Source organism: Martes martes (genome assembly GCF_963455335.1).
Source record: "Martes martes genome assembly, chromosome: 9".
Taxonomy (NCBI): Eukaryota; Metazoa; Chordata; class Mammalia; order Carnivora; family Mustelidae; genus Martes; species Martes martes.
The window spans coordinates 28993565-29061579 of NC_137896.1; the positions used below are offsets into that span (position 1 = coordinate 28993565).

Consider the following 68015-nt stretch of genomic DNA (forward strand, 5'->3'; position numbering starts at 1 on the left):
GGTGATGGAGGGCAAGGTAAATTAGCTGCCTTAGAGGGGCCTAGCTAAGAAGGGTCTCCATCTGGCAAACCCCTGTTTGGAGCCATGTCCTAGCATCTCTCCACCCCCACCCCCCCACCCGCAGCCAGGGCCTGATTAGGACAGGAAGGCTGTGAGCGCTGTAGAGAAAGGGGTTGGGTGCTCTTTGAGGAGGCTGGGTGAGTTCCCAGTGAGCCCCCTGCCAGGAATGGGGCCCCAGCCTTCGAGAACCCTTCCTCAATGCCCCAAGCTTCATCAAGGACAGAGCTAGGCCCCAGCCTGGGGCCCAAGGGGCTGACCTCACCTTCCATTCGGCCTTTTCTGTCTGACCCTTGGAGACCTGGCTAGGGCTGGGGGCGGGGGGAGGGGAGGGGCGGGGAGGAGAGTAGGATGGGCTGGGGACTGAAAGGAGTCTGGGCCTGGGGACGGGAGGGGTCTGGGCCAGGGCCCTCCCTCACCGGCGGCTAGGCTCGGGAGTTGCGAGTTGTGCTGGCCTGAGCTGAGCCCCGAGGTGGGCCCTTTGGGGAGGGGAGGGGGAGCCCTCCGCCGCCTGCCGGCCGCAGGAGGCCGACGAAGGGTCTGGAATTCCTCTTCCCTCCTTCCACCTCCCCTCCTCACCCTTCCCTCCCACCCCCGGGGCTGCGGGCTGGGCGGAGTGGGGAGGCGCAGCGGCGGGGCGCTGGAGGGGCGCAGGGAGGGGCCGGGACGCGGGGCCGGGGTGGGCCCCTCGGAGAGGCCGGCGCAGGCAGGCCCCGCCCCGGCCTCGCACATCTGGGCCGGGAGCGCGCGGCCATCCGGCCTGGGGGAGGGGGCGGCGACCGGGGTGGGCGGCGCGGGGCGAGCCGGAGGCGCGGGCTGGGCGCACGTCGAGGGCAGCGGCCGCGGCGTCGGGGCACAACCACGGGCTGCGGGCCCGGGATCGAGGCGGCTGGACCGAGGTCGAGCTGTCGGGAGGGCGGAGGTGAGTTCTGAGCGGGGGAGGGGGTGCTCCCAGAGGAGAACGGCGGCGAGGTGTGTGCCGTCCTGGGGGTCCCGGGCTGTCGGCTGAGGGTCCCCCCCCCCCGAAAGACTTCCTAACCCTGGGCAGCCGGGCTGGGGACAGATCCTTCAAGCCGTTCTCTCCAGTGGGTCTGCGGGTTCAGAATAGCAGTTGGAGCGGCGACCGTGGGCTCCCACCCGGGCGTCGGGACCCCACACCGGCTCTGCGGAGGTTGGGGGGCTGAGTAGACCCCTGTGGCGCGGCAGGGGTGGGGTTTGGGAGCTGGGAGTTCTGCTCCAGTAAGCCAGTTTGTGGAGGATACAATGCCTACGCCAGACGTGGAGACCTGGGGTTGAGTGGGGGGGTGGGAGTCACCTGGTCGAGGGAGGGGGTTCCTAGGGCCTGTGGTCTGGGAAGCTCAAGAGTGGCACAGTGGCCAGGATGCTGCATTTCCTGACTGTGGGCAGGCCTCCGCACAGGGACCTCTGGTTTCTTTCTGTGAGGCCGGCTGGGGGGCCCAGGTGGCCAGGCGTCTGGGCTCCATGTCTGGGCAGTGGACCCAGTTTGTAAAGCAAGCTCCTGTGGGGCAGAGAGACTGGGAGGGAGTGAGCTCTAAAATATGGTCTCCCTGTAAGACCAAGAGCAGCCCTGGAGCCCCAGAAGCTAAGGGAGGTGAGGGGGTACTGGTGGGCAGAGGATGGGAGGGGCTTCAGTGGGCTCTGCGGGACAGAGGTTGTTTGTGAACTAACTTGTGAACTGACTGCTGCCGTGATGAGGACCCAACGGGGGTGGGGCAGGATGTATGGGGGAAAAAAGCTGAGGACAGGGAGGGGCCATGGGAGGCCATTTATGCCTCCCCCTGCCCCAGCCCAGGAGGCAGCCCCCCTACCCCACAGCCTCCTCATGGTCCCTCTCCTTGAGAGTTCCTTTCCATGGACAGACTGGGGCAGCTTTTTGGGTGCCATTTCTCATTTGTCCTTGGCCCTGGTTGGTCTAGTCTGTGGCTTGGGAGAAATGCCTGTGGCCTCTCTGCCTGCTGACAGGGTCCTGTTCCATTAAAGAGCTGGCAGGATATTGAGCAGAAAACAGTGGATGGGAGAGGCAGGGTCCAGTGAAGGGAAGCGTGCAGGGAAGGGAGGGGTACTGTAAAGATCTGGGTGAGCTCTTTGTCCTCATGGGCAGAGGACAGGTATGTGTGGAGCCCTAAAATCCAGCAACACCACTTACCCTCAGTGCTCTTTGGGAGCATAAGTACCCAGCCTTAATTTCCCCTCTCCAGGAAGAGGTTCTTGGAGAATATTCTCCATCAGGCCCAAAGTCCTTGGCTTTTGTGAGTCTGGGAAGCATTCTGGAATGGGAGTCTCCGCTTCCGAGTTCTTGGAATGAGCCACACCCTGTCCTGGCCCCCGGTGAATGATAGGTCATACCTATTGGGTAGAAGTCAGGGCCAGGGGTCAGTGTGAAGCTGGAGAAGAGAGGGCAATATGAAGCCAAGGGCTAGGGGTCAGTCCATAGGAGGGTGAAGGGGCTGTCTGTGAGCAGGGTAGGGGTCAGGCTAGGGCCAGAGTTTAGCCTGTGCTTGTTGCCAGGAAATGAAGTTACTTTCTGTGTAACTCAAACTGCCCTACCCAGTTATGCTCAAACCCATAAGCATCACCAGTCTGAAATTAGTGGGCCCCTGGGGTGGGGGTCTACTTTGCCCCATCTCCAGCTTTGGCTACTGCCCAGTCCTAGCTTTGGGGAACCAGTGTTGTCCTGATTAGCACTCATGTTTCGAGTGCCTCTCCGAGAGCCACTCAGAGTGCCTCATGATTAGCACTGTCCTTGAATGTTTCTGGGTGTGTGTGCATGGTGGGGAGGTATCCCAAAGACACATAAGGCTGCCGCCCCCTTCTACCTTCACCTCTCAAGGAATCACCAGGATCCTCCTCTAACACAGATGGATTCAAGTCCTCCCTCCCTCGCTAAAGAACTCAGAATGATTAAAATAAGTCTCAATAAGACCAAAATTTCTGGGGCACCTGGGTGGCTTCGTCAGGTAAGTGTAAAGTGTCTGCCTTCGGCTCAGATCATGATTCCCAGGGTGCTGGGATCGAGCCCTATATCAGGTTCCCCGCTCCATGAGCCTGCTAATCCTGTTTCTCCGTCTCCCTGTCACCTGCCCCCATCCCACCATGCTCTCTCATTATCTCTCTCTCAAATAAATAAATAAAATCTTTTTTAAAAAAAAGACCAAAAACTTATAACAAGAGAAAATTCAGAATCCATACTATGAAGGAAAAGAAAAACTGCTCTCATCTGTCCAAGTCCTGCCTTTATCAACCACCTTCCTTACCTGGACTTGTCTTTATTTTTTTTTTTAAGATTTTATTAATTGGTTGAGAGAGAGAGGGCATGCACAAGCAGGGGAGCAGCAGAGGGAGAGAGAAAAGCAGGGTCTCCGCTGAGCAGGGAGCCAGATGCGGGGCTCGATCCCAGGACCCCGGAATCATGACCTGCACTGAAGGCAGACGCTTAACTGATGGAGCTACTCAGGTGCCCCTGAACTTGTCAGTCTTAACAAGCCCTTGTGTGACCCATTTTATAGGATAGACACTGGAACACAGAGAGGTGACATGATGTATTCTGACCAGATGCCGTAATAGGCCCTTGCCTGCCCTGAGACCCCCGAGGAGGGGCACTCTGTGTCCACATACTCAGAGATGGGAGATAATTGGAGCGGGCGGCTTCAGATAGCTAGGAGAATTGTAGTACACGGTTTGGACATGGAATCCAGCTTAGAGTGATGATTCCAGAGTCTTTTTTTCCTGGTGGTTCTAGATTGATTCTCCTCCAAAAACAATAGCGTTGGTCCAGGAAAGCCATTCATTCATTCAACCACTTAGCACAGAGCCTGACACAAAGAAAGAAATGCTCAGTGTTTGCTGAAGAATCGAGACAAGTATACATAGGGCTTCTCCCTTGTGGCCTTGATCCAGCCACGCGTGCACTGGTGAATGTTTTACTGTCAACTCTCTCAGAGGGAGAAAAACCTGATATATAGTGTTTGCCAATTTCGGTGACATAAATGCTTCCATCATGGCTGGTTTCAAGTTGCCCAGGTGCTGTCAATCAGTGCAGAGTTGGGAAGACATGCAGAATCAGCTGCTGGGGAGAACCACCTCCCGCACACCACTGCCTTCCCCTGAGCTGAACCTGTGTCTGGCTCTCAAGGCTCATACCCATGCCTACTATTTGCTCTCCCTTTTCTGAGCACCGTCCTGCTACTCTGAGTGCCCACAAACAGCTCCTATCTTTCCTGTGATTCTCATTCCTGAGCCTCCAACAGTGTGCCCGCACTGGCAGCACGATTGCAGGCGTCTGGAAATTTCTATGGTGCTGGCCATGGGGGAATATTCTGGACATGCCTGAGTGTCTGTCTGCCCTGGGGCTGAGCTGTGTCAACTGTGTGTGAGCAAGGGCATGCACATGCATGTTCGTGCGTGTGCTTACATGTCATGGTGCCCAGATCTGTGTCTGCCTGTGTTCTGTTAGCAAATCTCCTGATTGGGCCACTGACTACAGAGAGGAAGTGGGCTCTGAGCAGCCTCACCCTAATTTGGGGGGTACTGCCAGGCCGACAGGTGAGGATAGTAGCATGGGTGATGACTGGCCCAGGGACACGTCAAGGGGCACCTCTCAAACTTGAATGTGCCCAGAACCACCAAGGATCTTGTTAAAATGCAAGTTCTGACTCGGTAGTTCTTGGGCGGGGCCGGAGGTTCTGCATTTCTGATTGCAATGCAGGGGCTGCAATGCTGCTGCCTCTAGCCCAGCCCCTAGAACTTCACAGACACAAACTCAGGTTCCTCCCATCTTAGAAAGGAAAATGAAAACCCATCCTCTCCTCCTCGAGTTTTCTGTTCCTCTAGCTACTGCCCTCCCACCAGCCCCTGATCTCAGCCAAGCTTCTTGTAAGTGCCCACTGTGTTCTTAACTCTACTCGCTTCTTGCCTAGGTTCCCTTAACTTGTACCCCATTTCCATCGTTCTGCCAAAATGCTGGCCCTGGGCCATTAAAACAGGTGTTTCGAGGCTCATCAAATAACCTCTAAAGGCATCTAATTTCGTGCGCATCTCTTAGATCTGAGATCTTCCTGAAACCATAGCAGGCATCCAGACTCCTCGGGCAGCCCGCCTTCCCCCAGCCAGCCTTCTGTGCTGGTGCTCCCTTCTCTTCCCACACGACTCCCCACCAGGCCTCCCCGGGAACCAAGACTCCCAAAGGCGCCTCTCCATACACCAGCCGGCCCCTTAGGCTATTCTCTCCACGGTTGCAAAACTGCACCCAGAACTCTGCCCCTGGCCCCTGCCAGCCCCATCTTCGCCAGTATTCTCCACCTCACTGTCCACCTCCGAGCTCCAGTTGGACAGCGTCACCCTTGACACCCGCTTCTTCCGAAGCCCCCGTATCCAGTCTGGCCATCTTCTGTCAGCCCTGTTGGGTTTTTTGTTTTTTTAGATTTTTATTTATTTATTTGACACAGAGAGAGAGATCACAAGTAGGCAGAGAGGCAGGCAGAGATAGAGGAGGGGAAGCAGGCTCCCTGCTGAGCAAAGAGCCTGATGCCGACCTCGATCCCAGGACCCTGAGATCACGACCCGAGCAAAGGCAGAGACTTAACCTACTGAGCCACCCAGGTGCCCAGCCCTGTTGGTTTTAACCTCTAACTTTTAACCTCTATCTCCGGAACTCCACTTCTTGGGGTGCCTGGGTGGCTCGGTGGGTTAAAGCCTCTGCCTTCGGCTTGGGTCATGATCCCAGGGTCCTGGGATCGAGCCCCGCATCGGGCTCTCTGCTCAGCAGGGAGCCTGCTTCCTCCTCTCTCTCTGCCTGCCTCTCTGCTTGCCTCTCTGCCTACTTGTGATCTCTGTCTGTCAAATAAATAAATAAAATCTTTAAAAAAAAAAAAAAAAGAACTCCACTTCTGTCTCAAGACACACAGCCACCACCATCCTCTGTTGCCTGGAGCCCTAATGGGGCTTCCGCTTTCCTGCCAGCTGCTGTGATCTGCACCCTCCCTACAGCCTGGGGGGCTTTGTAAAACGCAGGTCACACCCCCATCTCTACTCTGCTACTTCAGACCTTTCCAGGTTTGCTGTTGCCCTTCATATAAAACCAGATCTAAAATAGGGAGCCCAAGAGCTGCCTGGATGGCTCGGTTGTCTGTCTGCCTTTGGCTCAGGTCGTGATCTCAGGGTCCTGGGATGGAGCTCAGCTCCTCCGGCTCCCTGCTCAGCAGGGGCGTCTGCTTCTCCCTCTCCCTCTGCCCTTTCCCCCTGCTCACGCGTGCTTTCTCTCTCTTTTTCTCAAATAAATAAATAAAATCTTCAAAAATAAAAGTAAATAAATAAATGAAATAGGGTCCCCAGAGGCCTGCCTACAGGATCAGCCCAGCCCAGCCCAGCCTCTCTCTCCAGCCTTACCAAGCCTGTCTGCCTGGTTTGTATCCAGCTGTGACCTTGACAGCATTGTTTGTAACCTCAAATGCACTTGGGTGATTCTCTGACCCTAATCAATCTCCCCACCAGGCTGTGGGCCTCTGGGGCAGCAGCAGTGTCTCTCTGGGTCGCAGATGTCCGCCTGGCACAGGGTGGGCACTTGAAAACATGCAGGAACAACCTGATTCCAACAAAGCCGCTGTTGAGATGCTTTTTGAGACAAGTGGGGACTGTGGGACTGAACGTTAGAGGAGCCTGAGAAATTACTGTTCATACTATTAAATGTGAGGTCGGCGTGGTGACCATGTTTTTGAAATCTTTATCTGTTGGAGAAATGTATTAAAGAATTTATAGGTGAAACAACACGATGCCTGGGACTTGCTTCAAAGAACTTCAGCCAAAAGCAAGCAAAGAAAATAAATAAGCATTCAGGGAGGAAACAAGGGAACAAATAAATGCCATTCTGTTTGTCTGTTCCTGCTCACAGTCCCAGGGCCTGCAAAGATGCTGGCGGTCCCAGACATGGGTCTGCAGGGGCTGTACATCGGTAAGTCTCCCTTCCCCCCGGCCCCAACCTTGGCCCTGACCCACCACCCCACTCACCCTGGCACTGAGACCCACCCCCGGTCTGCCCATGGGTGCCTTTCCCAGAAGAGATTGCTGAGCGAGTGTGTCTGTGCAGGGAGGGTTGGTGCACAGAGGGCTGTGTACGTGAGTGTGTGTCTTTGAGTGTGTGTGTGCACGGTGCGGGGGGTGTGCCCAGGACTATATGCGTGTGGGTGTCTTGAGCGGGGTCTGTGTACCCGGGACCTGGTATGAGTGTGTGTGTCTGTGTCTTCCTGTGGGCAGGTCTCTGTGTGCAGGGCCTCATGTGAGAGCATGTGTATTGGCAGGTGGCTTTGCACGCATGGAATTCTGTGTGTATATGCCTGCAGCGGCCTGCGGCCTGGCCTGGGAGCAGGCTCTCCATTCTCTGCAGGGGTGGGAGGCCAGGAGGCAGGAGGGACACTCCTCAGGAAGTCCATTAACAAAGACCTGGCGGGCTGGGCCTTCCTTCCTGCCTCCCTTCCCAGGCTCAAGCCACAGCAGCTCAGCCCCTCAAGCTGGGGCTGGTGGCAGGGCCCAAGGCTGGACCTGCCACCTAGAAAAAAGGAGCCCTGGGAGAGCGACCACCCTACCAGGCCCCTCCGGCACCTCAAGACAGACTCTGGCCCTGGCCAGGCACTTCTTTGAGTCCCCTCATGCCTCACATATGTTCCTGGGGTACCCCAAAGCCAGGAAGAGTGGGGACCTAGTAGGGCACAAGGCAGGACAGCTGCTGAAGGAACACAGGCCCCAGGCTTGGCTCAGCCCGAAGCCCACCAGACCAGTTCAACATGCCCACGGGTCTTCACACCAGACCCCGTCAGCCTCCAGGGCCAGCCTTCCTGTCCCCACACCTGAATCTCAGGGTACCCCAGTACCCCGGGCAGGGACCTTCTCAGGGCCCAGTGTGGTGGTGAGGAGCCACCAGCCCACACCTAGGGGATGACCAGCCAGGCAGGCCCTTAAGCTGCCTGATCCTCCAAGCCAGGCTCTGGGCTGCCTTCTGGAGCTGCTCTGCTCCCTCCCAGCAAAGATCCAGCTCGGTCCTGAGCCTGCGAGAGGGTTTCAGTGGGGCCTCCTGCCCCCAAATGTTGGCTCCAGGTTCCTGTGTGTCATGGGGAAGGGAATCCAACTTCCTAGTGTTGTGGACACCCCCCAGCTCAGGGCTGGGCCACGGGAAGTACTGTTCCCCTTCTTGATCTTCACCAAGCAGCCAGCTGGGCCTATGCTTGGCCCTTAGTGGAGGGAGGAAGGGAGGAAGGGAGGGAGACAGGCTCCCTCGGGTCCTGATTAGAACCATGTGGCCAAACTCTACTGGGGAGGGGAGCAGCCCCACCTCGGCCTCAGTTCCATCTGCAGTTCCCCACCTTTTCTGGTTTCTCTACCCTCCACCCCAGGATCCCACCCACCCCCATCTCTCCTGCCCTTCTGTCTCTGGATTCAGGTCGCCCCCCACCCCAGTCCCCCATAGTGCTTCTCTGTCTCTTCCCTCCCCTGCTGTGTCTGAGGGATGCTGGGGAAGACACCAGGTGAGGTACGGGTTACCCTGCAGGGGGAGGTCACCTCAGATGGATAACAGACCCTTAGTCTGCCCCTGCCTCAGTCTTGTCCTTCCCCCCCTCCCCAACGAGTCCCCCTTCCCCTGCAGGGTGCCCCTTGCCTCGGCCCAGCAAGGACTGATGGAGAACCTCCCAGGGCCTGGCCACCCGCCCCTACCCTGATTGTGCTAGAGTGACTTGCCCTCTCTTTGCAGGCTCTAGCCCCGAGCGGTCCCCCGTGCCTAGCCCACCCGGCTCCCCAAGGACCCAGGAAAGCTGTGGCATTGCCCCACTCACACCCTCGCAGTCTCCAGTAAGCTTGGGAGCAGGGCTCCCAGTGGTGGGTGGCCTGGGAGCTATGGAGATGGGTCATGCTCCAGAGAACAAGGCCTGGTGTTTGGCAGAAGGCTGGCAGGGCCCGGGCTGGGCTGGGGGTGGCACCATGCCTCTCACCCCTGCACACTCCATTCATGTCCCCCCCAGAAGAGTTAGCTTCTGGTGACCTTGGACTGTAGGGGTAACAGTTGTACTCCGGTGAGCCCCACGGAACTACCACCCAAACAGCCCCGCTCCAGGATGCTATCCGTGGACCAGAGCCTGCCTAGGGCCGGGGGACTTCTGAGTCTCTAGTGACTTCAGGTCCTTAGAGCACTTGGCCTCCCAGAGTTGCTCCCCCTCCTGTCGACCACAGCCCTCCCTGAATACAAGTTATATCTGGGAGAGACAAGACACATTGCTAAAAATTAGTTTGGAAACTACTAGCCTGAAGTATCCAGGATGTAACCCTCCCTCGAACTCCCTGGGTCACCCCACCCAGGATGGCCTCCACCTAATGATCCAGCCTGGGGATTCCCTTGTTCTCAGGAGCCTAGGCCTGGCCTGGGAGAGGGAAGGAACTGCAGTGGGCCTGTGCACTGGCCTTTCTCCTCTGCCATAAAACTGACAGAGTCTGGTTGTTTCACTGTGGCCACAGACATCTGGGGGGTCAAATATACACTGGTCCATGTGTTACTGGAGCTGCCCTGAGAAGCTGTGAGCTGGGAGTGGGGTCAGGCCAGCCAGGCAGAGGGCAGGCGGGAACCCAAAGAGGAAAGCAGGAGCTTAAGGCCAGAGCTGCAGAGGGCGACTTAAGAGGCCTTAGGATTCTGAGTAGTTGGCAGCTTCAGGGCTCAGCCTGGGGAGGGGAGGGGAGCCTGGGCAGGTAACTAGAGGCAGGGCTAGTTGGGAACACAGCCAGAGGAGAGGAGGGGCTCGGGCACGCAGCCCTTGGCTGCTGCCTAACTCCGGGTCTTGCCCTCACAGAAGCCCGAGACCCGGGCCCCCCAGCACGCTCCCTTCTCCGTGGTGGTGGCCATCGACTTTGGCACCACCTCCAGTGGCTATGCTTTCAGCTTCGCCAGTGATCCTGAAGCCATCCACATGATGAGGTGAGGGTGGCTGGGCTGGGAGATGGGGTCAGGGGTCCTCAGTCCCAGGGCTGGGCCTGGTCTCAGAAGGACTGTCACTGAGAACACATGGAGTCTCCCCAGAGCTCCTCCATCCTAGTACACACGCATCTATACATATACATGTATTTTTTTAAATAAAAGCGGGAGGGGCACCTGGGTGGCTCAGTGGGTGGGGCCTCTGCCTTCGGCTCAGGTCATGATCTCAGATCCTGGGTTCGAGCCCCACATCGGGCTCTCTGCTCAGTGGAGGGCCTGCTTCCCCCTCTCTCTCAGCCTGCCTCTCTGCCTACTTGTGATCTCTGTCTCTGTGTCTAATAAATAGATAAAATCTTAAATAAATAAATAAAAGTGGTATATCCTACAACTTGCCTTACTTTAAACTTCCAACATTATTTTGTAGATGTTTTGTGTCAACACATAAAGCCACAATTTTATTTCATTTCTTTTCTTTTCTTTTCTTTTTCCTTTCCTTTCCCTTTCTTTCTTTCTTTCTTTCTTTCTTTCTTTCTTTCTTTCTTTCTTTCTTTCTTTCTTTTTCTTTTGCTTTCAAATCCACCTGCATTATTTTTTCATTAAAAAGGAAAAAGAAAAGGCACCAACCAAACAACACAAACAAGGCAGCCACCTTGGGCTCAAGCTCCCTTGGGCTCTGAGCATGCATCTTGGTTGACATGCCTGTTCTCTGTATCCGCTTCTGTTGAAGCCACAATTTCTTTTAATAGTTGCCTAGTATCCCACAGTACGGATGTGTCATGATTCGCCCATCTTTCTGTTGATGGTTTTAAGAGGCTTCTTCCCCCTAATCGTTCACTATTACAAAAAGTGCTGTGATGACTAGCCTTCCTTGAACACCTGTGCTGGGATGTGTGTGCGGGAGACAGGCAGATTGCTAGGGTGAGCCCCTCAGTGGAGGTCAAAGACGTGAAGGCTCAGAGGGGTCACTGAGGTAACAGGTCACACAGTTGTTGGGAAGGAGATGTGCAAAGAAGCCATTCTGATGTAACCAAGCTTTATTTGAGCAATACATTTTTTAAAAGATTTTATTTATTTGAGAGAGAGAGACATAGTTAGAGAGGGAACACAAGCAGGGGGAGTGGGAGAAGGAGAAGCAGGCTTCCCCCCAGCAGGGAGTCCGATGTGGGGCTCTATCCCAGGACCTTGGGATCATGACCTGAGCCAAAAGCAGACACTTAATGACTGAGCCACCCAGGTGCCCCCGAAGGCTCCATTTTTTGACACTCCCCTCCAGGCCTCAAGACCCTGATCCTTTGAATGTGTCTTAGTGTAGCTGCAGCCAATAGGTGGAAGAGCCTTCTAGAAGACCCCAAAGCTCTAACCCAGACTGGGATAGAGGAGCTGAGGGGCTTCCCCTGGACCTGGGAGGGTAAATGGCAGGGTGGATGGAGAGACAAACCTAAGGGTCTCTTCCCCACAGATACAACCGACCTGAGTTGTATGCACAGGAACCATCCTCCCCCTTTCTCCCAGCCATGCTGGATTCCATGCTGGGGCTGAGGACCAAAGAAGGACGCTGTCCCTCTGTCTTGTGGAGGAGACAGTCACAGGAAGTAACTGGAGGACATCTTGGCTTCCTCCCACACCCTCTCCACCCCTACCAGCCACCAAGACCTGTCATCTCTATCTTCCTAATATCTCTGGAACACCCAGCCACTTCTTTCCATGGTCACCACCCCTAAGATCAGCCCCACCCTCTCTCACCTGGATCTAGCAATAAATATCCTCCTCTCCGTTTTTCCTTCTCCATTTTTCCTCCCCTCCAAGCTGTTGCCACCTGGGGACTAGTGACCTTCCTTTCTCTTTCTTCTCTCTCTCTCTCTTTTTGACTGGCTAAGTGGCTTTATTAGCGAAAGCCAGGATTAAGGACTTAAGAGTTGGCACTGGGGCCCTTCCTCTGGCCAAAGGTGGGCACAGCATTAACAAAGCACCAGTTCTGCACCCACTGCTTGGTCTGTCCTGTCTTCTTTTTCTCGTTTGGATACTTTGGGTCTGCCCTCATACTCTCCCAGCACAGCCCAGGGAATCATGGACTTTCCCTCCAAGTATATGGATCGTTACTTCCATCCATCACTTCTACTCCAGAGTGGTCAGAGCCTCCACCCGACACTGGCCTTGGAAGCTTCATCTTCCAGAGTTGTGCCTTCCGGGAACAGGACTTGATCTCCTTGGAGTGATGCTCTCCAACAAGTCTGCATGAGACTTGATCTGGGCTATCATGCCCTGGCCAGTCTCCACAAGGGTGCGTAGGCCCTGGGCATGAACAAAAAGCTGTGTACCAGCAGCTGAACAGTGGTCACCACTGCTGCCACCACAAAGATCAACCAGGGACCTTTCTAATGGCAGATGTGGTTCAGATTCTTCATTCTTCTACTTAAGACCCATCAAGACAGAATTCAGACATGGCATTTGACACTTTTCCTTAGCTGACTTTAACGTTCCTGCATTTTCTTTGGCTGCATAGAACCTATAGCTGGTTCTCCCAGATCAGTCACACCTCTAAACTTTTGCACATACTGTTCCTTCTGCCTGGATTCCCAGTTCCTTCCCCTAAAGCCTGCAGGGATAAGCTTGGCCTAGTGGCGTCAGGGCCTCTGAGAAGGCAGAGGAAGGGGAGAAAGAAGTTGCTAGGCCAATGAACTAGACAGGGAGTTCTGGGTAGAGATCCAGATGGCACCTGCAGATGGGGAGGTTTGGAATCTGTTTCAGGTTTTGGGGTACTGCTGGAGGTACAGTCAGCTGGGGTGTAGCTGCCGAGGTGGGTCAGATAGGAATGATTAATGCCTTGAAGGAGCTTGGCGGTGGAAGACAGCCTGGAGGAAGGCGAATAGTCTGGCTGGGAGAAAGCCTCTGCTAGGGTCCTCTAGGGGTCCATGAGGAGGCCAGACCTAGGCAGGTGGATGATGGCTTGCTTCTGCTTAAGAGTATGGGGAGGCGAAGTCCAATGGTGTACCTCATGGGAGGAAGCAGGAGCTGAGGATGTTGATAGGTGCTCTGGCCCCAGGGATAGGGCGGATCCCATGAACACCATTTATGGAGATTTAACTGGATGCCAAGCACCATCTTCACAAGAACCCTAAGAGGTAGGTACTATTATTATTTCCATATTACGTGTAAGAAGACTGAGGCTCAGGAAGGTTAGGTGGCCTGCCCAAGGTCGCACAGCTTATCCCCAAGCCAGTACCCAACCCCACGAAGGGAGGGTTTCGCTGACCACACTGACAGCCCCGTGCCTCCACAGAAAATGGGAGGGCGGGGACCCAGGAGTGGCCCACCAGAAGACCCCCACCTGCCTGCTTTTGACCCCGGAGGGCGCCTTTCACAGTTTTGGCTACACCGCCCGCGATTACTACCACGATCTGGACCCTGAGGAGGCACGAGACTGGCTCTACTTCGAGAAGTTCAAGATGAAGATCCACAGCGCTACTGTAAGGCACATCCTGGCTCGGGGCCGCCCCAGCCAGGGAGGCGGGGCCAGGTGTGGAAAGGGAGGGGCTCACGGAAGGGGAGCAAAGGTAAAAGGAGAGGCGAGGATGAGGGGGCGGAGCTTGGGAGCCAGTGGGGGCGGGGCTGGGGTGGGGCTAGGATTAGAGGAGAGGCGGGGCTGACGAGAGGGGCTGGGGACAGAACTAATGTGTGATTAGCGGAGACACTCCAGAGGCGAAGCAGCAGGAAATGGGGTGATTTTCAGAAAGAGAGGTCGTCAGGAAGTGGGGGCAGAGCTATGGCCTTCTGCCGAATTGCCTGTGTCCCTGCCAGGATCTCACCCTGAAGACCCAGCTAGAGGCTGTGAATGGAAAGAAAATGCCTGCTCTGGAGGTGTTCGCCCACGCCCTGCGCTTCTTCAAGGAGCATGCCCTTCAGGTGCGCTGCGACCCCATCCCTCCCCACCGGGGCACGGACCCCCAGGTCCGTCGTCTCCTCTCACTATTCAACAGGGGTCAGAAACCATCTTCTCCAGCCCCTGCCTTCCCGTCTGACGGGGACTGCATGGGACGTACAGGTGTTGGGGAGGGGGGCGTTAGGAATTCTTCCAGTCCAGCTGGGAAGTCCTTCCTGAGGCATGATTAGCTCTTCCAGATCCCATACAAAGAAGGCTGAAGACACCCCCCTAACCCAAGCCAGCGGCACCCCTCACTGCCCCCTCCTACTCCAGGAGCTGAGGGAGCAGTGCCCATCGCTGCCAGAGAAGGACACTGTGCGCTGGGTGTTGACGGTGCCCGCCATCTGGAAACAGCCCGCCAAGCAGTTCATGCGTGAGGCTGCCTACCTGGTAAGTATGGGCAGGCAGAGCAGGGGGCAGTCACTCGGGAGGGCTCCAGGGCGGCCCCCAAGACCGTCCTTTACCCACAACCCTGGACCAGTCATTGCATAAAGACCTCTGGCCTTCCCCTGCTGGGCATTTTGGAGGGTTGTTGCTACCAGGAGAGGGTGTGAGCCTGCAGGAACAGAGAGCAGAGGTACGAGAGGCACAGCCCAGGCCAGCTTAACCTGTGTCTTAAGTCAGGTTTCCTAGAAGCAGAGCCCAAGATAGGGATTCTTGTGCATGGGGTGTATTGGAAAAGGGCTCTCAGGAGCAAGAGTGAGGGAAATGGACAGGAGAAAAAGTTGAGCAGGAATGTGGTCTCAACCAGAGTCTAGCCTCAGCCTGATCCCGTGGAGAGCACTGGAGGAAGAACTGTACCCAGCAACTGACCACGGTTAGGCAAGGTGGCTGGCTTTTCATGCATCCCTATCAGCCTGTCATTGGTTCCTTGGGTGTGGGAGAAAGTTCTCCAAGGGACGTGGTTTCTATTCAGCTGAGGGCAGTTCTCCAGAGAAGGGGCAGCTGGGAGCCAGGAGCCGCCAGCTATGGAGGGAGGTGATGTGGACCAATGCTTGCTGGGCTTCCAACATAAGGTGCCCAAAGGTCTGGAGAATGGGAGGTGGTGCACAATTCAAGTCCCCCCATCTCCAGTGAGATGGGGTGGGGAAGAAGGGGAGCACAGCCTCCCAGAGCCAGACTTATTGCTTCGTCCTCCCCCTGGGCCCTCAGGGGACGCCCTAGGACCTCTAAAAGGCCTGCTGGTGCACCCCCTGGAAAATACCAGAACCCTCAACCCCCACACTCCTGTTGGCCAGGCATGCCCAGGCACCAGCTCTGTCACCGGAAAGAGCTAACCCTGAGGTAGTGGGCATCCCCCCTGCAGAGACCAGGATGAAAGCAAGGCTGTGCCCAGCCAGTATAAACACCCCCCACCCTCGTGCCCCCTGCCGGTTTATCCACCCTGCTTCCTCCCACACTGTTCCCTGGCTGCCAGCTCAGGAAGGGCTGACCCTGGGCAGGAAGTCTCCATACCCACCCATCCCCAACCCCCACCTTGTCAGAATCCAGGGAATCCCACAAAACCCTAAAGTACTTCCCATAGGGATCCCCTGTCCTGATACAGGAAATAACAGATCCCAAGTGTTTTTCTCCCCCCAGCTGGCCTGTCCTGGTGCCTGCAGTTTCACTGTTTGATTGTCTCCTGGTGCCTAGATCCGATTCTTGGGGAACAGAGTTCTCCTGGGAGTGGGGTGTCCTGTGGTTACTGTCTGGCACCAGCCTGGTGAAGGAAAATGGTTCAGTGAGCCAAAAGGGAACCACCCCAACCCCCCCCCACACACCATTTGGCCGTTATTCCCCCTTACCCACTGTGCTGGGGTCTGAGCTAACACCCTCAGCCAGTGCTCAGCTGGCTAAGCCTGCACCTGTGAGGGGGACTTTGCTGCAGCCTGGGCCACCTTGGGCAGCTTGGAGAGGCAGATCCCAGGTGCTCTAGGTTTTCACTAAGGTCTCTTCCTGCTGGGCAACACCATGATATTCTTGGCTGTGGCTGTGCCCCTCCCCAGGCTGGTCACAGGGTAGCTGTGAGGCAGCTCCAAGTTTGAGTGGCATGGAGGGGCCTGAGAGGCCTACCATGAGTGGGGTATGATGGGGAGGAACTGGGAGCTCCACAGGCTCTGGCTGCCCTCCCAGAGGTGCCCTCTTAGGTGTAACACCTGGCCCACGGTATTCCCTGGCCCTGACCCCCACCTATCCCCAGGCTGGCCTGGTGTCCAGGGAGGATGCAGAGCAACTACTCATCGCCCTGGAGCCAGAGGCTGCTTCTGTCTACTGCCGCAAGCTGCGTCTACACCAGCTCTTGGACCTAAGCAGCCGGGCTCCGGGCAGTGGACGCCTGGGTGAGCGCCGCTCCATCGATTCCAGCTTCCGGCAGGGTGAGCTGCCCCCAGGGGCACTGACCAGTGGTATGACATTTGCTCTGGGAGGGTCAGAGGGACACTGAGGCCAGAGGCTCAGCCATGTCCGACATGAAGAAGAGACAACCTTTCCCCCCGCCCCACCCCTCTCCAGCCCAGTCTGAGAGGACAGAAACATCTCTGGTGGAATTCAGTCTGAGGGAGGAGGCACAGCCTTGACCTGGGGGAGTCCAATCTGAGGACAGAGATTTCACCTTGCCCTAGGAGATCATTGTCTGAGGAGGGTAGGACTCAGCCCCAGTCCTGAATCTGAAGGTAGGGGAAACCACCTGTCCTAAGGGGAGGTGCTCAGGTACTGACAAAGGAGAAAGCCAGCCCCCACTCTGAGCCAAGGTGGTCTTCAAGAGTTTCAACAGCCCCTGAACCAGTCACCTCTCCCATCCTAGTACATCAGCTGTCATCCCCCTTCCCCCAACAATAGCCCCGAGCTCCTGCTACTAAGCTCAAGCTCCAGTGCCCGCACTGGGCACTGAGATAGCTATGATCAATCTTAGTCACTCTCCCAGATGCCATCTCCCATGACCCCCCTGGACCCCTTAGGACCTCCTCTCCTGGCCACACAAGGTCCTCCAAACCGTCCTAACCCCAATCTTGCACTGCCATGAGCCAGCCTGCATTAAGCAAATGTCCTGCAGCCAGAAATACTTCCCCTCAGCTGTTGGTCACAGCACCTGAGTTTACCCCATAGGGTTTTTCTGGACCCTTCAAGGTCCAGCATTGCCTTCTCCTAGTTAGGAGTAGAGCAAGAGTTTCAGAACTGGCTGGTCCAGATGCTCATGGAGGGTGCTGGTGAGAGGATGGGGGCAAAGCATGGTAGCTGAGGCACCTCCTTCTAACCCCACCGTCCTGCTGTACCTTGACCCCCAGCCCGTGAGCAACTGCGCCGGTCCCGCCACAGCCGCACCTTCCTGGTGGAGTCTGGCGTTGGAGAGCTGTGGGCAGAAATGCAAGCAGGTGGGGAAGGAGGGACGGAGGGACATTTCTTGGTTCCTGCGGGGAACATATACTGATAGGGGGCAAGGGAACATTCGTGAAGTGGGTGTCAGACCCTAAAAACCCCACCCCTCCTCCTCCATCAGCTGCACCTAACCTGACTGTCTCCTCACTGTCACCTGCACCCCCACCCCACTCGGCTGCGCCCCTAACTCCCACTTCTTGGGATTTTCCACGGATGGTTGCAGAGTCCTGGAAACACTTTCCCCCAAAACCTGGCGCCCCTACCTGGTGGCCTAAGGTTCAAGCACCTGAAGCCCCTTACAGCAACCCCCCCCCCCATCCTCCCCACAGGCAAGGCTCCGGGCTGGGGCAGGGCTGGGGGCTGGGTGCTGGGTGAATCTGGAAGGGAGGCAGAGTTGAGGGTGCAAAGCAGGCCGGGAGTGTGCGCTTACGCTCGGCGCCGCAGGAGACCGCTATGTGGTGGCAGACTGTGGAGGAGGCACGGTGGACCTGACCGTGCACCAGCTGGAGCAGCCACATGGCACCCTCAAGGAGCTCTACAAGGCATCTGGTGAGTAGCCAGCCAGCAGCACCCTTCATACCCAGTGTGCCCTGCCCGCCTGCGCCCCCTGGGCAGTGGAGTCTGCGCTGATGCCCCCCCTTTACCCCTGCTGACCCCAGGCGGTCCCTATGGCGCGGTGGGCGTGGATCTGGCCTTTGAGCAGCTGCTGGGCCGCATCTTCGGCGAGGACTTCATCACCACCTTCAAAAGGCAACGGCCAGCAGCCTGGGTGGATCTAACCATCGCCTTCGAGGCCCGCAAACGCACTGCAGGCCCGCACCGCGCAGGGGCGCTCAACATCTCGCTGCCTTTCTCCTTCATCGACTTCTACCGCAAACAGCGAGGCCACAACGTGGAGACAGCCCTGCGCCGGAGCAGGTGGGTCTGGGGACCACAGACTCAAGCAGGGTTTGCCGGTGGGGTAGGCCCCCACAAGGGAGGACGTGGGTCCCAGAGGACAGTGGGAGTCTGCCCCCACTGCCCTGCACGCATTTCTTGCCAGCGGACAGCAGGAGAGGGGCCTGAACATCCCAGCTAGAATCCATGGCGGGAACTGGGACAGGAATCTTGAGCCCCGGCGGAAGGGCTGACATCTTTCTCCTCCTGGCACCACAGCAGACACAGGCGCGTGTGCACACACACACACACACACACACACACACACGGTGCCAGCCAGTGTGCCTTAGTTCTTCTGCCCAGAGACAAAGGGAGGCTCCTCTCCTGGGACTTCATGCCTGGAACTAGACCAGGCAGGCGGCTAAAGCCCCTGGGGGAGTGGGGCTGGGAGGACACACACTATGCAGTCAGCGCCCAGGCACATTGGCCTGGAGCAGGGGGAGAACCCCAGACCCCCACCGATAAGCCTGTGCCCCCTTCACCAACAGCGTGAACTTCGTGAAATGGTCCTCACAGGGGATGCTCAGGATGTCTTGCGAGGCCATGAACGAGCTCTTTCAGCCCACGGTCAGTGGGATCATCCAGCATATAGGTGAGTGCCTGCCTGAGTCCTCCACTAACCCTGACATTCACGCTCAGATGCAGGAATGAATCCACCTCGTGATAATGCCTGGAAGCCTCCACACACCTGTACACTGAAATGAGACCCAGAATCATCTGAAACACCTGGAGGACACAGTGTAGTGGGTATTAAGAACTAGGCGGGATGATGTGTGTAGTCTCTTCTCTGACCGAGGTCAGGTGCCTCGGTTTCCTTGTTTATAAAATGGGGTAATAGTACCGGGTTCCCAAAAGTGTCATCCCAGGGATTTAAATGAGCTCAAGTATCTAGAGACATGTACAGTCGGCAGGAGCACTTAGTACACGCAAATGCACATCCTTGTCGCCCTCCATGTCGTGGTGGGAGAGGAAAGGGGGCAGAGTGCCATGGAAGCAGAGCCCGCGACGACTGCCAGAAGCACTCAGTGAAAACGCTCCGTGTTCCTCAGAACGCGGCTACCGTTTGAGGGTGTAGGAGCTAGTGTCTAGTTGCCAGCCGGTACGGGATGGCGGAGGGGAGGTGCCTCTGGCCGCACAGCGGCGGCCGCAAAGGCTGGGGCTCGCTCTCACCCCGCGTTCCCTCCTCTCTGCATCCCACCCTGTCCCCTCCCGCAGAGGCGCTGCTGGCTCGGCCGGAGGTGCAGGGCGTGAAGCTGCTGTTCCTGGTGGGCGGCTTCGCGGAGTCGGCTGTGCTGCAGCACGCGGTGCAGACGGCGCTGGGCGCCCGCGGGCTGCGCGTGGTGGTCCCGCACGACGTGGGCCTCACCATCCTCAAGGGCGCAGTGCTGTTCGGGCAGGCGCCAGGCGTGGTGCGCGTGCGCCGCTCACCGCTCACCTACGGCGTGGGCGTGCTCAACCGCTTTGTGGCCGGGCGCCACCCGCCCGAGAAACTGCTGGTCCGCGACGGCCGCCGCTGGTGCACCGACGTCTTCGAGCGCTTCGTGGCCGCCGAGCAGTCGGTGGCCCTGGGCGAGGAGGTGCGGCGCAGCTACTGTCCCGCGCGGCCGGGCCAGCGGCGCGTGCTCATCAACCTGTACTGCTGCGCCGCAGAGGACGCGCGCTTCATCACCGACCCGGGCGTGCGCAAGTGCGGCGCGCTCAGCCTTGAGCTGGAGCCCGCCGACGGCGCGTCCCCCGGCCGCCGCGAGATCCGCGCCGCCATGCAGTTTGGCGACACCGAGATCAAGGTCACCGCTGTCGACGTCAGCACTAACCGCTCCGTGCGTGCCGCCATCGACTTTCTTTCCAACTGAGGGCGCGGTGCCAGCCCGACCCTGTGCCAGGCCCTGCCCTCTTGCGATGGCGGGGGGTGGGGGGGGGTCTGGGGCGTCGGCTCGCGGCGGACAGAGCTGCTGGTTCTGAAGTCAGGGCCTCCCCCCCCCCCCCGCCCTCCTGTCCAGGGAGCTGAGGTCGCAGGATGGGTGGGGACAGAGTCTCGCTTTGGATTTGGGCCCGGGGCGGCTGACTGGAAGGCTTTAGAGCCCTGCCAAGCAAGGGCTGAGATCAAGGAGTCAGAAGAGGTTTGTAAGATGGTTCGCCCATAAGGGGTGACCCCGAAGGCAGAATGCACCAGAAGACCAAGCCCTGGCCTGAACTGGGGATGGGGGGGGTGAGGGTAGAGGGGTGGGAGGTGGAGGCAGCTGGGAGAGGCAGACAGGGCTGCTGCGGGAGGGGGAGCAGGAGGACGGAGGATATGCAGAGCTTGGGCCTGAAGGGCCCAGTGCATGGACTGATAGGCTCAGCCAGCACAGGGCGCTGGGCGGAGAACCCCTATGGGGCAGAAAAATGGCTGGAGAGTGGCACAAGTAACACAGGGGTAGAGGACCTTCCTGGGTGTGGTACTGACCATCCAAGTGTGACTGTTAATTTTTAAACTTTCTCAATTAACAGTCTAAAGAGGAGGATGCAGGATGAAGGCACTTATGAGAGGATGTGGGGGATGCTGGCTGGGGGGAACCTTCCTTCAGGACAGATTAATTCATCTAAGAAGACCCCAAGGGCAGCCTATGAATGACCCAGTTGCACCCTGTCCCAGCCATCAAAGGGCAGTAGGGGTTGGGGGGCTGTAGGGAGACAAGGAGAACTAAGGGCTGATCCTGGCTCTGCCATCAACTCAGTGTGCCATTGGGACATTCCCTGCCCACCCATGACATGCATCTGCCCCACCTGCCTCAGAACCCTAAGGTGACAATAAAGCGTTTATGCTTAAGGTGAAGGTATAGCCTGTTGGTACCTCATAAGAGGGGACCTCAATATAGTGGAGGGGGGCTGGGTTAAAAAAAGGGAGAGTGCCTTCTGCTCTGCGCAGCTCTGGGAACTGACCAGAAGGGGGTGCTGTTGTCTCTGTCACAAACATCCCAAACAGAACTCACTCCCTAAGACTTCTGTCTGGTCTAGGGAGAAGGCCCCATCCCTATCTGAAGTCTAGTGAGTTATACCCAGGCTTAAAATACCTAGCTTACATACTTCTTTTGGGGCTAGGTGCTAGAATACCATGCAGTGCCCTCGCCTCCTAAAAGAGTAATACAGCCAAAATTGTTCTTTAGCCCATCTGTGGAGTACTGGGTGTTCTCAGAGCCCTGGAGAACAAACACTGGCGAGCCTCCGGTATCCACTGAAAGTTTTATTTCTTTAGGGTTTTATCCCAATCAGTCCTTTAAAAACCAAGTAACACAGACCTGGGGGTTAGGACATGGGGGCTGTGCCTCCCTCCGACTGAGCTCGGCCAGCAGTAGGAAAGAGGGAGGGGGCACAGGACGGCAAAAGCCAGACAGCAGCAGCAATAACGGGAGTGACGACGACGTCACAGAGCCAGCTCCCTCCTCTCCCAAGCCCTGGCTACAGCCCCTATGGCTTGGGGTGGGGGGAGGGCAGAACCCACCCCAGGCCCCTCCTTCCCCTCCTCAGATAGCCTCCCTGGGGGCTCAACCCAATTCATCCAGCAGGAGACTGAGGCACACGGAGAGGAGGAAGTGGGAGAGGAGGACACAGGAGAGGCAGGGAGGTGGCACAATGAAGGCAGAGGTGAGAGGCCCCTGGACACCCCACCCCCGCCCCCACCCCGGGGAGGGGCCAGGAAGCCACATCATCACACAGCATTCGGGGAGATGAGGTGGGGTTTAAGGCTGTGGGGCCCCAAGGTGCGCAGGGCCGCAGGCCTCAGTCGAAGCCATGCCAGTCGCTGTGCTCGGAGTCGTATTCTAGCTCAGCACCCACGCACTTGACCCCATCAAGCAGCATGGGTGTGCCATGGTGTCGGTCTGCAATGCAGGTGACAGATCAGAATGCCAGCCTGGCCCCTGGCCCCACCCACTCTTAGGAGACCCCCCGCCCCTTCCCTCTGGGCTCTGCCAGGAGAGTCAGGAGAAAGGTACCTGCGAACTCTAGGCCAGGGTAAGGACACCTTTTTCAGACAGGGAGAGTGGAAAGCCCTTGCAGCCAAGCTGGCACCCCCCTCCTGTAGCCAGACCCAAGGCTCACAAGCTCACCCATGACGCGCGCCTGCACTGTCACTCGCACGCAGGTGCCGGTGCCTCCTTCACAGGCTAGCAGCATCTCCTCCTTGAGGACACCCTCCTTGTGTGCCGAGTACTCACACTTGATGCTGTAACCTGCCCAGGTCATCAGCACCTCCATGGTCTCCCCCCTCACCCCACCCCACCCAGCACTCACTGGCCTCAACCTGCCACCAAGACTGGCCACCTCCTCCAAAGGAGCGAAGACAGCCCAGGACCTATCCCCCGCCATCCCCAGGGCTGGGCAAACAGGTCTTGGAAACTTCCCACTCTTCACTGAGCTCTACATGCCTCCAGCCTGTGGACAACCCCATTAGGGCTCCAAGGGTCAAACTCAGGTTTCCAGGAGGAGGGCCCGCTGATTCCCCAAAAAGGCAGACAGGGAGAGGGGGTGATGGGGAAGAGGGACAGGGCAAGCCCTCAGCAGATCAGGTGGCAAGAGGTAAAGGCCTGAGGGAGCTCACCAAATCCCCGCAGGGGCAAGGTCCTGAAGAGAAAGCCGGGGGACGTGAAACTGAAGCTGGGGTGTCAGCATACTATGAAACTGACACCCTAGCCTCTTGGGGGGGGCAGGGGAGGGCCTAAAGCAGGCAGGGGAGGGAGAAGCAGCCCCAAGTCCAAAGCCTGTGACTGGCAGGTGCTAGGACGTAGCTGCCCAGGATTCCTGGGGCTCTGGCAGATTTTTCTTGAGGGGCAGGCAGGAGGGAGAGCTGGAGGCCCAGAGCCAGTCCTTACTGAGGGAACTACCACGTGAGGCACAGGCACAGGCCAATAGTGCAAGCGCACGGACTTCTGTCCAGGAGCAAGGCCTGGGGTATGGGACCTGCCAAAATGCCACACTCCAAGCCTGTAAAGAGGCCTCATGTCCCCCAACTGCTGAATTGCCCATCCACCCTGAAAGGGGGAGAGGAAGCACCCCATGCACTCACCCCCACTCCCACCCAGGCCCTGCTGGAGAAGCGCAGGCCTCCAGTACCCTGAGCAGGGGACACACCTTCTGGGATGGGCAGGACGCTGAGGAGCTTGAGGTGTAGGCTAGGGACTGGAGCTTCTCGGACGTCCTTGCTCAGCCTGAGCACTGGGGGCAGAGTGAAGGTAATCTCATACCTGTGCAGGATCTTCAGGAAGCCAACCTGTAGCAAGAAGACAGGGGGAGAGAGGGAAGCACCTTCACTCTCAGCCTCCCCCAGGGCCTGCCAGCTCCTGCCACCTAGGATCCTGTGGGCCCCTGTACCTACTGCTTTAGGGATCTCAGAGGGGGAACTAACTCCCTCCAGCACTCCAGCTTGGCCACACCCCAAGCCCAGTGGCTCCAAGCCCTTTGCCTGAGGACCTCATCCCTCCAGCTTGCTACTCAACATCTGTTTCATGGGCCCCACAGTATATGGTGGCCCATTTTATAGACGAGGACATGGAAGTCAGACAATGACTGGCGGGGACACCATACAGTGTGGCCTGGGTAAAGCTCTCCCCAGGCCTCTTAGCCACTCCTGCCACCTGTGGCACATAGCAAGTACCTGGCATTGCCCATAAGGGGAAGTTCAAAGTCCCACAAGATGGTCATTCACCTGGCCCCACCCCTGCCAGCACCTGCCAAGAACCAACAGCCTGGGGTCAGGGACACTGGTCCTCTCATCACTCGCATGGAGATAATGGGCAACACAGATTGCACAGGAAGGAGGAGGAGACAGAATTAGAAAAACAGACACAAGACCATCTGTGTCAGTCTCCAGCTGGCCCACCGGCACCTGAACGTGGATGTCTGCCTACCACTCAAAGGCTCAGTGTGCCCAGAGTCCCAACTCCGGGCCCAAGCCATTTCCGTTGTTCATACACAGTGACTGGCAACCAGTGCCCCCTGAAACAGATGCCAACCTTGCTAAGTCCAGACGTGTGCCGGGACACAAGCTGGGGTGGCTGCTGAACAGGCAGGCTAGCCAGAGTGCAGTCTGGGGGGTGCGGAGGTGCGTGTGCTCTACCTACAACTCCCGTGCACACATGCTGGTATGCTCACAGCAGCAAGGGCCGGACAGTCCAGGCCTTGGGGCTTGTTAGGACTCACTGCGGGAAGCACTTAGCTCAGTGGGACAGACGTCACCGCATAATAAAGGTCAGCCCGGGGGCTCCGACACTCTGCAGGTGGAGGACACATTTCTCAAGGGGCCTTTCTGGCTGTCCTGCCAATGGTGACCCTGTGGTCCAGCTGCACCAGAATTTTCCAGAGGAACTCTCAGAGATGTTCAAAAAACACTCATCACTGCCCCATTTAAGTAAAAAATAGAAATGTTCATAATACCAGGAATAGGGAACCAGCTAAATCAATGATGATATATTTAATGGAATTATCAGGCAGTTGGAGAATCTCGTAGAAAATTATTTACTGACCTAGACAGGAGACGATTCACAAGCAAGCAAGAAACAGCATGTCTATTGTGATACCAGATTTTTGTTTTTGGAAATGAAGGAAAAAAAAAAAATCCTGAAATGGCACACATCCAAATATAAACTATTAACTGTGATTGTTGTCTAGATAGTATGATTGTGTGTGCTCTTAAATTTCTTTACAGTTTTCTCTAGCTTCCAAATTTTCCCTAGTGGACGTCAATGGATTTTGCAACGGGGAGGCAGGGGGAGAGGGAGCTATTCTTTCAAGTTTTGGTTCCTTCCGCTAATTCCCTGGAGGAAGTTGCCAGCTGTAGGAAAAGAGTGAGGATTTTACAGTTGGGCAGAAATGATGAATCTGGGCCCCTCCTCAAGGAGGCCCTGATGGACCAGACGCCCTCCCCTTGCTGTGGCATTCCCACTCATCTCCAGAGTTCTAGCTTACTGTCCAACCTAAGGGCCTCATTCCCTGTTTCGCCACCAATCTGTCCCCTCCAGACACTTCCTCCTGCCCCTCCCAAGTGGACGTGGGATCTGCCGGTGCCCCAGCACTCAGAGAAGCCATGATGGAGGGTGTGTGAGGTGGGACTCCCACCAGGAGACACAGGGTGATAAGAAAACACTAAACCGCAGAGAGCCTAAAGCCACCAGAGGTTTGGCAAAGGGGGGTAACGGAAGTCACACCCTGTCATCAGCAAAATTATGTGTCACACCTGTATGACACACACACATTCTTTTACCTCATGCTTGCACCAACTCAATGCGGTGTGAACGGTCTTCATCTCAGAGAAGAGGAAACTGAGGTGACCTGCCCAAGGTCCCAGTGCCAGAACAGCAGGCCTGGACCTGAACCCAGGCCTTGGGCACCTCAAGCTTGAACACCACCTTCCACCGCTGCTCTTGGGGTGACACTGATGACAACAGCTCTGTCCCACTTTGTTGGAGTAACATCCTAAAGGCACTCATTTCATTGCAGTCTTGCCACCTCCCACTTTACAGACAGGGAAACCAAGGCCCAGGGAGGGACCAAGATGTGCCTCAGAAGCCAGCTTAAAGGAAACAAAACAAACAGGCCCAGGAAGCCAGGCAGGGCCAAGTAATGGCCAAGGGAGCAAGGCAGATGGTGGGGGGAGGGCGCATACCTTGACCAGAAAGCTGCTGTCACTCTCCTGGGTGACCATGACCACAGAGTCATGCAGCTTCTCGTCAAAGTGGACATGGCTCTGGGAGCCTTCTGCATCATGGCCTGCTGCAAAGCGGATACTCCGGACTCTGGGCTTGTTGCCTGGGAAGAGAAAGAGGAGAGGGCTCTAGGGGCTGCTGGCTTCCTCTACCCCCCAGGAGACGACTCCCCCATGTCACCCCATGCCCCCCCCACCCCCTACAACTGCCCTTGACATCACTCAGCAGCCACTGGGTGGGCTCCTTTCAGGGCTAAGCCACATCCTAATGGATATTGGAGGTCATGAGGCTTAAGGCCCTCTACCTTCCCAGTCCTCCCACAAAATATAAGCACCCTGAGGATGGGTGTGTCAGGGATTAGCTAGTATGACCCCTTACTTAGAGGAGATGAGGCAGTCCTGCAGACTCTCAGCAAGCCCCAGATAGTGCAGACTCAGCCCCAGGCCTTGGGTTCCAGGTCTATCAGTGCCAAGACCCCTGCCTGCCCCTCCTGATGACCCCAACCTGAGAGAGGAGGGGGGCAGGGACTGGAGCAGGCTCTATGGGACCTTTCTGGAGGTGGAAGAAACAAAGGGGGCCAAAAAACACACTGAGCCCACCTAGAAGAGGCTCTAAACCTCATCCCTCATCACCAGCAAGGAAGACGGAGGTACCCAGGGGAGCCTCTCAGACACCTCCCAGAGACACCCTACCCTCCTCTACTTAACCACCCCCACTCAAACACACACACACAAGGCCATCAGCTGTTCCTAGCTGGGTCCGGTTCTCTGAGGCCTGGAGGCAGGGAGTTGAGACAGGCAGAGCAGCTGGAGCTGGGGCCTGGGCTGGGGGAGGCACATGTTCCCATAAGTAGGACCCCAATCCTCTCTGGCCCACAGCCACAGCCTTTAGGCCTCCCAAGCCCTCTGCCCAGAGTCCTTTTGGTGGGACTGGGCCAGGCCTGGCTGGTCTGGGGAGGCAAGAGGGGGCAGCCTGCCCCCCCCCACATTCCTTGCTGAGCCCCCCCCCCCCGAGCTGACCCTCAAATTTTACCTGGCCTCCCTTGCCTAAAACCCTTGAAGAGCCTTTCTGGACCCTGAATGAAACCCAAATTCCCTTCTGTCGCCTCCTGTGGCCCTACCTACCCCGCTAGCTTCAGGGCTCACCCCAAGGCTCTAATGCCCCCCAGTCCCCACAGTACAACAGGAAAGCTGGAACATGGGGACTAGATGGCAGACACCTCCATAAACCAGCACACCAGGGAGCGAGCTGGAGTCTCTGGTTCCCTGCTAAGGCTTGGGTGAGCGCCGGGACCCAGCACAAACACTGGTATAATTACACTGATGTAATGTAATTCACTCAGACACGCGCACGCGCACACACATACACACAGCCGATGCAGGCCCCACATGCAACAACAGCCCTCCCGCCAGGGCCCACTGGAAGACTGGTGCAAACCCTGCCCAGCCAGGAAGGCACTCACCCTTGTTGGCTGCAGCCATGGATGCCCTCCCTGCCACGGGTTAAGACACGCAGCTCCTGCCAGGCACCGCCACTCAAGCGCAGCAGCCTCCCATGCTCCGGGGACACCAGCAGGAGCCTGAAGGGTGGGGAGTCAGGAGGGCAGGGGTCAAGGCCACCCAAGGGAGACCACCAAAGCAGAGACCTCCCTTCAGGGGAAGACACTAACACCCAACCCCCTGCTGCTTTCAACAGCCAAGGGCTGCCTATACCCTCTCGTGTTGGGGGGCTTCTGCCCCCACTCCCCACATTCCCCAAGAGCCCTCACGCCTGCCTGATACCCTACTGACCCAGAGCCTTGCCAGCATGCGCTGAGCTGCAGCTTCTGGGTGCCAAAGCTCCAGTACAGGACTCTTGGACACAACCCACCCGAAGCTGGCAGGAAGGACAGCCTGGAAAGGAAGGGGACATGACTGGCACTTTTCAGAGGCCACTTCTCATGCTGGTAACCTCAGGGGCTCTCCCTCCTGCAGCCAGATGCCACATTATTCAGGTTACACACCCAGTGCAGCTGGGTCAGGATGCTTGATCCAGAGTAAGAACGGGGGCCCCCATAAGATGGGCCCTTGGAGCTTCCCTCCAGGTTATGGGCTCAGGGCCCTAGAAAGAACATAAGGGGCTGCCCCAGGGCAATGCAACATTTGGCCTCTGGCCTGACTCTCTGGGCTGGCTTAGCTCCCCTAGGGCAGCCACAGGGCAGGGGCAGCAGGAGGCATCTCCAGGAAGCCTGTGTGAGCAGCCTGGCCCTTGATGGTCCATCTAATAAGCATCAAGAATAAGAATGAAAAAAAAAAAAATGAAAAAAAAAAAAAAAAGGGGTGCCTGGGTGGCTCAGTGGGTTAAAGCCTCTGCCTTCGGCTCAGGTCATGATCCCAGGGTCCTGGGATCGAGCCCCGCATCGGGCTCTCTGCTCAGCGGGGAGCCTGCTTCCTCCTCTCTCTCTCTGCCTGCCTCTCTGCCTACTTGTGATCTCTGCCTGTCAAATAAATAAATAAAATCTTTAAAAAAAAAAAAAAAGAATAAGAATGAGTCCAACTGATGGAAACAGATGGAATACATAAAATTGGAACATTTACAGAGATTACAGAAAGAGAAACCAAAATAAACAAACCCAAACCCTCATTTGTCACCACTGACAGTAGCAATACCCTAAGCCTTCACTCTGAAAATTGGCAATAAGGATGGGTGGCTGGGTCACGCAGTCGGGGTAAACACCCAACTCTTGCTTGATTACTGCTCAGGGTGGGATCTCAGGGTCGTGAGATGAGAGTCCTGAGTCAGATTCCGCATTCAGTGCAGAGTCTGCTGGTGTCCCTCTCCCTTTCCCTCTGCCCTCCATGCCCCCACACGCAGGAGCTCTCTCTCTTTCTCTAAAATAAACACATAAATAAAATCTTAAAAAAGAAAGAAAGAAAATTGGCAATAAAGAGAAATCATTCAGCCTGCCTCTTAGCCTTTCAGGTAACTAAATCATCCCGATGGTTAAAGGAAAACCCTTCTTTACAGAAGAATTCTCACTATTCAACAACAAAAGAAAGAACAAATGCTAAACAATTCTGCGACTGCCAAAGAAACAAAAGCTGGAGGCAGGGAGGCAGGGGAATCTGACCCTGAGGGCAAAGGTTGACAGAAGCAGGTGCTCACAGATGCCCAGTGCCGGGAGGACACACCGGGGAACCGAAACAAGTGTGCAACAGAGCGATGTGGTGACACGCACTCGTCAATCTCTTGTCACTCCCAGTGGGAACACCTGACACACAGAGGCTTCCTGAGGGGAGGGGGCATGAAGTCACAGCATCACAGACGAGGGGGTCCTACCTGAAATATCTGACCTGGATCTAAGGAAACCCCTAGCTTCTGGCTTATTGAAAACACTGCGTTGAGTGACATCTCTGAGGAGATGACTCCTGGGGAAAGCAACAAAACAAACCCAGAAGGCCAGAATGTTCTACAGGACAACTGACCCATCATTTTGGTTTTTCCCCCAAACTGCAAGAAAAATAAAGGAGCAGCAGTTGGTCTAGATAGGGGCTGGCGGAGCCGCAGCCTGAGGCGGCCGCCTGTGTCCCATAATATTACTGGAACACAACTGCACTCCTTTGTTTACGTGGTGTCTAAAACTGCTTTTGCACTAAAGCGAAGCTACTTTGAGTAGTTGCAGAGACCACATGGCCTCAAAATCTAAAATATTTACTGTCTGGCCCTTGACAGAAAAAGTTTGCCAACCACTGCTCTAAATTAACACACAAAGAGACCAAGAAGCCAGGGGACTCGATGAGACAGCTGACCTGGTTTTTTCCACCACATCAGCTACAAGAGGAAAAATAAATGGGGTGGGGGGGTTCTTAAAAAAAAAAAAAAGAAAAAGGACGTTTAGGGGATAATTGGGAAATGTGAATGGGACATTCACATGGATCTTAGATGGTGACATTAAGAAATAAAAGCAGGTGCCTGGGTGGCTCAGTTGTTAAGCATCTGCCTTCGGCTCAGGTCATGATCTCAAGGTCCCAGGATCAAGCCCCACATCGGGCTCCCTGCTCAGTGGGAAGACTGCTTCTCCCTCTCCCACTCCTTCTGCTTGTGTTCCCTCTCTTGCTGGGTCTCTCTCTGTCAAATAAATAAATAAAATCTTTTAAAAAAAGAAAGAAAAGCTAATCTTGTTAGGTAAAATAATGGTATTGTATCTTATAGACACATATGTCCTTATTTTTCAGAGATACCCGCTGAAGTATTTAGAGATGAATAACCCATGAATGACTTTGGCTAATTCAGGGAAAGAAGAGAAACCACATGGTGGCCTCACAGTTGGGGGTTGGGCCTGTAGAGGACATGACCTCGAGGTCTCTTAGGTACCAAGCTGCCCTGGGAGCAGGTCTCAACTCCCTTTTCACTTCCCAGTGTGAGAAAAGCCCACTTAGCCCCAGACGCCTCATGGGCAGGGTAAACACCTCAGGTACCAAGAGTCCCCAGGTGGAGGCCTAGGGAGGTACAGGGAAAGGCAAGGTTTGGGTCTCAGGTCCCAGGCCAGCACCCACTCCATCATCCCCCACCCCAACTATTGAAAACTAGCTCCAGGCCAGAGTCCAGGGAAGGGAACTGTGCCCTGACTTATCTCTGGTCAGGGCCAATCTGGGGTCAGTCCCAGAAGGGCACCCCCTTAGCCCTGGAATGCTCAGCTTATCCCCAGAGAGCCTGGCCCTTGAAGAGAAGCCTCCCCCACCCCACCCACTCCGGCCATGCCCTGAAGTGGATTCAGGACATGTGAAAAATGGCCAAACACAAGGAGCAGAGGCTGCTCCGGCCACACGGGAATGACAGACCAATGTCCACAAGGTCCCTGCCACCCCAGCACCCAAGATACTACCTGGAGGCCCAGGTGAAACTCTTAACCTGTGGCTGGTGGGCAAAGGCTCCAGAGCACTCCTTCCCCAAATATTATGACCCAGGACATGCAGGGCCCCCTCCCTGTCTTCACCACCAAGCCACTGCCTATTGGCTGCCTGTGTCATTCAGGCCCTCCCTTTAACCAGGAACAATCCCCATACCTTAGCCTCAGGCCCTCTCCCATCCCAAGACAGACCTGAAAATCTTTAAAAGGATCCCCTTTGCCACGTCTGGGATCACTTCATGTTCCCCACCTTACCAGGGCAGTGACTATGTTTTTGCCAAACTCTGTGCCCCCAGGACCCGGACCAGCACCTGGCAGGGAGCAGCTGTGTCTGGTTTATATTTGTTCAATGAATGAATGACCAAACTAAGGGGAACCCAAGGATGCGCCTTGGCTGGCCCTCTGGGTAGATGTGACATGTCAAAGCCAGTGATTCTACACAGGAAGCTCTCAGAAAGAGGAACTCCCCACCCCACTCTCTTAGCCAACTCTTGCCCCAGAGGGTACTCCCCTCCCCCCATCTCACAGAGTGTGGCCTCCCACTGGGCATTATTCTGGCCTTGCCACAATCTGTTACTCCCCTTGAGATGGAATGCCCGCTGAGGGCAAGACTAGCAGCTCACACACTGCCTCGAGCTCAGTACAGAGCAGGGATGCAGGCACGCAGGCACGCCTGTAACCCTTGGGCAGTGAGAACACAGAGATGGAAGGCAAGTGACTTAAAGGGCCCAGAGGAGGCTGGAAAAAACAAGCTTCCTTTCTCAGCAGAGAGCCCTGTCAGTCGCGTCCCCTGGGAGCCAGACTCTCATCCAAACACAATTCCTCATCAGAGGCAGGAGGAGAGGGTATCCACTTCCCTCTGCTGCAGCTGTGTCCTCAGGAACTCCCCTGGAGACCCCAGGCCTCCTCCCGTGCCAGCCAAGTCCTGAATGCAGCCCAAGCTGCACAGCCCCCCAGAGACAGCAGGGCCATGGTCAGGAGCACGGGCTCCAGAGCCTGGCAGTCTTGGTTTACATTCAGGCAGCATGGGAAGTTACTTCAAATCTCTGTGCCTCAGTTTCCTCCTCTGCGCCACAGGAATAAGCCGTGACCTCTTCCTCTGAGGGTGTGGTGTAGCTGATACCTGAAGCTCTGACACTGCTCTCCACTCCGCCCTCATCTTTGCAAAAGCAAACCCCAAAGGCCCGGTTTCTGAAGCAACAGCAATTTCAGAGCAGCACTGGTAAAGAGGCTCTTCAGGCTAATCCTGGAACAGTCAAGAATGGCCCTCAGGGGGGAGCCTCAGGGACTTCAGGCTTCTCAGAAAACAGCTCAAGGATTCAGGGGCTGCCCTCCCCCTTCCCTTCTCCTGCCTTCCTCCTCCCCCACTCCCAGGCCAGCGGGGTCCCCCAGGGATTGCCAGGGAGCAGACTGCTGAGAGTCTGTCCCCTTCAATCAGAGGAAGATGTAAAAGGAGCATATATTGTGAGAAATGCCCCCACCCCAACAACAAAAACGAAAGGAACCCCCTCCGCAGCTTAGCTGGGCTATCAACAGATCACCTGTGGTACCATGGACAGTCACAGGATGGGGAGGGCTGGAAAGCTGGAACAAGGGCCCTGGGGGCTTCTCTGGCTCTCAGTTACTCTCAGGAAAATTGAAGGAACCTTCTCTCTGGGAGACAGAGAGCTGAGGTCCCTCGAAGCTTTAGAGAGAAAGACCGTTTCAAGGTTACCCTATCCAGGGCAGGGCTCAGCCAGGCCCAGGGAACTTCTGGCATGAGAAGGCCCAAGAACATGGCAAGTGAGCAAACAGATGGACCAATGGAGTTACACAGAAACCCAGGGTTCTCAGCCCTCTAGACTCTGGCCCCAAGCTCCAGACTGGAGGGAGGGCCAAGACTGTCTGTGGCAAAGTGGAGCTCCAGAACATGCCACCTTGGCCCCCCATCCCACAGCTGCACTCCTATACTACCTCCCTGCCGGAAGCAGCCCCCAGATCCCAGGCACCACAGGGCCAGCCCCAGTTCGTCCTCTGCTTTGTGGCTCAGGGCACGGCCCCAAACCCTTGAGGCCTCATTTCTCATTCATTCCTCTAGCTCCATTCTCAACCTGTTCAAGGACTTTCTGAGCCACAAAATTACACAACCTTCCACTTTCCCTGACTCGCTGCCCACCTCACCATAGCCCAGGGCTAAATCCTGGCTTAAGCACTCAGTCCAGCAGCACCGTCCAGTCTCCCATTAGAGCTCAAGCTTGTAGGGGCACCTGGGTGGCTCCATGGGTTAAGTGTCTGCTTTGAGCTCCCGTCATGATCTCAGGGTCCTGGGATCAAGCCCCATATCATGCTCCCTGCTCTGCAGGGAGTGTTTCTCCCTCTCCTTCTGTCTCTCTCTCTCAAAATAAATAAATAAAATCTTTAAAAAAAAAAAAAAAGTTCCAGCTTGTAAACAGAGTTCCCACCGAGACCACACTGACCTGCTGACCCCAGAACCTGACATAGGTCTGGGCACAGAGTGAGGGGATTGCATACATAGAACAAGGCCTGAAAAGGCAAGACTGGATGTCAAGTTTGGTTGTGGCAGTTTTACATCTACTCTCTCTAGATGTGACTCCATTTCCTCCTCCCTCCACCAGGCCAAAAGTGCAAGGATAAGTAAAGTGTTCTTTTTGTCACAAGCAGGAGTCAACTGGGGAAGAGACTCCCACTATCCCACACCCTGGTGTCTCCCCAAAATGTCCATTCCCTCCTCAAAACCTCCCATCCTCCATGCCCCAGCTTGAGGGTCCTTAGACCCCTCCAGCCTCCAGATTGCCTGTCCCACCTCGGTCTTAACCTCAGCCCGTCACCTGAAGGCCCCAAGAAGTAGAGGCCAGGCCAGGTCTAGGGGATGGCACCTGCCCCTGACCTTCTTCAGCTCCCTGGGAAGAGAAATGCCCTACCCCCACTTGCCAGTGCCAAGATTCAAGAGGAAAGGCAACCCAAGGATTCTCTTCTCAGTCCAGCAGGGCTCCAAGTCCAGAATCTAAATAAAACCCCTTCTGCTGTGGTGATGGGGAGGTGCTGGCCAAGTCCCCAAAGGCATCAGGGGCCCAGATTTAGGACGCTGTCCTCTCATGCCTCCATTCCCGTGGGTGTGGTGCCTCATCACCGCCCCTTTCTCATCTTCTAGGGAGACAGATGCAGGTAGACGCTCCCCCTCCATCACACCCCTCCTGGGCTTCTAGGCTGCAGCTCAGTCCCCTAGAGATAATCCTGTGCCCTCCCCACCCTCACCTCTGCTGACGCAGGAGTCTCAGGAGCCCGCACTCCCCGACATCACCGCCCTCCTCCCCGAAGGCGTCCAGGCAGGAGAGGCTCAGAGGCTATTTGTCCAAGGTCACACGTTGAGGCGGTGACAATAGCGGGGGGGGGGAGGGGAATGCTGACGGTGATGACCCCATTACGCCCCCGCCCTAACTGTGTCACACGTGCCCCCGACAGTGCGCCGCGGAAAATATCCTCGCTCCACCACCTAACGGTCAGCCGCGGCTTCCGGGCTGACATTTCCCCAGTTCAGATGCCACGGAGCACTCCCGGGTGCTGCCCCAGTGCGGAGCCGCCGCCCCAGCTCCGTGGGCTCCCAGTTACCGACTGCCTAGGACCGGAGGGGACCTCGGCGAACGGGGCGGAACCGGGAGATGTCTGGAGGAGAAGCAGTCTCACCGTGCAGGGCGCACCCCGGGGCCGCTCGGGCAGGGTCCACCGCGGCGGCAGCCGTGGCGGTCGCGGCGGCTGCGGGGGCTCAACGCGGAGCACGAGGAAAGATCCCCGCGCCGCCACAGCCACCGCCCGCCTCACGGGCACGCCCCCCACCCCCGCCCATTGGCCGGCCGAGGGGGTGGGGCGAGGACGCTTCCGACCAATAAGCGGTCGCCAGAGAACCGCCAACAGGCGTTGCGCCACTGTGTCATGTGCAAGGGGCCCGCGGCTGCGCCAGGCCAGCCCACACCTACCCACGGCTCGGCGAGTTCTCGCGATGAAGGCAGCCCGGCCGCCCGCTGTGGCCCGGGGCCTGCCCAGAAAAGGGAGGGGGAAGGAGGAACGTCTAGAGTAGTCCCCGCCTGCGTTCCAACTTCAGCTGTGGAGTTTGCCCTCCCGCCTGGGCCCCAATTCGTAAGGGGGCTCTCCTGGCTTCTGTTTCCTCGAGCGGCCGTAAGGCCGGACTCAGAGATAGTGGGGCACCTAAAAGTCGCCTTTCTCCCTAGGCTTCCAAACCCGCATCGGCAAGCCCATCGATATGGGCATCGCTAGGTCCTGTTCCGCAGCTGAGGAACCCGCCATCCTTCCCACTCGGCAACCCCCGGGTTTCAGCCTCTTCCCCTTCCACCCATCCCCCCTCCTTGGAGGAAGCGCTCTCGCGCTGACTCGAAACGCGTCCTGGGAGCCCGGCCGGCCCGAATAAGCAGCAGAACAAAGAAGGCAGGCGGGATGAGCCTCGGGGGACCACATCTTCTGCTCCTGGTCTCCATGGAGGCGGTCGCCATGACAGCGGGAGGCGCCCAGCTCAGCGCAGCGGGGTGGTGTGTGGGCACCTGCACAAGCCCGGGAGCGAGAGGCGTGGCCCTAGGGTCTTTAAGAGTTCCAGCCGCTGCTCCGCCAGGCGCCTGGCTGTCCTTGAACAACAGTCCCCCTCCCCCATTTCGCAGGCTGTGACAGGGTCCCTAAACTGCCTGCGGGGAGCTGTCCGTTGCACGAGGTTCCCGTCTCCCAATCAGTGTAACTATGGGAGAGATGGTATGGCAGGGCTGAGGGTCGAGAAGGACCTTCTCCGTCGCTGCCTTTGGGGAACCGCCGAGGCTCCTATCCTCTCCGCTGGATCCCTGTGGTCCCTAACCTATCCCATGGTGTCTGGTCTCCTCACTGTTGGCAAATTAATCTTTCTAAGCTATTGTTTCCATCACACCTTCCTCTGCTCCAAAACCTCCGTGTGCTGGGACTGTCTCCAGCAGAGCTTCACAAACTTTTTAGAAGCATTTTTGGGTGATTCGTGCGCACTCTGGCGTTTGAGATGCTGCCCTCCAGCGTGGACACTGGGAGATTTCCACATTCTGATCTCAGACCATCCACTCCTGTCAGATGCTTTCTAACTACCCAACCCCACAATTCCATATGCCCCACTATCCTCTCCCCACCGGAAAAAAAAAAAAAAAAAGTGCACTCCCAAGTCTATTCTATTCTTCAGCCTCTGAATTTGGCAGACAGTTGGGCCCAAAGCAGACTACAGATCTATCTTGTTTAGCCCACACGGGGCTTTTTTAAAGATTCTAATTCTTCCTCTTCTCCTCTTTTTCTTCCTCCTCTCCCTTTTTCTCCTCTCCTCTTTCTCGTTTTCCTCTTCCTCCTCTTTCCCTTCTTATTCCCTTTTGCAATATCAGAAGCTCTAACTGCGTGGGCTCACATTATAGCCTGGGACCAGAGGCTGGCACATTCACCTTGCTGTTGTGCCCGCCGATCCCTATTTTCTCACATTGATTTTACCTTCTGGGTCTGTGCAGGCATTGATTTCCTGATGCCCTCCTTATGCTACCTTTCTACGTAGAATGCCCTTCCCACTCTCCTCTCATAGACAAAATTCACCCTCCCTTCAAGACCAAGTGAGGGCCCGCCTTTATTATGTCTTTCTAAACAACTCTCCTCAAAATTCACCCCGTGGTGGGCTCTTTAAAACACAGAGACTAGCTGCTAACTGGGCATTGCCTGGGGCCATTTCCTAACGGTCAAACCCCCCCCCTTTTTTATAAGATTTTATTTATTTATTTGACAGAGAGAAAGACTGGGAGAGAGGGAACAGAAGCAGGGGGTGGGGCAAAGGGAGAAGAAGGCTTTCCTCTGATGGGGAGCCGGACGCGGGCTCAATGTGGGGCTCAATGTGGGGCTCAATGTGGGGCCCCATGTGGGGCTCAATGCAGGATTCGATCCCAGGACCCTGGGATCATGACCTGAGCCGAAGGCAGACACTTAACATCTGACCCACCCAGGTGCCCCTGTCAACTCCTTTAAACAAATATTTACTAAGCGTGTATGATGATCAAGTTGCTGTGCTAGGCTCTGGAATCACAGGTACTCGCAGTTCAGGATAGGAAGTACACCACAAAAAAAGAGCTGTGGTTTCTTGTCCCTGCCAAACACTCATACTCCTAGGTGCTGGACAGTCTCACTGACTAGCCAATTGGAAGGACCTGCAATACAGAGCTGTCCATGCCTGGGGAGACTACAGTTTCCCAGGGAAGGCCCCAAGGCCACAGTAATTGCAGATGGTGCTGATAAGCTTCCAAGAGAAAATGTGATTCTTTGTGCCGGGAGGAAGCTAGATTAGATGGTATGTGGCTGCCCCATTGCAGTTCAGTGTGTCTGTGTACCAAGAAAAGATGCTAAACATCAGAGTGTACCAAGAAGAGATGCTAAACATCAGGCCTTTCTGGGCCTTTCTGTGCAGAGGGCCTTAACAGAGCTTTGAGGTAAGCCACAGGCCCCCTGGAGATTGCGGCAGTACGGGAAGGAATTAAGAACAACTCCAGTTTAGGCGAACAGACTGAACACCTGTAAAACATCCATTCCAGCTCCAAACATGTGGTATTATGGACTCTATTCTTTTTAATAAAAATTGAACAACTTGGGGCGCCTGGGTGGTTCAGTGGGTTAAAGCCTCTGCCTTCGGCTCAGGTCATGATCTCCGGGTCCTGGGATCGAGTCCCGCATCGGGCTCTCTGCTCAGCGGGGAGCCTGCTTCCACCTCTCTCTCTGCCTGCCTCTCTGCCTACTTGTGATCTTTGCCTGTCAAATAAATAAATAAAATCTTTAAAAAAAATTGAACAACAGCAACCTTGTTGGAAAACTTAGAGGCAGTATCTAATAAAGCTGAAAATGCCAACGCTTTGACCCAGCAATCCACCAGTTTGGTTACATACCAAAAGATAGGTGTACAAATATTCATGCCGGCACCATCGGTAATAACCCCAAACTGAAGCTGACCCAAGTGTCCATCAACAATAGAATGAATTTTAAAAAATACTGTGGCTTATATATAAGCAATAGGATGGCTTATTATATAGCAACGACGAAGAACAGCCTCTACTGATACATGCAACAACTTGAATGATTCTCACAGACGATATTGAGCAAAAGAAGCCCTGGCCCATAATAGTATAAACTGTATTGTATATTCTAGTACCTGTCTTCATAAGCATCCATATGTATTTCCCCCGAGTATATACTGAGGAATGAAATTGCTGGAACATAGCTGGGGCTATAATGTACAACTTTCTTGATAATGTGTCAACTTAGCTATGGTGAACTACATTTCCCAGAATTCCTTTCCAATCTGGGTGGGCCACAACAGGCATTTTTACAGGAGATTTGGAGGGTGGAAGAAAAAAGCAGCGGCTATACCGGTACACTTGCAAAATCTGGACAGGAGGTTTGCAGCCCATGAACTTTGTTGCTGATGGCTGGCACACGTCGTTGACTTGGGATAACAGGCTGGCACCTACTCCCCCTTTCCCCAGATCCTCCTTCAGCTTCTTTGACTCCTGGGCCAGATAACAGAAGGCACCCTCCTCTACTACAGGACACACACATCATCACGTTTGGAGGTAGTGGGAACCAACACAAGTTCTGGTGTGTCATCAAAGGTTCCAGCTTATGCTCATGGATTCCAGCTTGTCCTTTCTCTCCGCCACTTTATATCCATCTTTCCTTCCCAATGGCCTGACTTGGAGCCTTTTAAGCTCCACCATCATATGTAAAAAAACAGTCTTACAGAGACTGTTTAACAGTTACCCAAAGCCAAATTCCTGCAACAAATGCTTTTTGCTTCTCCAATTAAACCCAAACTAATACAATAGCATAGGCATATGTTTAATTTCATATGAAACTGCCAAACCGTTTCCTGAAACGGTTGTACTTATACTCCATCAGCAGAGTAAAAGAGTTCCAGTTGCCTCACATCCTCATCAATACAAAAATTAGCAGTTAGTTTTGTAAAAACATGACACTGTGAAACCAAAACAGGGCAATGGGCCATCACTTTTCAGCCTCTGCTCTGAACCATGCCCTTGTGAAGAAAATTTTGCAATATCAAGATCACAAATGCACATATTCTTCATCCTAACAAACCCAGTTCTGGCATTGGTCATGCAGATATGCTTGCAAAGAATACTGAACTATGAATGTATGAGGTTTTTCACTTTTACATTATTGTTACTAATAACAGAAGGTTAGAAACAACTTAAATGTCCAAATAGAGGACTGATTAATTACATATTGTACAGACAATAGAATTTTATATGGCTTTAAAAACAGGAAATTTTCAATGTATTGATATAGAAAAATCTTGTATTAGTTGAGATTCTCTGGAGAAACTAAGGGGAGATGATACAGAGACAGATGGTATAGGTGATACAGATAGAGATTTATAAGAAGTAATTAGCTCATGTGATGAGTGAGGCTGCCAAGTTGCAAGATCTACAGAATGAGTCAGCAAACTGGAAACTAGGAGAGTCAAATCCAAAGGCTGGCAGGCTCAGGACACAGGAAGAATTGATATTTCAGTTAGAGTCTAAAGGCAGGGGAAAAAGACAAATCCTAGTTCAAAGGCCATCAAGAAGAAGAAATTTTCTCTTACTCAGGGAAGAGACATCCTTTTTATTATGTTCAGGTCTTCAACTGATTGAATGAGGCCCACCCACACGAAGACGAGCAATCTGCTTTACTCAGTCTACTTTTAAATTTAAACGTCAATCTCATCTGAAAACACCCTCAAAGAATGTTTGACTAAATTATGGGCATCCTGTGGCCCAGTTAAGTTGGCATATAACATTGGCTATCACATATCTATAAGAGATCATATTGAATGGAAATCAAGACACAGAACAGCTTGGGTAGTATGCTTCCCCTTTATGGTAAGAAAAAAAAGGAGGGTGCAGAATAACAATAAATGTGCATATTTGCTTGCATTCACAAAAAGACATTCTGGCAGAATGTACAAAAACTAAAGATAAAAGTTAAGCCTATTGAAGTTGTGTGGGCACGAAGGAGACATTTTACTTTTTATCTGTGTTTTAATTATGTGTATTTTATCTGTTTAAAACATTGAGTAACAAAAAATTTTAAGTACCACTTTGCATGCATTCTCATCTTCTAGGATTGTGAACACTGGGGGATACAAATCATGTTTTATATTCATCTTTGTGTTCCTGGCATTTAGTACATAGTAGGCACTAAATAAACATTAGAGGAATGAATGAATTAATGAATGAGCCAGAAGAAATCAGTTTTCATGTGGGTCAGAAAGTGAAGAGGAGTGTGAGGATCAGAGGGGGAGAAATATGACAATGGCTGTCAGAGGGGAAGTTTGGGGAACAAGAGGGATGTTTCAAGAAGAGTTATAGGATTATAATGTGTGATGTAACCCACTTTCATATTTATTCCCAAGAAACATTCAATAAAATTCTCCATTGTTTTGGGAACTTAATTTGTAGGGTGTCAAATATGATTTTAGATTCAGGTATATCTGGATACTAGGAATGGCTGGGGTCAGGGGAGGAACTCAAGGAGGAGGAACCTCCAGGACTTGGCCCAGCCTCTGCCATGGAGGGAGCTAGCAGACTCTTGAGAGGGTGACCCCTACCACAAAACCTATATTCTGGGCCCACTGTGTCCCTGTCAGGCAGATCATGCCCTACCCCACTTCCTGGTCCCTAAGCCCCTCTACACACCATTCCTACCAGCTCCACACACAGGAGTCTACAGGTGTGCTCCATGACAATGGATTCAGAGAACAAAACTCTGGAGATTCAAGACAAACTATAGCAGAATAATAGTGCTAGAGCTGGGGTCAACATGTGTGAGGGCTGGTGGTTAATTTGGGGAAAGTAGAAGATCAGGCTGAAGACAAGCTAAGACCTAAGACCAAGCTGAGTGCAGGGAAGAGGCTCAGATCAAGGTCAGGAGTAGTTCTCAATTTTTATGTGTATTATTTTAGGAACTCAGGTGAACAGAATTGGACTGCACATACTCCTTAGTTCATGACACTCTCTCCTGCTTGTCTCTAAACAGCCCACTATGAACACCTATAAATCCACCACCTGCCCAAGGACTAAAACATTACAAATAACTCATGTGCATGCTTCTTGCCTCTCTGCCCTCTGCTTCCTCTCAAAGGTAACTGCTGTCCTAGCTGTTATCCTTTTATTCCTTTTTCCTCCTTGTGGTAGACAGCTTCTAAAATGGCTCCCAATTATCCCTGTCTCCTGGGATTCACACCCACGTGTACCTCTCCCCCTGAAGGTGGCCTGGAGCTCATGACTTACTTCTAATAAATAGGATACAACAAGTGTGATGGCTGTCACTTCTGCGATGACATTAGAGAAGACTGTAACTGCCATCTTGCTAGCAGACTCTGTTAACTCTCTCATTTGCTGGCTTTGGTGAAGTAAACTAGCATACTCACTGGACATGACCATAGGGGAAGGAAAGGAGGGCAGCACCACCCAACAACCAGCAAGAAAGTGAAACCTTCAGCCCAACAGCTTACAAGGAACTGAACCCTGTCAACAACCAAGCAAACTTGGAAATGAATCCTTCCCCAGTCAAGACTTCAGATGAAACCACAGCTCTAGCTAACACTTTGATTGCAGTCTTGGGAGAAACTCTGAAGCAGAGAACCTAGCTCGGCCAGACCGAGACTCTTGACCCACAGAAGATATGAGATAGTACATGTGTGCCCTTTCAAGCCACTAAGTTTGTGGTAATTTCTTACATATGATAGACACTCATACAAGCTATTTTCAATTATTTTCTATTACAGAGAATGTCACTATGAACATTGCTGTACTGGTGTCACAGAATACAGAACACAAGACCTTAAGTTTCCCCTAGGTATATGCTGAGTATATGTGTAGGAATAGAATTGTGGGGTCTCAGAATGTTACCAGTAGTTGGTGAATTATTAGAGTTAGGGTCACATCATGGCCAGACCATCTTGGTCAGGTTTGAGAGTCATAGAACCATAGAATCATAGAACAGGGGGTCAGTCTGTGAGAGGGGCTGGGAGTCATACGGAGGATAGATTTGGGGGTCAGTAAATGGGCAGGGTTGGAGGTGAGGGTGTAGTTACATTTGGGGAGAATGTGAAGACTAGGTTTGGATTTGGGTTTGGACAGTGTTGGAAGATACTGTGAGGGTGGGTTTGGCGGTCAGTCTAAGGGCAGAGTTAGAAGTCAGGCTGTTCAAGTGCACAAGATCTGACCCCTGTGCTGTCATCAACCTTCCAGGCAGTGGCCACCCAGAGTCCAGGTGCCGACAAGGTGAGACCCACTTTGGGCTTACAAGGCTCTTTCACTCAAAAGGGTGGTGGTGGTGGTGGAACACAGCATTAAGAGGGGCAAGAAATCTGGGCAGAGAGAGAAGGTGGTCACAGGAAAGATAGTACAACTTCTTTAATGGGGGTAATATGATCCCATAACTTCCAAGCATTCTCAAAGGTCCCCCCACAGGAGGGGAGGGTGACTGGGACAGACACAGCCCATGTCTTCCCCACTCCTGGCTGAACCCACTCCTCACCCCTTCTTCTCCAGCTGCTGTGTTCTCCATCCTCGACTTGGGTCCCAGGTGATCTCCCAGGAGAGGCAAGGATCTCCCTTGGCTGCCTGGGGCAACTTTCTCCCCAGCCCAGAGCACAGACAGCTAGCCTGGATGGAGATGCCGCTGTCTTCAGGGCTGGGCTGGGACCTGTTTCTAAGGGTGTGGACCGAGCCGGGGCACCGCCCCCCAAGGCCCACAGAAGGGAGCACCAAAGCGGAGCCCCTGGTGCTGGGCACTGCTTTGGGGAGCATGCGAGGTCTCTGCACGTGGCTTCTGGGTTCTGGAAAGCGGTCCATTCTCCTGACCCGGGTGGAGTGGAAGGAGGTGGCTCAGTCCAGGGTCTCTGCTCTGAAGGCGCCTGCCTCACTGACCCTCCCTCCCATACTAGCCCCCATCCCAAGGGAGGGGCGCGCCGGCTCCCGAGGAGACTCATTGGAGCTGCTGGCTCCGCCCGCCCATTGGTCAGTCAGTAGGTCGGTGGGTGCGTGGGTGGGTGCGTCGGTTCTCGGCGTCTGGGCTCTGGCAGGTACTGGGGCGACCCAGCGTGGCCCGGGCCACGGCTCACCGCTGCTTACGCTCTGCCAGCTGGAGCCGCCGGGAGAGGTCGTCGATGCGCACGTTCTTGAGCTGAAGCAAGTGCTCCAAACGCCTCACCTTCATCTGCAGGACCTGGGCCACGAGGCACAGAGGTGAAGTCAGCTGCCTGCTGCCCTTTGTCCCCACCACTGCAGTCCCTAAGCACCCATTGCCCCACCACCGCCCATGCCTTCCCAGTCACCCTCACCTGCACGGTCTCCTGCGAGGCCAACAACTCCTGCTCTTTTTCAGCGATCTGGAGGACGAAGCTTGGGTCGCCGCCCTGCACTGCCTGGCCATATCCCGGAGGCCGGGGCGCGGGCAGCCGGCCCCCCCTGGGGTGGGAAGCAGCTTAGCGGGGGCCTGGAACTGGGGCCCCACTCTTACCCTTCTGATGTTCTTCGGCCAGACTCCTTCCCCCATCCCCTCCCCCCAACCCCATTCCTGCTTCCCAGGAACAGTCTGTCCCCACCCTTACCCACCAGCGCTGTGTTGGGGGATTACCAGACCTGGTGAGATAGGAACTCGGCTTCCTTACCTGACCTGGCCCCCTCCCTGGGGGTCTGGGGCACCTTCCCCTCGGGCCTTCTGGGACAAACCTGAGAGGAGGCAAGTGGAGGAGTTAGTCGAGCTGGAGTCCCTTTTTCCTGACTTCTCTCTCCCTCTCCTCCCCCATAGGTAGGACAGAAGGAAAGCTGCTCCTGGGAGGGAAGAAAAGTAAAGACCACTTTACCCACATCCATGTAGCCAGTGCCATCCTGGGGAGCCAGCTCCTGAAATAACACCCCCCACCCCGGGGGTTTACTGTGAGTTCAGGCTCGCTCATCCACAAGGAGCCCAATGTCTCTTCCGTGGTCCCCAAGGCCAGCCTCTGTTTGCCAAACACCCTCTCCCACATCTGTAGGCAAGGCGGGGCTTCGTGCTGCCTGGAAGAGGCTCGGGTGGGGCGGCACCTGTAAGGAGCTCCTGCGCTGCTTCCTGAGCCTCTGCCGCTCCTCCAGGCGCTGCCTCAGCGGAAGGAGCACTAACTCCACCACACCCGGCGCGCATTGCGCGATTTTGCGCATCACATCCTCTGGTACGGAGAAGTTCAGTTTGTTCAGCACCTTCCTGGGAGACAGGCACAGGGATGGTGGACTGGGTCCCCAGGGAATGAACTGAGGGGCGTGGAGTAGGAGGAAGTGTTGCAGCCTTGGGGGAATGAACCCGATTCTTGGTGTCCCCTTTCTTTGTCTCCTCCCCAATAAAGGAGTCCCTTGATTTTGTTACCAGATCCTGACTGTGTTGTCCCTCCCTACTCTGCCACAAACAGAATCCCAGCCTGGGCTTTGGAGACCATGGGAGGTGTGTGTCGGGGGTGGGGTGGGGGGCATGGTAGGGGAGTCCTTCCTGGGATCCCGGGGTCTGGGTAGGGGATGGAGATTCCGGTAGTGCACCAGGCATTCTGCTACCTGTTTAGGTGACCCCAGTTGCTGAGCTTCTGTTGGAGAGAGTTGGCAGGGACATAATTGTGCATCTCCACCATCTTGGGGAAGTAAAACTTGATGACTTCTGCGACCAGGACTGAGGGAATGGGAGCAGGCATGGAAGGGAGTAAGGAGGTAAGGGAAAAGGAGTAGGGAGAAGATGTGGATGGGATGGGAGAATCATGGATTGCAGAGTGGTGGGGCCAAGCAAAGAGGTGACGTGGAAAGGTAAAGGATGATAGGGAGGGAGGGGTGGTGGAAGAGAGGGAAAGGGGTTCAAGAAAGCAAGATCAGAAATCAGTAATCATCCTCCAGCATACCCCAGAGGAGAGGCATCCCATTCCCCTCAGCTCAGGCATATGAAAACTAGGGTCTCTGGTCCTCTAGTAGAGAATGAGTCTCCAAGAGAGCCCATCAGGAGCCTGGGATCCCATCCTAGTCATTTACATTGAAACACACACACACACTCCCAACACCAAAATCCCAGGAAAGAGTCACAGATTCACACAAGCAGACACATGTGGTAAGATCCCCCTACAGATATGCACATAGGACAAAGTGTGTAGACACACAAGACACACACATGCCCATACATACACAGGCCCACATATAGCACACACATATACAACACACAGAGATGCACAAACACATACACAGATACATATTTCCATCATTGAAGTTCCAAGAGAGTCACACACAAGCACAGTAAGTCACATAGGTACCAATGTACTAATGTACCGGAGATGCATACTTCTGTCATTAAAATCTCAAAAGACACCCTTAGACACACAGACACCTAATAATCACAAAGAAACACATATGCACACAAGACCCCCTACCTGCATACAGGACAGAACCCATCAACAAACATATGAACATACACATGCGCAGACTCCCACAAGACAGATAGATGGAATACAGCAAAGAACAAGTACACACACAAAGAAGCACAAAAGCATACACAAATACACGTCTTATTCATTAAGGTGTCAGGAGGGAGTCACAGACTCACACAGTTAGACACACACCATCATCACCGCCACACATGCATAAAGGACAGAACAAGGGGACATACATATGGATACACACATATTCATATTCCCACAGACACACACAGAAACACACACACATATACACAATTAAAGTTCTAAGAGGTAGTCAGACACCCCCCAACACACACATACCCACGCACAGAAGCACAAAGAGACATGCATACAGACCCCTTACACACATACGTGCAGGACAGAACATGTCAACAAACACGGGCACACGGGACATACACACAGGAGCGCACACATACTGAGGTGCACACCTCCGTCACTGAAGTCCCTGGAGAGATTTCGCTTGGGCCGGGACAGAGGGATGTTGTCTACCCACAGGTACAGCTGGTGCAGCGCCTCCTCGTCCACGCTGCCCGCCATTGGCACCCTCGGCAAGGCCAGGCCGTTCCAGCCGTGCAGAGTCCAGCCCCAACTTTACGATCCCTCAGGCGCCTCTTCTCGCGCCACTGACGGCGGCCAGACCTGCCTCTGCCTCTCTAACCCGAAGACTCTTCTCCCAGCTGGGAGCAGCCATATTGTTTTCTGAAACCATAGCAACTATCCCTGACTGGGCGGGGAGCAGGGGATTCTGGGAGTTGTAGTTTTCTCCCTCTACTTACTCTCAGGCCCCAGCTTTGAAAAGGCGATTAAGTGGCCTTGTCTTCCCAGCATCTGCGCCAAGCGCCACCTGATCAGCCAAACTGGCCCACTCTGAAACCTGTCAGTGCCAACCAGGCCCTCAGTATCCCTGCACCAGCCTCCCCAGGGCTGGGATTCCCCTTCCCCATCCTTTAGTGATCAGTCCCAAGTGAAGGCGGCATCCCAATGTTTGTCAGCTTCCTCTGGGCTTCCACTGCTAATCATCTGCCGCTTCCCATCTGGATTGTGTGATAGGCTGTGTGACTGTGTCTCCTGGCTGGGTCCCTCCTCAGAGCTCTCTGTCATCTCTAGTGCCATCATCTCTAGTGCCCTTCCCAGCAGTGTCCTGGTAGGGCATTTAATATGTCCCCCAGATTCCCAGGGAGAATACTAGGGTTCAGGGCCAGTGCCTTGGGCAGGTTATTTACCTCCTTAATCTTATTTCCTTTTGTGAAGTGGGAATGGTTCTCGCCTATTTGTCCCAACAGGGTAATAGGGAGGAAAATGGGAAGGGTATTTATGGAAGATCTGCATTTGTATGGCCAATGGGGATATGGGAGTAACAAGAGCTCCAATAGACACTTCCACCACCCCTCACTTCCTTCCGAGAGCTATTCTTCCGTGGGTTAGAAATGGATTTCAGTAGCCAATTCCATTTCAAAAGAGCACTGTTTGTAGTAGGGTTAGGGATATGGGTCCTTTCTTAGTGAAGGGACACAGAGTAGCAGGAAAAGAGGCACTTCTAGGATCAGCCAGAGAAGAAAGCTTGCTTCCACCAAAGACTAGCAATGTAGCTTTGGGCACATTACTGGACCTTTCTATGCCTGTTTTCACATGGTTTTACCTACCTCATAGGGATTCGTGAGCATTGAAAGTGCTTAGCACAGCACCTGGCACACAGCAAGGGCCCTATTAACATCAGTTGGTGCTACCATTAATGAGATGACCTCAGTTCCAGCAGAAGAGGAGACAAACGGAAATGATTTGCCTTGTTGGTATTTGAGGGAGGGGCCATGTTGAACAGGGAGAAGACTACTGCTCCTGCCCCCTTTACTCTGGAGCAGGTGGGGGTGGGGAGGTGGGGGGGCTGGGCTTCCTTAAGACCTTCTGGTTTCCTCCTCCATAGCTCAGATGGGTGTGGGGGAATGATGGTAAGGGGAATCCCAACTACGTTTTGCAGTCCCTTAGTCCTTTAGTTTCGTTGTCCTCAAGGCCTACAGGGGAAATCTGAGTGCCAGAAGTCTGGAAGGCCAAGTGTGGAATTGTCACTCTACCTTCTTGATTTAAAGTCACACATAGTAGCCTTGCCTTTCTAGAAGAGACCACACCCAGGGCAGGGAAGGGACAAAAGACGACTTAGATATACCCCCCCTTAACATTCCAGGGTGGAGAGAGGAAGAACTGAAAGGAAGTGGTGGGGAGGGAACCACAGCAGCAAGGTGCCAGCCCCAGTGGAGGTGGGAAAACCGGTTTGGGGCCCAGAGCCGAGCGGACTCCTCAGGCCCAAGCCTTCCCCTGGCTGGAACCGGTGGGGCCTGAGGGCCTCAATGAGGGAGGGGCTGGGCCTTGAAAAGGGGTAGGATCAGCAGAGACACCAAGCTTCACCTTTGGACTGGGGTGCCCCCAGCCTCTTGGGGGTGCAGTCTGTCCCAGGAATTTTATCTACCTCCTGCCACTGTCCCCACGACGGCCACCAGGCTTGGAGATGCTAATCACTGAAAGGTCTAAAGGGCTCCCTCTTAAGGCATTAAAGGTAGACAAAGATATGCTCTGTATGTCCCTCCAGACTCTAACCTGGACCACAGAAGTTGCCCCAGCACCCCTTTTGCTCTGTCCTCTGGGCCCACTCCTGCAAGGACCTTCTTTAATGGGCTTAACAGGCCTAGTTTCCAGTTTAACTTGGTCCAACGGGGATGGTTGGCTCCCTCCCTCCTCTCCTAGCCAACTGACCCCAACTTCTTTCTAACCCCAAAGCAGTGCAAGGCCCGGCTTTCCTTAAACCCAAACAGGTACACTGAAGACCCCTTCCTCCCCAAGCCTAGATAACATTTAGATATGGAGGTGGCCCCTCGCCCCAGTCAGGGCTTGAATTGTGGCTACCCTCTCAACACTTGGTTCCATGTCCCACCAGAAAAAGGAGCAAAAGGAACCAAGAAAGGACGTGTTCCCAAGACAGACGCAAGCCCAGACCATGAAGGATGCACCCTTGGCTGTTAAAACGTTCACCCCCACAAAAGGGGAGTGGACGGATTTATTGAATTCAGACTGGGAAAGGAGCAGCTGGATGGCTGGACTATGGGCCCAGCCCCAGGCCCCCTGCCCAGGATAGGGCCCTGCCAGAGACGGAGGAGAGGCATGGGGCCTGCAGCTACCCACAAGGAAGTGCCCACTATCACTCCCCTGAAGGGCCTCTTGGGAATCTCCAATCTGGAAAGAAAACCAAGGGCCAAAGTAACCTGGACTGGGCCAGAGAAAGGGATTGGGAAGATGGGGAAGCAGGCAGAGGCAGGCTCAGGAGCCTGCAGTGAGTTAGACTGTGCTTCTCGAGGCGGCCCAGGGGCAGGGGTAGGGGGCTGCCAGCCTTGTGGGGGCCTAGGCTGGACCTTCCTCTGGAGCCCTTCCCAGAATGGCTTTGGGGTCCCCCCCACCAAAGACCTGGTGTGGACGGCAGAGGGGAGAGGCACTCTCCGGCCGGGAGCTTCCAGGGCCCACCCCTGGCTGCTCCTGGGGCCTAGTCCACGGATGGCATGGTGTGGTAGCACCGGACAGCTCCCCACCTGGTCCCCCAAGCCCGGGGGGCAAATGGGGAGGAAGGAGGACTCTGAGAAAGAGGCAATAAGCAGGCAGTGAGGCTGACCCCAGCCCCGGGCCCTACCGAGGTGGCTGGGCCTGTCACAGGGCCCGAGGAACATCACTAAAGAATCTGGAGCTCCCCACTCTGGCTCCATCCACAGCGGCTGCCCGGAGAGTCCTCTGCCCTGGGCTGGTGCTGCCACATCCGGGTCGGGCACGACTAGGCCCAGTGGCTCAGCTTTGATGTCCAAGACCCCGAACTCCCGCCTGCCTGGCGTGGTTCTTCCTGGTCACATGGACCAGATCGTGTTCCAAGTGAAGGATGTGGCTCTGCACTCGGTCGTCAATGGGGAAGGAAGTCAGGTACCTCTTGACCATAGCGAAGTAGGCCATGGCTTCCCCAAAGCTGGGCACAGGCACCTCATCACCATCCTCCTCATCGTCTTCATCATCTTCATCCTCCTCATCATCCTCATCTTCCTCCTCTTCCTCACTGTCAGACTCAGAGTCCTCTTCACCCTCCAAAAAATGGAGGGTAGGGCACTGGGCCTCCTCTTGGGCACTGTAGCCCCCGAAGCTGCCACCAGCTTCCACTACCCCCTGGGCCCAGTCCTCAGCCTCCAGCTCCTCAGAGGAGCTCTCTTCCTCCTCCTCCTCCTCATCATCATCACTGTCATCCACATCACCCTCCTCTTCCACCTCCTCTTCCTCCCCCAGCTCCTCTCCTTCTCCCCCTTCCTCCTCCTCGCCTTCTTCCTCCTCCTCCTCCTCCTCCCCTTCACCCTCCTCCTCCTCTTCCTCCTCTTCTTCTTCCTCCTCTTCCTCCTCCTCCTCTTCCTCCCCCTCACTCTTGAGGGCAGTGGTGATGGTGGCATTTGGGCCACCCCCGAAGCCAGCCTCCCGGAAGCAGGCAGCTATGTCCGAGGGCTCCACTGCCTGCCAGGCAGCAGCCACAAAGTGCAGGGCCTCCATCAAACCTAGCTGCAGGCCTGAGCGATCCTGGCCCTCCAGCGCGGCCATGGCCTTGAGTAGCATAGCCTGGCGGTAGTGGCCCTTCACCTGTTGGACCACTCCCCGCTCCAGCGGCTGCACCGTGCCCGGAGGGAAAAAGGCCAGCTGTACGTGTCGCAGGCCCGAGGTATCCAGGGACTGGGCAGCCAGGCGGCCGGCCAGCAGCAGGACTCGGCGAGATTCTGCGGCCATGCGAGTGTCCAGGGCCTTCAGGTACTTGGCCAGGGCCTGGGTGGTGACACCACCCTTGGAGTTGGCGGTGTAGTCGCAGGGCAGGCCGGCTTGGCCTGCGCGGGGCTTGGCCGACTTGCCGGCCACGAGTGGGGGCAGCTTCTCGCTGCCGTCTGCGTTGGCGCACAGCAGGACACTGAGGCGCTGGGTGGCCCTGCGTGCCCGTCCATCGCTGCCGCATAGCCCCGCAGCCTGGTCGGGGAGGAAGTCGTACCACAGACTGGTCTCGATGGCGCTGAACACGTCCTGGGAGGCGTAGCCCTCGGCCACCGACGGCGGCTGCTCCTCCCGAGCGCGCCAGCCCGTCGAACCCCCGCCGCTGCCCTCCGAGGGCACCGCAGGCGGGCTGGCGGGAGCCGCTGGGGGCCGGGGGGCGGCACTGCGCGACCGGGCGCGGGCCACACCGCTGCAGGACACCACACCGTGGCGCCGGCGGAAGCGGTCCAGCCAACCGTTGGAGGCGGTGAAGTCGTCCATGCCCAGCTCCTCGGCTATACGCAGCGCCTTCTCCTTGAGGATGATGCCCTTGACGGGTAGGCCAGCGGCGCGGATCTGCTGGAACCAGGCGATGAGCAAGCCCTCGAGCTTGTCGTAGGGGGACAGCTTGTTGGTTTTGCGGCAGGTGGAGGCCACACCGTACTTGCGCTCCGACGCCAGGATGGCGCGCTTGTTCTTCAGGATGGTGCTCAGCGTGGACGGCGGGATGTTGAAGCGCCGCGCGATCTCGCCCTTGCGCAGGTCCGGGTTCTCCTCCACCTCCTGGATGATCCGCGACTTCTCCCGGAACGTCAGCTGCCGCCGCTTGGGGCCCATCCCGGCGCGCCCCCCGCCCCGGGGCCCGGCGCCACCGCCGCCGCCCCGGGGCGGGGGGCCCGGGCCCGCGGCGGGGGGCACCTGGCGGCCTCTCCCGCGCGCCCCGCCCGAGACAAAGCGGCTCGCGGAGCGGCGGGCGGGGCGGCGACCCGGCCGGGCCGGGGGCACCTTCGGGGGCGCCGGCGGGCGCGGCGCCGGGCGGCGGGCGGCAGGCGGCGGGCGCGGGCGAGGGCGGGCGGCGCGGGCGCGGAAGGCAGGAAGTGCCGCGGCGCGGGGAGCAGGGAGCGCGGCGAGCGGGGCGGAGCGGGCGGAGCGGGATCTCGCGGGAAGCGCGGGGACGCCCGGCACCGCCTCCCCGCCCTCCGCGCCCACCCCCTCCCTCCCCGCTGCCCCGGGCCGACCGCGGGGGGGCGCTGCGGCCTGCTGGACCGGCCGGCGCCCGGGCGTCCGGCGACCTGCGGGCAGGGGCGCGGCTCCTGGCCTCTGCGCCCGGTGGGCCGCGATTTGCTGCTTGTAAAGAATAACAGCTATGGTTTGTGGTTTTTGTTTTGTTACAACAAAAATAGCTCACGTTCTTTGATGATACTGAAAAATACAGGAAACTAAAAATCACCTTTCACCCCAGCACCTGGAGAGGTGAGCAGGTAACATTTTGATACGTTTCCTTCCAGTCTTTTCTCTGGGCTCAAGCAGTTTTCTTTTTTAAAAATTGATTGCATAAAATTGGCATCGGATGTATAGACTGTGTATCTGGCATCTTCTGCTGTTTTACCTGGCAAGGAGTGATGAGAATTTTGCCACATCGATAAAATATTGCCAACACGCTTTTTAATGGTTGTATATTGTTCCAATTAGGGATGAATACTAATCTATGTAGCCTGTTGTTACACATTTAGATTACTTTCATAAGCAACATTACGCTTTTAAATCTATTTGATAATAATCCCACAATCCATAGATTAACGCTCACTTTCTGGGCTTTTCCATGCATGCAGGCATAAATGTTTGTGTTTTCACCTACAGAAATAATGTCATGTATATAAATATATAAACATATATACACGTGAATCCCTGAAACCTCTTTCTCCACCGCACACGTAAAAATGACATATTCTTAAAACAATAAATGCATTGCGGTGTTTTGAAAAAATCTCTTGGAGTGTAGTGAGGTGTAGTCAAGAGGAAGGCTGTGACCCTGAGCACTGGGCTCTCCAACGTTAAGGGTTCGAGAAAGGACTGACAAGAAACTCATGAAAAACAGCTAAGAGGTAGGAGGAACACCAGGCCTGCATGGTGTTTCTGGAGGCCAAGGGAAGAAAGTGTAACTCACTGCTGTGTTAGTGTGTATTGTCAATTTGAATCATGTGAATTTTCTAGTCATACTCTTAGCTCATTTTTCTCTTGTATTAGTCTTTTAGTGGACTTACAGGAGCACTTCATAGGCTCTGAACACAAAATCTTTGTTAAATATATTACATATACGTTCTTCCAGCCTGCCAGCTGTCCTTTAATTTAACCTAGGGAATCTTAGATATGAGAAGTTTTGTCTTACTTAGGCCTTTCCCATTCCTGAGACATAAAAAAAATATTTTCCTAATCACAAGGTCTAAGAGAAAATGTGGGGGAATTTCCCTACAGGAGCCAGATCAGTTCTTGGTGCATAATGGGTATATGGTCCCTGTGCAAAAGTGAGTATAGAGCTACCTGTGTGAGACTCCCTACCATACATTTTTAGGAAACCATGTCAACATTTCTGTGATTTCATTCATGTGCATATATGTCCTTCCTGCCTCTTCACCCATCCTGACTTATAATCAATGTGTGTTTGGGTGAATGTCATGTAGGTGGGTTTATTTTTCCTACTTCACTGAATTTTCCAAGTATTTTTCAACAAGCAAGTACAACAGGCCCTTTAAAATGAAAAGGAGAATGGAAAGTTTGCTGAGGGACATGAAAAATAATGATTAGGTAAGAGGGATGGGTATTAGGCCGAGTGGGCAACTTTGGACAGCCGGGGCCAAGAGAAGAGAAAGTGGACTTTGGACTTGCCTAAGGTGGGGAATTGGAAGGATGGGGCTTACAGAGAGAAGTGGGGGGCCCCAAGCCTAGGGTTCCAGATGGATTGGCAAGGGAATTGCTCAGTTTAGAGGTAGTGGAAATGGGACCTATGCCTTGGTACAGGCGGGTAGACCAGATGTCTAGAAATGGCTGCGTCATCAGCATATGTGTATGGCTTCTTTTTTGTCCTGGAAATGGCCATACCGGTATCTTTCATGTGGCACCAAGGATGGACCTGGAAGTAGAAGACAATGTGGGCCTGTTGATGGAGGTGGATATAGTTAGCAGGAAAGAAGCTGTCCAGCCATTTGAGGACATCTCCGCAGTTCCTAGAGCCAGGAGTCCCAAGAGAAATACCTCATCTCTCCCCGAGTCCTCCATAATTCTATTCAAGCTTTCATTTTTAACAGCTTTATTGAGACGTATTTCACATATTATACAACTTACCCATTTAGCATATGCAATTCATAGACACATGCAACTATCACCACAGTCAATTTTAGAACATTTTTGTCACCTTAGAAAGAAATCCCATATTTTTTAGTAGTATCTCCCTATCCACTCCCTGCCCCTTCCTCAGCCCTGAGCAACCACTGATCTACTTTCTGTCTATAGATTTCCCTGGTCCGGACACTTCGTATGAACGAAATCATATCATATGTGTCTTTAATGACTGGCTTCTTTCACTTAGCGTCATGTTTTCAACATTCATGCATGATGAAGCCCTATCAGTGCTTTATTCTTTTCTTACAGCTGAATAATATTCTATTATATAGATATATGACATTTTTAAAAAAGATTTTATTTATTTATTTGACAGACAGAGATCACAAGTACGCAGAGAGGCAGGCAGAGAGAGAGGAAGGGAAGCAGGCTCCCAGCTGAGCAGAGAGCCAGATGCGGGGCTCGATCCCAGAACCCTGGGATCATGACCTAAGCCGCAGGCAGAGGCTTTAACCCACTGAGCCACACAGGCCCCTGATATATGACCTTTTTATCCAATTGTCATTTGATGGACATTTGGATTATTTCTGTGTTTTGGCAATTAAGAATGATGCTGCTATAAACACTTGTTTGCAAGTTTTTGTGTGGACATACGTTTTCATTTTTTCTTGGATATATACCTAGGAGGGGAATTGCTAGGTCATATGGTAACTCTATGCTTAATTGTTTGAGGAACTGCCAATTTGAGGTCATGGTCTTTTAATTAACTTAAAAATTATACCTGTTCTGGGGCATCTGGGTGGCTCAGTGGGTTAAAGCCTCTGCTTTTGGCTCAGGTCATGATCCCAGGACCTGCATTGGGCTCTCTGCTCCGCGGAGAGCCTGCTTCCTCCTCTCTCTGCCTGCCTCTCTTGCCTACTTGTAATCTCTGTCTGTCAAATAAATAAATAAAATCCTTAAAAAATTTTTGATTGTTCTTTGGAACATATTTTAAAATACCAACAATTTTTTGAAAAGATTTTATTTATTCTTTTGAGAGAGAGAGAGCATGCACAAGCAGTGGGAGAAGCAGAGGGAAAGAGAGAAGCGGACTCTCCACTGAGCAGGGAGCCTGACATGGGGCTTGACACCAGGACCTGGGGGTCATGACCTGAGCTGAAGGCAGACTCCCAACCATCAGAGCCACCCCAGTGCCCCCAAAATACTGAAAATTTTGAGGATAGAGACATTTAATTCCACTACTCAGAGAATATCCTTGTGGGATACTTTTCTGTGCATAGTTTTTAATGAGATCACACTTGGCATGATATTTTGTAGCCCATATTGTGAACATCTTTTCATGTCAATAATTATCTCCATCAGTGAGTTTCAAACTTATTTTACTCTTGGAACCCTTTCTTCAAAAGACCACTTTCTGAAAGCCCAATATGTCATCATTCAAACATCAACAATTACTAATTGGGCCCTTGCCCAGTGCCAAGCATCCCTACCTGTCCCCATGCCTGTTCTCTTTAAAAAGTCGCAGGTACTACGAACTATAGAGGAGTCACCGCATTAGCTGCTCCCCTATAAGAACACTCAGCTTGCTCTCTGTGCTCAATGAACATACATCTGTGTGTACTTTTATCATCTTTTTAAGAGAAATCCCTAGGTGTCTGGGTGGCTCCGTCAGTTAAGCAACTGCCTTTGGCTCAGGTCATGATCCCAGGGTCCTGACTCAGCGGGGAGTCTGCTTCTCCCTTTCCCTCTGCCCGTCCCCTGCCCATGTGCCTGCGCTCTCTCTCTATCTCAAATAAATAAATATTTTAAAAAAGAGAGAAATAGAGAAATCCCTAGAAGTGGGATATTGGGTCAGGGGCCAACCTTGGACTTGGGCATGTATGAGGTACTGGGAGATGGGAGGAGAGGCAAGTGACTTCGTCCCTGTTCTTCAATAGCTCAGTCAGCTTGAGGAAATGAAATTCACAAAAGGGAAAAGGAGATTTCAATAAATAGAGCCACACCTTCCAATAATTCCCTTTTATTTTATTTTATTTTTAACAGATTTTTATTTATTTGAGAGGGAGCGAGAGAGAGAGAATGAGGGTGGAGAGTCAGAGGGAGAAGCAGACTCCCTGCTGAGCAGGGAGCCCAATGCGGGACTCAATTCTGGGACTCCAGGATCATGACCTGAATAGAAGGCAGTTACTTAACCAACTGAGCCACCCAGGTGCCCTTTTTTTTTTTTCCTTTTAAAGTCTCCCAGCGTGGAGCCCAGTGTGGCTTAACTCACAACTTTGAGATCAAGACCTGAGCTGAGATCAAGAGTCAGTGTTTAACCGACTGAGCCACCCAGTTAATTCCCTTTTTGGAATTAACACTGTATATACCTGCTGCATCAGTGTGAAAGCTAATAACCTAAGCGTTCAGCATTAGGGAAATGAATACTGGCATTGTGGTAATTTGGGTCCACCTTCAAGTAAAATGAAGAAAACAAGGGTAAAACAATGTTTCACACAGTTTGTTATATTTGTAAAAATGTGGACATACACGTGCTTATACATATATAAACCTGCACTGTGGACTATGGTAGCCACTAATCCCATGTGGCTATCGAGCCCTTGAAATGTGGCAAATCCAAGCTGAGATGTGCTGTGATTGTCAAATGCACCAAAAATTAAAAAAAAAAAAAGTATCTAGGTGCACCTGGGTGGCTCAGTCAGTTAAGCAGTTGCCTTCTGTTCAGGTCGCAATCCCAGGGTTCTGGGATTGAGCCCCACATCGGGACCCTTGCTCAGCGGGAGCCTGCTTCCCCCTCTCTTTCCCACTTGTGCTCTCTTTTGCTATCTCTGTCACTATCTGTCTTCTCTCTCAAATAAATAAAATCTTTTTAAAAAGTATCTAAAATATCTAATAATTCCTATATTGATAATATGTTGAAATGATAATATTTTGAATATTTGAAGTTTAATAAAATATTAAAATTTCAGGTGTTTCTTTTTCTATTTTTTAATGTGGCTACTAGGAAATTTTAAATTAGGTATGTGGCTCATATCTGTGCCTCCCCATTATGTTTCAATTGCCCAGGACTGTCACAGACTATCTCCAGAATATCCAAGAGACTCCTATTGGTGGCTGCCTCTAGGCAGGGGTCCTGAAGGTTTGTGTAGAGTGGGAGACTAGACTTTTCAATGCTGTTTTGCACCATTTGAATTTTCTCCTTTGTTTGAATTTTTGGTACCATGGCCCAGTTTTTAAAAACCATTTAACATGTCACAAACCATGACAGAAAAGGCACTAGAAAAGTGAGTCCCACAAAGAAGATGCTGTGCAGCAACAGGCTTAGAGAAGCAGAAGGATTTTGCAAACATGTGATAATTTTCTCTTCTTTTCTGCCAAGGCACTGGGGTCACGCCGGACCCTGTTAAGCAAGCCCAGACCTTGATATGTACAATCCAGAGCCCGGGTATTACTTTTATGGGGAATGCAGCTTTCCCCAGCCCAGAACTATCATTGTAACCAGGACCTGGCTGGATGGGAGGAGTCATTCCTCTTATGATATGATTGCAAATATTTATTTTAGCTTATTTTTGTTGATTAGCTTTTTTTTTTTTTTAAAGATTTTCTTTATTTATTTGAGAGTGAGAGAGAGCATGAGAGGGGAGAAGGTCAGAGGGAGAAGCAGACTCCCAGTGGAGCTGGGAGCCTGGCACGGGACTCCATCCCGGGATTCAAGGATCATGACCTGGGCCTAAGGCAGTCGCTTAACCAACTGAGCCACCCAGGCGTGCACCTTTTCTTACTTTCTCTCTCTCTCTTTTTTATTGAGCACATAATCTGTGATCTAATTGGCAAAAGGAAATTCAGGAAGATACACAGAGCTGATGTATGGAATCCTCTGGAATGACCCCCCTCTGTGGTCCTGGCCTCTCACTGGACCAGAGGTGACCTCTGAGTGTGGAATTTGAGAGGATTCAAGAGTATAATACTCCCCTACCTTTTGTTGGTCTCCTTTCTCTCTCTCTCTCTCTCACACACACACACACCCCTCCCCACACCCTGTAGAAATGTGTGTGTGTGTGTGTGTGTGTGTGTGCGCGCGCGCGCGCACGTGTGTGTGTTGGATGGGAGTAATCCCTGCTGGGTTGATTTGGAAAATGCAATCCCTCAGTTTTCTTTCTGGTCTTTGAGGTGGGAGGCCTCACAGACGGTCTCCTTGTTCACCCACCCCGCTCCCCAGGACAGTCACATCCTGGGCTGTGAGTAGTAGCTGGAGGTTGGGAGCTGTACCCTTGATCCAGGTGGATGAACCGGAAATGTACCTGAAACCTCAGCCCTGTCCAGCAGGAAGCATAGCACCTGACACATCACAGAAGCTGAACAAAATGTTTGGAGAAGGAAATGTCATGATCTGCATGCTCAGTTTAAACTAGTGACAGATTCAGTTTCCCTGGCCATCAAAGAAACGCCAACTAAACAGTGTGATGCCATTGACCTCACTTTAGCCAAACCCTCAGTGGGCATGAGATATTTCCATAACTTGGTTCTGAGGTGGAAGCCACCTTCTTTGGTCCCAATCGCCAAAACCTATGGCTAGGTCAGCCATTAGAGCCTCCTCTGAGGCTGCTGGAGAAAATTGGACCCCTTGGGGTCACAGATAACCTGAGGCCCCATGAGTTACAACGGGGTCCCCACCTCCGGTCTACCTCCTGTGAGGGTTGGGGGAGGCTCCACTTGGCAATTACGCTTCATCGACGCTCCGCGCTGCGGGTCGAGCGGGCAGGAAGGCTTCAGGAACTCCTGGGGTGAATTTCTGCTTTGCCACTTTCCCCGTGTGACCTTGAACGAGCTAATGAAGTTTTCCACGCCTCAGCGCCCGGGTTGGTAGAGGTGGCGAAGACCGTCCGCACCGTGTAGCCGTGTCTGGCAAACTCCCGGAGTTGAGCCTACTGGTGGGTATAGGTGATGTTAAATCGGGGGGGGGGGGTCCCTCGGAGACCACCCAAGCGGGTGTGGCTTCCTCAGGGACCCTGTCCGCCGGGAATAACTCCAAACCACATCCCGAGAAGCAGAATTTGGGCAGCCAAGATCCTGGAGTCCAGGATGGGGCGGCGGGGGGCGACGCGTGGAGGCTTAGGAGAAACCCCCAGTCCCTAGCCCGGACCAGATTCGGGAACTGGGCTGGGCCGGGCTGGTCAGCCTCCGCGCCTTTCACCCCGCGGGCCCCGCCCTCGGTCCCGCCTTCTCCTAACCCGCGCCCCCATTGGTGGCGGCCGGCGGCGCGGCCGCTGTTATTTTTCGAATATATAAGGAGGTGGAGGTGGCAGCTGCTGCTTAGAGGCTTCCCGGACTGGTGGCTGGTCCCTGCGTCCCTCCACCCCGCCCCACCCTCCCCGCTTCCCTCTCCTCCCTCGCTCCGACCCCGTGGCTCTTCCTTCCTCCCTCCCTCCCCCACCCCGGGCCCGCTCCCCACCTCGCCCCGGCCAGCTGTGCGATGGAGCTGCCCCAACCGGAGCCCGCGCCGGGCCCGGCTCTCAGTCCGGCGGGCGTGCGCGGTGGTACCGAGCGTCCCAGCCACCTCCTGGGCCTCCAGCTGGGAGCTCATGGCCTCGTGGGGTCCCCGGAGCGCGCGGCCGCTTCCTCGCCGGTCACCAGCCTGACCCAGACCATGCACAACCTCGCCGGGCTCGGCAGGTAGGACGACCGCGCACTGCGATGCTGGGTGTGGGGTGTTGGTCCCGGGCCTCCCGTGGAACCCGGCGTGGGAGGCAAATCTGGGAAGCGGAGTGGGGAGGTGTCCTGGGTAGTGCCTACTTCAGGGACACGGGACTACGGCGATGAGGCCAGGTCTGTGCTGCGCACACTCTCGAGGTAACTTGCTATTGGCAACACAAGACTCTGGAGATGGGACCACTGGTCCCATCCCCCCCCCCTCTGCCCCCACCCCCGCGTGCCTCCACCACGCTGGCTCCTTACCGTCTGCCCTAATCACCACTATTTTGCCCCAGGCAGGGTATCCTGAGCCTGGAGTGGGAACTTGAGGGTGGCAGAGAAGCCTGATTCTCTTCTGTCCTTGCCCCTGCTCCCTCCACCCCCAGTTCTTTCCTGAGGTTAAGGGGTTAAACACTGGTCCTGCTTCCTGAGCAACCTGCAGTGTCCAGGCTGGGTTACCCTCAGCAGCAGTGGAGACCTAAGTCTTGCCCTGGCTCCAGAAAGGCTTGTGGATGGATAGGGGTCTGAGGAGTCCCCAGGAAGGCCCTCCAGGGCTACTCTGCTGCCCTGCCATCCCCCAAAATGGCCCTCAACCCACCTCCTTGCTCTTGCCCTGGGCTCACCTCCCCCTGAACCCAGGAGGACCTTTCTTAATCAACAAAGAAAAGCTACTTAGTGCCTCTGCAGAAGACCTGAGGAGAGGGCAGGCCTGCAGAGCCCTCCCGGGGGCAGGGGTGAGCCCTTCAGAGGTGGGTGGCTGGTGGGAACATGGGCCAGCTAGCCCTTGAGCCCCACATTGATGTTTCTCCTTCCCTGGGCCCCTGTTGCCTTCCCAGTGAGACTCCAAAGCGTCAGGCAGGCAGCCTGCTCTCATGTCTGTCCCTGTCCCGGCGGCGGGCATCCGAATCCTCCCTGTCCTCCCAGTCCTCTGAATCTTCTGATGCAGGTGAGGCTCAGGGGTACCAGGGGGCTTGCAGGGGGGCTGCCTGAGTCTCTCCACTTCACCGCTGATCAGGCTAACATCTTCCCCACAACCTGGTGGGCCCAGGAGCCTGCACCTGCCCACCTCTGGTGGGGCTCCCCACATCCAGCCCAGACTGGCTGAGCGGGCGGTAGGGCGGGGCCCTCTTGGGGAGATGAGATCTTACCTATTTAAAACCAGGCGCCAAAGTCCCTGAACCACAGCCCCAGCTGGGAGGCATTAGGGTTGAATGTTGGTCATTTTATAATATTCACTTGCCTTCAGCAGTAACCTTTTCCTTTAAAAAGTTATTATCTCTTCTAGAACAAATTAAACCAGCTTAAGAAAAATGCTTAGCAAAATTTTGGCTTAAAGCCTATACAGCTGAGGGGCACCTGGGTGGCTCAGTTGGTAAAGCATCTGCCTTTGGCTCAGGTCATGGTCCCAGGATCTTGGGATTGAATCCCACATCAGGCTTCCCGCTCAGCAGGGAGTCTGCTTCTCTCTCTCTCTCTCTCTCTCTCTCTCTCAAATAAATTAAATATTAAAAAAAAATAAAACCTATACAAAGGAGTTTCTGTAGTAAGGAGGGAGTAGAGCCCTGCCCAATTTTGGGGGCAGTATGTTAGTCCTTGGTGTTCATGGGTGGGGTTTTGTTTGATTTTTTTAATGTATCAAGATCTAAACTAGAAACAGGTTTTTCCTTTCTCTGAATAGAATAGGGACATGGTGGGGGAATGTGTGCAGAGGATGTCACTACTTTCAAACCAAGGTGCTCTGTCCCCCCAGGTCTGTGTATGGATTCTCCCAGCCCCATGGACCCCCAGATGGCAGAGCAGACGTGAGTAAAGGGATCCCCACTACCAAGGAGTTGACACCTACCTTTGGAAATCCTAGTTTCAGCATAAACCCACCAGGGAAAGTCTGGGAGAGTGGACAGACCCCTTCAATCCACATGTGGGGGTGACCTATTAATCTCCCAAGTCCTGAGATTCTGCTTCCTGTCTCAGAGCAGGGTCTGCTCCCGCAGGAGCAGCTGAGTGTGGGCTCAGAGCCAGGTGGTGGAGATAGAGGCTTATGGGAGCACTGGATACTTCAGCCAGCCCCTGGCCTGTGGGAATACAGGTCTGGTGTATGTCCCTTTTTTCTTTTGCTTATACACAGCTTTTTTTTTTTTTTCTATGAAACATCACAATTTTAAAATATGGTCTAATGAATTCAAAACCTTTAATTCACTGTAGGCCAAACAGAAACAGTTGTGGCAGGTTGATTCAGCCCTTGACCATCCTATCAGCAACCTCTGGCTTCAGGGACACTTTCCCGCCAACCCCTGGACCAGGCCCTTTATGAGAGAGAGTCGAGAGGGAGTTGTACTCAGGACAGGTCCTTCCTCCTGGGTTGTGGGGCATGAGTACTGTCTTCTAGAGCACAGCTGTCCCTATCCAGCTGTTAGAGCCCCGGCAGGGAGAGCAGCTGCCAGGCATTAGTGGGGACAGCTGGGCATCCCCAGACTGGGCAGAGGGACTATGGCTTTGGGGTTAGGGCAGTGGCTGTCTTTCCTCCCACTGCCTTTGATCACACTGGGCTGGGCTACAAGGTTTGTTCACAAACAGGAAACAGGGAGAGAACTGGGTGGGGGTGGGGGGACTGCAGGTTGACAAGCCAGAACTGTCCCTGCTTTACTCCTGCAGCGCAGGCACAGATGGGAAACCAAGCCAATAAAATTCATCATTTCTAATGCCAGGTTATCTGGGTACAACCGCTCCCCAGCCCTGGGAGTCATGCCCCTAACACTAGCCCTCAGTGGCCCTCCCCGCCCCAACCTCTCCACCTGCTTTGACGGTTACAGTTTCTCAGAAAGAAGCGTGTGTGTGTGTGTGTGTGTGTCTGTGTGTGCGCGCGCGCGTGCACGCGTGTGTGCCTGAGCTCACATAGATACACAAAAGCCCCGCGTGGCAGGTGGTCTCTGGTAACATAGCTAGGGGGTGGGGCCTATCTACAGAAGCTTGTGCCCCAGCCTCAAAAGGAACATCTGTTGGAATTCTTTGCCGGCTGGCCTCTTCTAAGGCGGGAGAAGGGGGTGGGACGGAGGCTTGGTCCTAGAAAATTCCATAGGAGGGAGGAGAGGATGTGACCCTGAACATTTGTCACTAGGGGGTCTGGCATGGCACACTGTGGCTGATCCGGGGGCACACTAAACCAGGCCCCTGTCCTGGGGGGAGCTGGGACAGCCCCCACACAAGGGAAGGGAAGCCCAGTCTTGCTGGCATCCAGGCCCTGGAGATACCCACATTTTCAGCCACAGTCTGTCATCATGGGATGGATGGATGACTTTCCTGGCGGCCATATGGCCCCACTGAGGTGATTTGCATACAGGTGGAAGGCCTGTGGGCAAGCTGGCAAGACCGTTGCCTTGGTAGCGCCTCAGCCACCCTGTGACCTCCCCCAGCTGTCTCTGTTGCTCCATTCTCTGGGCCCTCTTCCATTCAGGGCAGCCTTCAAAATCTCAGGCTGCTTCTCCTCTCCCCCCTCCCTAATACCTGGACCCCTGAGAGTCCCCATTCTTCCCTCCCCTTTCTACTGACCTGAGCCCTGGCCCCCAGGCCTTGTGGATGAGAAGAGGGGGCTGATGCTGGGGCTGGGCTTTGGGCTGTAGGGGGAGGTGGGCTGCATGGGACTTTACTCTCTCCTAGGTTTGAGCAGGCCATCCAGGCAGCAAGCCGGGTCATCCGAAAGTAAGTGTCCCAGACTTCTTCAAGCGGGCTCTGGAGGTCCACCTACCCCAGGCTCTCCCCATGCCCCCCACTGGATGGAGTAGGTATGGGAAAGGTGCTCTCCCATTGCCTTCCCCAGGGATGCACAGGGATCTGTGCCAGAGGGCCATCCTGTATGCTCTCCTGCACGGCTCCCTACTCTCCAGCCCTGACGTCTCCCTGTTTCCTCCTGCAGCGAGCAGTTTGCCATTCGACGTTTCCAGTCCCTGCCGGTGAGTACCCTCTGAGATCTGACACTGGAGGCTCAGGACCTGGCCAGCCTGGAGGAGGGGCAGGAGGGATCCGGGGTCACCTCCCAGAGGGCAGACTTGAAACGGTCTGGTGTCCCTGGTCTGGCTGTGGGAGATGGGGTTTTGGAGGTGGGGGAGTCAGAGGAGAAACAGGAGAAGGTAGGGTCAGGGCTAGTGCCAGAGGAATAGAGCCTTCAGTCCTTCCTGCCCTACCTGGCTCTCTAGGTGAGGCTTCTGGGCCACAGCCCTGTGCTGCGGAACATCACCAACTCCCAAGCACCTGGCCGCTGGAGGAAGAGTGAGGCGTGTGGCCGAGCTGCCCGCAGCTCTGAGGAGGACAAAGAGAATGTGCGCTTCCAGAAGGCTGGAGTGGGAGAACTTCAGGGGGATAAGGAAGAGGGTGTGCTGGGATGGTTCTCTGGCATTTGATGACACTCACCCATGTTGCCCACAGGATGGATTTGTCTTCAAGATGCCATGGGAACCCCCACATCCCAGCCATGCCCATGCTTTGGCAGAGTGGGCCGACCGCAGGGAAGCCTTTGCCCAGAGACCAAACTCAGCCCCTGACCTGATGGTACACTGGGAGAAAGGAACCCTGCAGGGTGGGCTTTTGTGCAGGGTGGGCACCCCTGGAGGCAGCCTGGGTGGGGAGCAGGAGGGGGACCCTGAACCCAGAGGCAGTGGGAAACTTTTCTCTGCCTCGGGTCCCACCCCTGAGCAGTCTGTGGCTGTTCCCCCCGCAACAGTGTCTCACGCCCGAGCGGAAGATGGAAGTAGAGGAGCTGAGTCCCCCTGCCCGATGCCAATTCTCCCTGACTGCCACCCAGGGGGCCTCCGAGGAAGATGATGGATTTGTGGACCTCCTGGAGAGCGACTTAAAGGTAACCAGTCTTGCCTCACCAGGCACTCGACCTCCCTTGTCTTGGGATCTCCCAAAAGAGGAAAGCCCTGATCTCCTGCCACGAGACCATGACTTCATTCCAATGTCAGAAGAGGAATGCAAGCTGACAGAGTCATGGCACATCCTCTGGCCTACCAGAGACTGGCAGATGGCTGAAGCTGCAGGGAGGGAGGGCGCTGCAGGGTAGAGGCGAGGCCGGCCCTCCCGCATGGCCACATTTCTCAGCAAGTGGGGCCCTGCAGTTTCCTGGTTCTGGGGTACTGCCCCGTGTGGCTGTGCTGGAGGACCTGGGACCTAAGGGGTTGGCCTTTGCCCGCGGGTGTGACCATCCCCTTGCTGATTTGGCCTCAGGATGACAAGGCAGTACCCCCAGGCATGGAGAGCCTCATTAACGCCCCACTGGTCAAGACCTCAGAAAAGGAGGAGGAGCAGGTGGGTCTCTGAGGGGCTGCCCCAGAACTGGGGGGGCTAGTAGGGGGCAGGGGCGGGGTACTCTGACCCCCGAACTGCCACCCCTGCCAGGACCTCATCATGTACAGCAAATGCCAGCGGCTCTTCCGCTCTCCGTCCATGCCCTGCAGCGTGATCCGACCCATCCTCAAGAGGCTGGAGCGGCCCCACGACAGGGACCTGCCCACACAGAACAAGCGCAGGAGGAGCGTGACCCCTCCAGAGGAGCAGCAGGAGGCCGAGGAACCTGTGGGTGCCCTCCCGGGGTGGGGCTGGGCAGCTACTGTACAAGTCCACCCCACCAGCACACCTGGGCAGGGTTTGTGGCAGCGGGCAAGGTGCAGGGAGAGAGGTGGCAGCCACACAGGGATGCTGAGGGGCAGCCTGGCCCCTGACCCTGGTCACCATCTACCCTGTAGAAAGCCCGTGTCCTCCGCTCCAAGTCCTTGTGTCATGATGAGATTGAGACTATCCTGGATAGTGACCACCGGGAACTGATTGGGGATTACTCCAAGGTATGAGCAGTGGGGACCCTCGGGAGGCTCGACCCCTTATCGTGTGGCCCCCTGAGCTCCGAAGCTGCTTTGGTACCTCCTCCCCCTGCCCCACCCCGGGTTTTGTCCAGCACAGCTTCTTTATTCTCACCTAGACTCCTCTCTCTGGCTCTCCTTGGTCTCCTGACTCTACTCCAGATCTGTCTGGGGTGTCAGTTGTGTTTCAACCTTGGAAAACATTTCCAAACTAACATCTGGCTTGGAGCCTCCTTAGGCCTCATCCGGGGGGCTTGACAGAGTGTGAAGCAGGAGGTGGGGAGTTCATCTCTTCTGTTCCCTTCTGCATTTCCCCTTGGAAGGGATTGTTCCCTGGATGTCAGGCCCAAGAGGCGTCTCTTGGTTGCTATGGGAACCAGAGCTGAATTTGAAGGTCAAAGCAGGTGTGGCTTTCTGAGCTTGGGAAAGAAACTATCCTTTCTAGGCTCCTAGTCTTGCCAATTTCATCTTTTCTTCTCCCCTCTCTCTCTTTCTCTCTCTCTCTCTCCTCCCCCTCTGCCTTTCTCAATCTCTCTCCCCTTCTCTTCAGGCTTTCCTTCTGCAGACTGTGGATGGAAAGCACCAAGATCTCAAGTACATCTCACCAGAAACAGTACGTGGGGGAAAGCCATTCTCCAGGCACACTTGGGATGGCCATTTGCCTGTTAACTTTCATTGGGGATGGGCTGTAAGGCCAGACCGGTGGTAGGGTTGGGGTCAGCCCCCATCTGCCAGCCTGACCTGCTGGGACCCACCTCTATGGCCCACAGATGGCAGCCTTGCTGGTGGGCAAGTTCAGCAACATCGTGGAGAGGTTTGTGATTGTGGACTGCAGGTACCCCTACGAGTACGAAGGCGGGCACATCAAGGTGAGGCGGGTTAATGGGGATAGGCCCTGAAGACCCACCAGTTCTGTCCTTCTGTGGGAGGGTGAATCAGTGGAGGGCGGCTGCACCCTCTCACAGGGAAGGATCCTGTCCAGTAAGAGGTGGAATCACCCACCTGAAAGTTGGGGATGGCCAAGGGCAGATGTGCCACCCAGCCCCAGGGCTGTGGCCTGACCTCCAGATCCTCCGGCAGACTGCCGTGAACCTGCCCCTGGAACGGGATGCTGAGACCTTCCTACTACAGAGCCCCATCACACCCTGTAATCTGGACAAGAGAATCATCCTCATTTTTCACTGTGAATTCTCATCTGAGCGCGGTCCCCGCATGTGAGTCTGCTAGCTAGTGTTTGCTCCTGACCTTCCTGCTCAGGCTTTGGGGTGCTGGAACCACCTGCCACCCAAGAGGCCTGAGCCCAGCCCCAGCCCCCACCTAGATCTGGGCGTCTAGTCCCCTGGCACCCCAGAGCAGACTTCACCCTCCCTTCCTGTGCATGGCACCCTATCCCTACCTCCTCCCCATCCTTCCCATGAGGCCTATGTCCACCCTCCATCCATTGTCACCACCCCTCCCCCATCAAGATCTGCTTCCAAGTCTCCAACAGTGTCCTTAATATCCAAAGGCCCTGTCCCGCTATGCTGAGCCTTCCAGGGTTTGACTCATCTTTCTGCTCCTCGACTCTCATGCTCACCGAGTCTCATCCAGACCTCCTGAAAAGATCTCTCTAATTTTGTTCACTTCTCTCTGTCATGCTTCCCCTTCTCTGTCCAGGTCCGTTATCTCTAACAAAGATTATGAACTGCCTTCTAGAAACAACTCCCTTGATTTACCTCCTTCCTTCCATCTCCCCAGCCTCCTCTGGTTCCAGTAGCCAGATGATCTAAAAGCATTCTTATGGCTGACATTCCTGCATTCAAGCCTTCTGTGGCTCCCCAAGGCCCACAAAAGACTGGGTGCAAAGAACAGGTCCCCTGAGGTATATCCTGCCGTACCACCCAGCTCTGACCCCCACACCCCTGCTGGTCGCAGGTGCCGTTTCATCAGAGAGCGCGACAGAGCTGCCAACGACTACCCCAGCCTCTACTATCCTGAGATGTATATCCTCAAGGGTGGCTATAAGGAGTTCTTCCCCCAACACCCGGTACCATGGGGCGGGGCACGGCTGAAGCCTTCCTGGGAGGGCTGGACTACAGGGAAAGGGCTCAGCCAGCTAGTAGCCCAAGGAGAAGGGAGGTTTCCTCTAAAAGTTCCCCATTCCCCCATATTGACGGACCCTCCCATCCTGCCCTAGACCTTCTGTGAGCCCCAGGACTACCGGCCCATGAACCACGAAGCCTTCAGGGACGAGCTGAAGACTTTCCGACTCAAGACCCGCAGCTGGGCTGGGGAGCGGAGCCGGCGGGAGCTCTGCAGCCGCCTACAGGATCATTGAAGGGCTGGTGCCAGTCCTGCCTGCCTCCTTTGCCTCGCTGCCTGGGTGCCAGCCTCCCAGGGGCCTCTAGGGCTGAGGGTCTGCTCGAGGCCCCAGCTGCCATCCAGGGGAAAGACAGTGAGGGTGTCCTGTCCATCTGCACCCAGCCCCGATCTCCGTGTCTCGCTGCAATCATATTCCACATCCTTGTGCCACCCCTACGCCAGCCCAGCCCCGGGGACAGCCCAGCCTGTTGACTTGGTGAAACTGGATTAAGTCCAGCTCAAAGGAAGTATTTTGTGTCCAGCAGGAATGTTTTTGCTTTTTCTCCTTCCTTGTTTGAGTTAACCCTTTGTCTTCTTGTGTCCAGAAAAGCCCCCCTCTTTCCCAGGGGCTCTGTTTGTATGTGTCCAGGAGAAAGCCACACCCCACCCCCCCAGAGATGGGCCAAAGCAGAACCCCTCCCTGCCCGGGGCGCTGGCACTCCTGGGTGTGTCTGCCATGTTCCCTTTGTCTTCCTCTTTCCCATCCTTCCACATGAACACTTCTAGCACAAACAGAAGCTCTTACTCTTTCCTGTTTCAGTGTTACCTGCGTGCTTGACTCCTTCATCTGATTTGGTGCCCATCTCAGGAGATGCATGGGCTGAGATCTCGGCTCCTCTCTCCACTTGGGGTTAGAGACTCCAACCATTAATT

General features: G+C 54.7%; 5 protein-coding genes across 8 annotated transcripts in view; 2 read left to right on the top strand and 3 right to left on the bottom strand.

The window, feature by feature from the left end:
- The first annotated feature begins 853 nt into the window (after positions 1 to 853).
- Positions 854 to 21057, top strand: HSPA12B (heat shock protein family A (Hsp70) member 12B). Of its 2 annotated transcripts, none has more exons than XM_080814193.1 (13): positions 854 to 979; positions 6965 to 7024; positions 8816 to 8913; positions 9903 to 10027; positions 13305 to 13491; positions 13823 to 13927; positions 14220 to 14336; positions 16129 to 16303; positions 17213 to 17299; positions 17748 to 17852; positions 17963 to 18221; positions 18728 to 18823; positions 19853 to 21057. In XM_080814193.1, exons 2-13 carry the CDS (start codon positions 6982 to 6984, stop codon positions 20199 to 20201), a joined length of 1746 nt encoding a protein of 581 aa, XP_080670319.1. In that variant the 5' UTR covers positions 854 to 979; positions 6965 to 6981; the 3' UTR covers positions 20202 to 21057. The 2 variants fall into 2 exon arrangements, with proteins under 2 accessions (XP_080670319.1, XP_080670318.1); XM_080814192.1 differs by having other exon boundaries at positions 864 to 979; positions 18728 to 18831; positions 19455 to 21052.
- A 386-nt stretch (positions 21058 to 21443) lies between these two features.
- On the bottom strand, positions 21444 to 34648 carry ADISSP (adipose secreted signaling protein). Of its 3 annotated transcripts, XM_080812982.1 has the most exons (7): positions 34491 to 34623; positions 27381 to 27497; positions 26297 to 26470; positions 25879 to 26021; positions 23349 to 23487; positions 22328 to 22450; positions 21444 to 22099 (listed from the first exon to the last, which is right to left on the bottom strand). In XM_080812982.1, exons 4-7 carry the CDS (start codon positions 25915 to 25917, stop codon positions 21999 to 22001), a joined length of 402 nt encoding a protein of 133 aa, XP_080669108.1. In that variant the 5' UTR covers positions 25918 to 26021; positions 26297 to 26470; positions 27381 to 27497; positions 34491 to 34623; the 3' UTR covers positions 21444 to 21998. The 3 variants fall into 3 exon arrangements, with proteins under 3 accessions (XP_080669108.1, XP_080669107.1, XP_080669109.1); XM_080812981.1 differs by lacking the exon at positions 26297 to 26470 and having other exon boundaries at positions 34491 to 34648; XM_080812983.1 differs by lacking the exons at positions 26297 to 26470; positions 27381 to 27497.
- An 8323-nt stretch (positions 34649 to 42971) lies between these two features.
- Positions 42972 to 45873, bottom strand: SPEF1 (sperm flagellar 1; the record flags this gene model as incomplete). Its single annotated transcript, XM_080813618.1, has 7 exons — positions 42972 to 43079; positions 43195 to 43321; positions 43525 to 43585; positions 43720 to 43759; positions 43940 to 44096; positions 44438 to 44549; positions 45765 to 45873. The coding sequence occupies 7 exons, from the start codon at positions 45871 to 45873 to the stop codon at positions 42972 to 42974; spliced, it is 714 nt and encodes a 237-aa protein (XP_080669744.1).
- Positions 45874 to 48345: 2472 nt separating this feature from the next.
- Positions 48346 to 50979, bottom strand: CENPB (centromere protein B; the record flags this gene model as incomplete). The annotated part of the gene is made up of 1 exon (XM_080814667.1): positions 48346 to 50979. One exon carries the CDS (start codon positions 50977 to 50979, stop codon positions 49159 to 49161), a length of 1821 nt encoding a protein of 606 aa, XP_080670793.1. The 3' UTR covers positions 48346 to 49158.
- A 7772-nt stretch (positions 50980 to 58751) lies between these two features.
- CDC25B (cell division cycle 25B) overlaps positions 58752 to 68015 on the top strand; it is a 9742-nt gene continuing 478 nt past the window's right edge. Inside the window, exons 1-16 of the mRNA XM_080814406.1 lie at positions 58752 to 59154; positions 60009 to 60118; positions 60923 to 60974; positions 62827 to 62868; positions 63083 to 63119; positions 63363 to 63485; positions 63592 to 63714; positions 63887 to 64021; positions 64393 to 64473; positions 64564 to 64740; positions 64911 to 65006; positions 65572 to 65634; positions 65792 to 65890; positions 66102 to 66235; positions 66936 to 67047; positions 67198 to 68015. The exon at positions 67198 to 68015 is cut by the window's right edge and continues 478 nt beyond it. Coding sequence (XP_080670532.1) covers positions 58955 to 59154; positions 60009 to 60118; positions 60923 to 60974; positions 62827 to 62868; positions 63083 to 63119; positions 63363 to 63485; positions 63592 to 63714; positions 63887 to 64021; positions 64393 to 64473; positions 64564 to 64740; positions 64911 to 65006; positions 65572 to 65634; positions 65792 to 65890; positions 66102 to 66235; positions 66936 to 67047; positions 67198 to 67338 — 1725 coding nt within the window. The 5' untranslated portion in view covers positions 58752 to 58954 and the 3' untranslated portion in view covers positions 67339 to 68015. The remainder of the gene's footprint in view (positions 59155 to 60008; positions 60119 to 60922; positions 60975 to 62826; positions 62869 to 63082; positions 63120 to 63362; positions 63486 to 63591; positions 63715 to 63886; positions 64022 to 64392; positions 64474 to 64563; positions 64741 to 64910; positions 65007 to 65571; positions 65635 to 65791; positions 65891 to 66101; positions 66236 to 66935; positions 67048 to 67197) is intronic.

Excerpts from the sequence above, each read along its gene's own strand:
- ADISSP (XM_080812981.1), bottom strand. Across the intron at positions 22,451-23,348 it reads CGTCCTGCCCATCCCAGAAG|GTTACAGCATCAAGTGTGAG; the intron begins GTGTGTCCCCTG and ends TGACCTGGGCAG. Across the intron at positions 22,100-22,327 it reads AGTGCAGGCGCGCGTCATGG|ACCGACACCATGGCACACCC; the intron begins GTGAGCTTGTGA and ends CCTGCATTGCAG.
- HSPA12B (XM_080814192.1), top strand. The coding sequence starts at position 6,982 with ATGCTGGCGGTCCCAGACATGGGTCTGCAGGGGCTGTACATCG. Across the intron at positions 14,337-16,128 it reads TGCGTGAGGCTGCCTACCTG|GCTGGCCTGGTGTCCAGGGA; the intron begins GTAAGTATGGGC and ends ACCTATCCCCAG. Across the intron at positions 17,853-17,962 it reads GGAGCTCTACAAGGCATCTG|GCGGTCCCTATGGCGCGGTG; the intron begins GTGAGTAGCCAG and ends TGCTGACCCCAG.